The 71746-nt window shown below is 46.1% G+C and overlaps 2 protein-coding genes and 1 long non-coding RNA gene across 5 annotated transcripts; 2 read left to right on the top strand and 1 right to left on the bottom strand.

Moving 5' to 3' along the window:
• The first annotated feature begins 13748 nt into the window (after positions 1 to 13748).
• LOC123169339 (uncharacterized) lies at positions 13749 to 17079 on the top strand. The gene is made up of 3 exons (XR_006484754.1): positions 13749 to 14136; positions 14515 to 14604; positions 16553 to 17079. It is a non-coding gene; the product is annotated as an uncharacterized lncRNA (long non-coding RNA).
• A 3490-nt stretch (positions 17080 to 20569) lies between these two features.
• LOC123165086 (uncharacterized) lies at positions 20570 to 43588 on the top strand. The gene is made up of 7 exons (XM_044582713.1): positions 20570 to 20718; positions 22666 to 22755; positions 24704 to 24793; positions 26742 to 26831; positions 28780 to 28869; positions 30818 to 30907; positions 43018 to 43588. Exons 1-7 carry the CDS (start codon positions 20709 to 20711, stop codon positions 43035 to 43037), a joined length of 480 nt encoding a protein of 159 aa, XP_044438648.1. The 5' UTR covers positions 20570 to 20708; the 3' UTR covers positions 43038 to 43588.
• LOC123165085 (protein ROS1A) lies at positions 30029 to 55831 on the bottom strand. Of its 3 annotated transcripts, XR_006482754.1 has the most exons (9): positions 55571 to 55831; positions 55388 to 55478; positions 51094 to 52716; positions 50506 to 50596; positions 49754 to 50370; positions 43350 to 43429; positions 33076 to 33160; positions 32907 to 32998; positions 32754 to 32813 (listed from the first exon to the last, which is right to left on the bottom strand). XR_006482754.1 is itself a non-coding variant. In XM_044582712.1 (8 exons), the coding sequence occupies exons 1-8, from the start codon at positions 44558 to 44560 to the stop codon at positions 30865 to 30867; spliced, it is 1473 nt and encodes a 490-aa protein (XP_044438647.1). In that variant the 5' UTR covers positions 44561 to 45627; the 3' UTR covers positions 30029 to 30864. The 3 variants fall into 3 exon arrangements, 2 of the variants coding, with proteins under 2 accessions (XP_044438647.1, XP_044438646.1); XM_044582712.1 differs by lacking the exons at positions 49754 to 50370; positions 50506 to 50596; positions 51094 to 52716; positions 55388 to 55478; positions 55571 to 55831 and adding exons at positions 30029 to 30889; positions 32462 to 32544; positions 32634 to 32670; positions 43559 to 45627 and having other exon boundaries at positions 32745 to 32813; XM_044582711.1 differs by lacking the exons at positions 32754 to 32813; positions 32907 to 32998; positions 33076 to 33160 and adding an exon at positions 35682 to 36053.
• Positions 55832 to 71746: the final 15915 nt, after the last annotated feature.

Raw genomic sequence — 71746 nt, 5'->3', positions numbered from 1 at the left:
TAGGTATTGTCGCAAGAAGGGTCATCTTCACACAATCTCATGTAATGAACAAGAATGGGATAACGAGAGTTGGCTTACAATCGCCACTTCACACAATACATAAATTAATTCATACATCATCCAAAATCCACACATAGACCGACTACGGTCAAATCCAAGTGAAAATAAGACAACCCCAAATGCTAGATCCCCGATCGTCCCAACTGGGCTCCACTACTGATCATCTGGAAACGAAACATAGTAACGACCACGTTCCTCGTCGAACTCCTACTTGAGCTCGGTTGCGTCGCCTGCACTGGTATCGTCGGCACCTGCAACTGTTTTGGTAGAATCTGTGAGTCACGGGGACTCAACAATCTCACACCCGCGAGATCAAGACTATTTAAGCTTATAGGAAAAGGATGGGATAATGAGGTGGAGCAGCAGCAAGCACTAAGCATATATGGTGGCTAACATACGCAAATAAGAGCGAGAAGAGGAGCAACGCAATGGTCGCGAAGCTAGAAATGATCAAGAAGTGATCCTGAAACTACTTACGTTCATGCATAACTCAAACCGTGTTCACTTTCCGGACTCCACCGAAAAGAGACCATCACGGCTACACACATGATGGATGTATTTTTAATTTAGTCAAGTGACAAGTTCTCTACAACCGGACATTAACAAATTCCCATCTGCCTCATAACCGCGGGCACGGCTTTCGAAAGATAATACCCTGCAGGGGTGTCCCAACTTAGCCCATTATAAGCTCTCACGGTCAACGAAGGATAAACCTTCTCCCGGGAAGACCCGATCAGTCTCGGAATCCCGGTTTACAAGACATTTCGACAATGGTAAAACAAGACTAGCAAAGCCGCCCGAATGTGCCGACAAATCCCGATAGGAGCTGCACATATCTCGTTCTCAGGGCACACCGGATGGGCAAGACGTCGGGTTGGCATAGACCCTGGTTGCCCAGGGGGCGCCGGACATCGCCCGGTTTGGGCCAGCACTCGAAGGAGCACTGGTCCGGGGGTTTAAATAAAGATGACCCTCGGGCTCGCGAAAACCCAAAGGAAAAAGGCTTAGGTAGGCAAATGTAAAACCAAGGTTGGGCCTTACTGGAGGAGTTTTATTCAAGGCGAACTGTCAAGGGGGTCCCATAAATCACCCAACCGCGTAAGGAACGCAAACTCAAGGAACATAACACCGGTATGACGGAAACTAGGGCGGCAAGAGTGGAACAAAACACCAGGCATAAGGCCGAGCCTTCCACCCTTTACCGAATATATAGATGCATTAATTAAATAAGAGATATTGTGATATGCCAAAAAAAATATCCATGTTTCAACATGGAACCAACTTCAACTTCACCTGCAACTAGCAACGCTATAAGAAGGGCTGAGCAAAAGCGGTAACTTAGCCAAACAACGGTTTGCTAGGAAAGGATGGTTAGAGGCTTGACATGGCAATATGGGAGGCATGATATAGCAAGTGGTAGGTAGCGCAGCATAGCAATAGAGCGAACAACTAGCAATGCAAAGATAGAAGTGATTTCGAGGGTATGGTCATCTTGCCTGCGAGGTTCTCAGAGTTGTCGAAAGCTTGATCCTCGTAAGCGTACTCGACAGGTTCCTCGTTCACGAACTCGTCTCCCGGCTCTACCCACAGCAAGAACACAAGCAATGGAACCACAATCAATCACGGGAAATGCACAAGCAACATGATGCAATACATGCATGATATGCGAGATGTGATATGCGATGCATATGCGTGCTCCGGAAGAAAAAGGATGAACAAGGCATCAACTTGGCAAACCAAGTATGCCACTGAAAAGATGAGATGATTTCGGTTGAAATCGATATAAAGATCACCGGAAACGGATGCACGGTTTGCAAATGGCAAGCAAACCAAGAATGACATGATTCTGCGATTAACAACATGATAGCACTTAGAATCCATCAAGTAACTATGCTACAGCACCCCAACATAGCAACAAAGCATATGGCAGTGATCTACATGAGATGTTTGACAAAAGATGAACACTGAGATACGGCTAGATCACAATATAACAGGTTCAAACAAGCATGGCAAAAGTGAAAAAGATATCAGCTTCACAGACTTAGTGAAAATACTGAACATGGCTGAAACATCATCAGGTAGCAATGTTCAGAGCAAGGAAAACACATGCTACAGGAACTTATCATAGCAAAACAAGGCATGCCATGAATCTACTAAATGCATAGAACAAACGTCCCTTATTGACCATGAGCCAAAAGGGATCAGAAGATATGATGGCACCCATGTAAACATAGCAAGTTTCGTTAACAGATTTCAGACTTAGCAGAAAACAGAGCATGGCATTAACAGAAATATGAAGACATCTTTGTGAGCTCGATACACTCATCACAAAGAAATGCATGACAAAACAATCATACCTACAGCAAGATGGCATGTTCATGAAGCTAACCATGGCAAGAGCAAGTTAATAGCATGTATGGATCAACTACAACAACCTTGGCAAAATTGAATATCATGTTAACATTATACCAGGAACATTTTATAAAAAAGTAGAGCAAGATTAAGATATGCTAGGGTGCTCCATAATTACAAACAGGGGCATGGATGGATAGAGCACAACTATATCTACAAAACATTCTTACTGAACATACTCAAAATAATCATGGATCTCACTGTAGCCACATGGATACATGGCAACAAAATAACAGCAGATAAAGGACAGCAAAATCCTGAGTCCCTGAAAACAGAAACATCACGAAGCCTAGTTTGCATGCTTGTGCTAGTCACCACATAGATCACAAAAATACATGACATACACCTCTGTAAAGATGGCACAACATAGATCAAAACACCTGTAGAGCTCAAGCCCATAAGATGCACACATCAAATGCAACAAAAATAACAAAACATCAAGTTCTGATAAGTAACAGCAGTAAACATCATATAGCACTCTTGTACCAGAGATTTGGGCATCAAGATGGACTCAAACAAGCATGGCACAATGGAACAAAATGAAGAGCATAACCTGATTAATATTTCGATATATCATGCATGCAAAACGGAGTAGTATGCAATGAGATGTGATGCGATGAACAGGGCTCCAGAATGTAAAAAAATTAAGGACAGAGGAAATCTCGGGCAACCTGCAGATCTAGGGTTCGGGGCGCGCGCGAACCGAGGACGGCCGGGGCTCTCGCCGGAGATCGAAGCGCGCGGCGGCCGGAGAGGACTCGGGGAAGGCTCCGGTGGGTCGGGGTCGACGGATCCGGTCGGCCCCTCACCGGATCTGGCGCCGGCGGAGACGACGGCGACCGGCGCGGGTGCGGGCATGGGACGGCGACCGGAGGACGGCGGGCGGCGGCGCTGGCCGGTGGGGTCGAGGCGGCGGCGGCGGGGACGGGCGACGGGCGACTGGGAGGCGGGCCGCAGGGGCCTCGCGTGGGCCTCACGGGCCGGCGGCGCGGCAGCGACGGCGTGCCATGTGGCGCGCGCCGATAGGCTCAGGGCGGCGGCGGCGATTCGTCCGGCGCCGGGCGGACGTGTCCGGCGCGCGGAGGAAGGGGAAGACTAGGGTTTGGACCCGGATTTGGACGAGGAGGACATATTTATAGCTAGGGGAGCTAGGAGACTCCAAATGGAGTGCGGTTTTCGCCCACACGATCGTGATCGAACGACCGAGAGCATGGAGGGGCTTAGATGGGTTATTGGGCTGTTTGGAGGGGTGTTTGGCTGCAACACACAAAAGGCCTTTGCGGTTACCCGGTTAACCGTTGGAGCACCAAACGACCTCCAAATGGAACGAAACTTGACAGGTGGTCTACTGGTGGTGTACCAAGGCCACTTGGCAAACCTCGATCCATTCCAAGAACGTTTAACACCCGCTCACGAAAAGAAACAAGAGGGGTGCGCCGGTGCATGTGGGAGTGCCGGATTGCAAAACGGACAACGGGGAAAATGCTCGGATGCATGAGACGAACACGTATGCAAATGAGATGCACATGATGACATGATATGAGATGCATGACATGAAAAAAATGCAAAACGAAAAACAAAACCCGACCACGAAGGGAATATCATAACACATAGCCGAAAATGGCAAGAGTTGGAGTTACAAATATGGAAAGTTACATCCGGGATGTTACAACACTCCACCACTACGAGAGGATCTCGTCCCGAGATCTAGGACTAAAAAAACTCCGGATATTCGGAACGGAGGTGGTCCTCGCGTTCCTAGGTGGCTTCTCGGTCGGAGTGGTCCGACCACTTCACTTTTAGGAATTTGATTGGCTTGTTGTGAGTCTTGCGCTCAGTTTCTTCAAGAATAGCAACGGGGTGCTCATGATAAGACAGATCTTCTTGGAGATCAATCTCTTCGAAGTTGATGGTGCGCTCAGGAGTCTTGAAGCACTTGCGAAGCTGTGACACGTGGAACACATCGTGCACGTTCGCGAAGTTGGAGGGAAGCTCAAGTTGATAGGCGAGGTCGCCTCTTTTGCCAATGATCTTGAAAGGCCCCACGTATCTAGGGGCAAGCTTTCCTTTGATACCGAAGTGACGAGTGCCTTTCATTGGAGAGACGCGGAGGTAGACATGGTCTCCGATCTCGAAAACCAAGTCACGGTGCTTGCTATCATAGTAACTCTTCTGGCGCGATTGCGCGGCTTTGAGATTTTCACGGATGACTTTACACGTTTCTTCAGCCTCTGTGATTAAGTCATTGCCAAGAAGTTGGCATTCACCAGTCTCTGACCAATTGAGAGGAGTACGGCATTTTCTGCCATATAGAATCTCGAATGGGGCCTTGCCCGAACTCGCTTGAAAGCTGTTGTTGTAGGAGAACTCGGCATATGGAAGACAATATTCCTACTTCATGCCAAAGGAAATGACACAAGCCCTGAGCATATCTTTAAGGATTTGATTGACTCGCTCGACTTGGCCACTAGTTTGAGGATGGAAAGCTGTGCTGAAGCGAATGTTGGTGCCCATGGCCTTCTGGAAGGAGTCCCAGAACTTAGAAGTGAAGATGCTTCCACGATATGAAGATATCAATTGTGGAATGCCGTGTAAGGAGACAATCCTGGAGGTGTATAGCTCTGCCAACTGAGCTGCTGTGATAGATTCTTTGATTGGAAGGAAATGAGCCATTTTTGTAAGCTTGTCGATGACAACGAAGATAGCATCATTTCCGCGTTTGGACTTTGGAAATCCAGTCACGAAGTCCATTTCGATATGATCAAACTTCCATTCTGGGATAGCAAGAGGTTGGAGGAGACCAGCTGGTCGTTGGTGTTCTGCTTTCACCCTTCGACAGACATCACATTCGTTCATGAATTGAGTGATTTCTCGCTTCATTCGAGTCCACCAATACGATTGTTTGAGGTCATGGTACATCTTCGTACTTCCAAGATGAATGGAAAGAAGAGAATTGTGTGCCTCGTTCATAATGACTTTCTTTAGATCACCTTTAGGAACCACAATCCGGTCCTCGAAGAATAAAGTGTCTCGGTCATCAATGCGATAGCACTTGTATTTGGAATTGCCCTTGTCAATACCACGTTTCACCTTCTTCACCATGGTATCCAGGAGTTGTGCCTCACGAATTTGATCTTCCAAAGTAGGAGAGACTAGGAGGTTGGCAAGAAAGCCTTGAGGAACAACTTGGAGATTCAGTTTGCGGAAAGCTTCACAAAGGTCCGGTTGGAATGGCTTGAGAATTAAGCTGCTGCAATAAGCCTTCCTACTCAAAGCATCTGCAATGACGTTGGCCTTGCCTGGAGTATACTCAATACTCGGATTGTACTCTTGAATCATTTCGACCCATCGAGTTTGCCTGAGGTTGAGATTTGGCTGAGTGAAGATGTACTTGAGACTCTTGTGATCGGTGAATATGTCCACTTTTCTTCCCAACAAGAGATGTCTCCATGTTATTAATGCATGGACAACTGCCGCCAACTCAAGATCGTGAGTGGGGTAGTTCTTTTCGTTGGGCTTCAACTGACGAGAGGTATAGGCCACAACTTTCTTCTCTTGCATTAACACAGCATCGAGACCTTGAAGAGAAGCATCACAAAAAACTTCGAATGGTTTGGATTCGTCAGGAGGAGTTAAGACAGGAGCTGTGACGAGTTTCTCTTTGAGAGTGTTGAAAGCAACGTCACACTCAGGAGTCCAGACATACTTCACATGCTTCTGGAGGAGGTTGGAAAGAGGCTTTGCAATCTTAGAGAAATTCTCAACGAATCTTCGGCAATAGCTTGCAAGACCAAGGAAACTGCGGAGCTGCTTGACATTCTGAGGAGGTTCCCAATTCACAATTGCAGACACCTTCTCGAGATTAACAGCGATGCCCTTGGCAGAGATGATATGACCAAGGTAAAGAACTTCATCAAGCCAAAACTCACATTTGGAAAACTTCGCATAGAATTGATACTCTCTGAGCTTGTCGAGCACCAATCGCAAATGTTTGGCATGATCCTTCTTATTCTTGGAGAAGACCAAGATATCATCGAGATACACCAGGACGAATTCATTGGTATAGGGGTTGAAGATGAAATTCATCATTCGAGAGAATGTTGGAGGAGCATTGACAAGGCCGAAAGACATGACAATATATTCATAAGAACCAAAGCTTGTTCTGAATGCTGTCTTGGGAATATCTTCTTCACGAATGCGAATCTGATGATAACCCATTCGAAGGTCAAGCTTGGAGAATACTTTAGCACCTTTAAGTTGCTCGAATAGCTCATTGATGTTGGAAAGTGGATACTTGTTCTTTATAGTCTTCTTGTTCAATGGATGGTAGTCGACACAAAGTCGGTCCGTGGCATCCTTCTTCTGGACAAAAAGAACACCACAACCCCATGGAGATGAACTCGGTCTGATCAAGCCCAGATGCTCTTGTTCATCGAGCTGTTTCTTCAATTCTTTCAGCTCCTTGGGTCCAAGCTTGTATGGACGCTTGCAAATGGGTTCCGTGCTAGGCTCAAGATCGATAACGAATTCGACTGGCCGGTGAGGAGGCATACCCGGAAGCTCTTCTGGAAAAACATCTTGGTACTCACAAACGACTAGAATTTGAGAGATTGCGTCTAGCTCGCCCTTCTCATTGAGAGAAAATAACCGAATGGTTTCATCACGAGCGGCATAGATGATAACATCCTCAGAAGAGTGTGTCAATTGAATTTCCCTGGCAGCACAATCAAGTTGAGCTTTGTGCTTAGAAAGCCAGTCCATCCCGAGAATTAGATCAATATCTGAGTCACCAAGAACCATTGGAGAAGATAAAAATTTATAGTTGTCTATCTTGATAGAAACATCTGGAGCCATCATTTTGGTATTCATGAACAAGCCCGGAGAGGAAACCGCTATCGGCTTAGGCAGATCGACAGTATGCAAATTGTTCATGGATGCAAAAGGTTTTGATATGAAAGAAATAGATGCACCAGTATCAAATAAAACTTTTGCAGGAATATCATTAACTGAGAGATTACCCATTATTACATCAGTAGATTCCTCCGCTTGAGCTGCATTCATCATGTTCACCTTTGCAGACTTGGGATTATGCTTGACCACTGCATTGCTGGAAGATCTCCCAGGAGGAGGAGGCGGAAGACGCCTTTGGTTGAAGCACTTGTTAGCATAGTGACCTTTCTGCCGACACTTGTTGCAAGTCACCTCCGAGAGTGGACGATGATAAGGGGCATTCGACTTTGAAGCTTGATTCTGAGACTTGTTCTGATACCAGGGTTGGGTGGGTGGGAAGATCCATGGCCACCTTTGTTCTTCTGCTGGAAAGGCTGACGAAACAGAGGAGGAGGAGGCAACCACAACTTCTGTTGCTTAGCAGCCACTAGTGAGGAAGAAGAAGACTGAACTGCGTCCCTGACTCTCTTCTTAGAAGCCTCACACTTGAGCTGAGCAGCCTCTTGCTTCAGTGCCATGTTGTAGAAATCATCATACTTGGTCAGCTCAAAAAGCACGAGAGGTAATTGCAGATCTTCTCTAAGGCCACCTCTGAATTGATAGATCATACTCTTTTCATCAGTAACGTCTTGCTTAGCGAAGCGAGCGAGTTTCTGAAACTGGGTATTGTATTGATACACGGACATGCTGCCTTGCTTGAGATTGCGGAACTCCTCACGCTTGCTCTCAACAACACTTTGTGGAATGTGGTGAGCTTTGAAGTCTCGACGGAAATCATCCCAGGTAATCACACGACCTCCTCTGGAATCTTTGTATTGTTGATACCACTCGGCAGCTTGATCCTTGAGTTGAAAAGAAGCGAACTTGACAAAGTCCTCAGGCCTGACATTGCTACATTCAAAATGCTTGTTGATGTCCACGAGCCAATCATCGGCGTCTGTGGCCTCGGCACAGTAGCTGAAAGACTTCGGCTGATTTGCGAGGAACTGGTTGAGGGTAGCGAAGTGAGGCTGATTATTGCCTTGGCCTTGATTTCCTTGGTTGCCTTGCCCTTGGGTGCGTTCTTGCAAGAGTTGCAAAATCATCTGAGCATTGGCATTGGTGGCTGCCATGATAGCTTGCCATGCCTCCGGAGACGGAGGTGGTGGCGGAGGGTTCGCCTGACTCCCCTCATTGCGTTCCGGATTCTGACGCGTTGGCGGAGCCATCCTGAAGAGGGTGACATCCGTTAGCATCTTGATAGACAGATAGGCAAATTGAATCAACGGATAGAAATTGCAACATATAGTCTTCACAATAGACATTCGAACGAGGATGAACGAATGAATTCCATAGTAAATCATCACACTTCCATTAAGGTGAGAAGCCACTTGATAAAGGGTTGATGAATAAAATAACAAGGTACGACTGGAACAAATAAATGGTAAGGATTACCCAATCACAAACCAAATATCTGCGGGAAGAAATGCTAAGAGCTACTTGAATCCCACCTATAAACTCCCGAAACTTTCTGGTTATGCAATCTGGTGTTGGGGATACAGGGGACACAAAATATATCACCCAAACTAGCAATCCCTAGATCCAGCTGTATCCATCCGTCAACACATAACCAAGAAATCTTCGGAAATCGTGTACCTCAACCTTCGAAAAGCATCCATTATACGAGTTATGCAATACTCCCGAACTCCCGCCCCAGTACTGGGTGGCGTCAAGGTGATCTCACCAACAACTGCATAAAAGAGATTTTCGATGTCGGCGAAACTCAGGTATTCCAGAATTGCAACGATAAAATTGTGACAACAACACCTCGGAGCTCAACTACCCGGGACACTGCCACAACCCCTAAATGTCAGGAGGCACCAAGAACAATGTTCTCGTCACAAAACCATCGGAACGATTCTAAGATACCCGCGTGATCCTAAATTTTTTTTAGTGAAATTTAAGGAGAGAAGAGTCAAAACTTCTACGTCAGGAGGCCTCACCAGAGCGATGAAGGGACTGAGGAGTAAAAAGAATACTACTCTCCGATATATATAATCCTAAGACTCAAAACATTTTTGTTCTAGACTCAACAACGCCAGCGATTCGATCAAGTAGGGGGCTCCTAAGTCGGGGATGGCTCTGATTACCAACTTGTAACGCCCACGATGCGGCTATATCTCCCACGTGTCGAGGCACGACTTAGAGGCATAACCGCATTGTAGGTATTGTCGCAAGAAGGGTCATCTTCACACAATCCCATGTAATGAATAAGAATGGGATAACGAGAGTTGGCTTACAATCGCTACTTCACACAATACATAAATTAATTCATACATCATCCAAAATCCACACATAGACCGACTACGGTCAAATCCAAATGAAAATAAGACAACCCCAAATGCTAGATCCCCGATCGTCCCAACTGGGCTCCACTACTGATCATCCGGAAACGAAACATAGTAACGACCACGTTCCTCGTCGAACTCCCACTTGAGCTCGGTTGCGTCGCCTGCACTGGTATCGTCGGCACCTGCAACTGTTTTGGTAGAATCTGTGAGTCACGAGGACTCAGGAATCTCACACCCGCGAGATCAAGACTATTTAAGCTTATAGGAAAAGGATGGGATAATGAGGTGGAGCAGCAGCAAGCACTAAGCATATATGGTGGCTAACATACGCAAATAAGAGCGAGAAGAGGAGCAACGCAACGGTCGCGAAGCTAGAAATGATCAAGAAGTGATCCTGAAACTACTTACGTTCATGCATAACTCAAACCGTGTTCACTTTCCGGACTCCGCCGAAAAGAGACCATCACGGCTACACACACGGTGGATGTATTTTTAATTTAGTCAAGTGACAAGTTCTCTACATGATATGAGATGCATGACATGAAAAAAATGCAAAACGAAAAAGAAAACCGACCACGAAGGGAATATCATAACACATAGCCAAAAATGGCAAGAGTTGGAGTTACAAATATGGAAAGTTACATCCGGGGTGTTACAGCCTCTTCTTAATCTGATCCGCAACAGGCAAACGGCCCCTCAAGGCTTACCACATGAATTTTTTGATTTTTGGAGGCACTTTGGCCTCCCAGATAGGCTTGAACTTAGAAACAACTGAACCACGAAGATAAAACACTATAACAGGACTTAACAGAAAAGCGGCCAGAAGCAGAATAAGGCCAAGAAACCCCATCCCGAGCCTCCGAGAGCACAGGGAAGAGAGCAACAAGACGATGCGAGCCCTCCAACTCTACAGGAGGCAGGACCCGAAAAAAGCCGAGGTTCCAAACACTAGCCGCCAGCTCCGCGATGGAGACAGAAGGAACAACAAAAGAAAAAAGAACATGGAAGGAAACCGTGAGAGGCCCATCCCCAACCCACCAGTCTAGCCAAAAACGGACGAACGCACTGTCGCCAACAGATAAATTTCAGGCTTTGAAATCATCCCGCACATTAAGCAGTCGGCGCCAGAACTAAGACACGGAAGAGCCAGCCACATGATTACACAAGAGGGGGGAGGAGGAAGGGAAATACTGGCCTTAAGGATGCGAAGCGAGAGCTCGCCCAGATCATTAGAAAGAATACGCCACCACCACTTAAGGATCAAACACGTGTTCATAATGGAGGTATTAAGGATCCCCAACCCCTCCCCCCCCCATTCTTTTAGGCCTACCCATTAGTTTCCACTTGACCAATCTATACTCCTTTTTATTGTTTGCAGTATTCCAATAAAAACCACTCCGTTGTTTATCAAAACCAGCATGAGTACCCTCCAGGAGACGATAAGATCCCATGAGAAATATAGGGATGAAAGACAAACAAGCATTAATCAAACAGACCCTCCCAGCAGTAACACCCCCTCCAAGGCATAACCCTATTGCCCACCTTAGTAACAGAGAAGTTGAAGTCCTTAGCAAGCAACTTAATTAGAAGGAGAAATGGGAAGCCCAGGGTATTTGAAGGGAAAGAACCAAGAGAGCAATTCAGGAGAGCGGCCACACGCTTAGCTTCCTCAGGCGGGGCACCCAGAACAAGGACTTCGCTTTTAGAAAAGTTGATTTTAAGCCCATATATTTCCTCAAAACATAGCAGCAAGTTTCAAGTTCGCCAGGCACCGATCAGAGTTTTGCACCAAGATAATATTATCATCAGCATATTGAAAATGAGACACGCCAGAGGGAAGTAAATTAGAACAGACAGGAAGGATATGCCCAGCCGCGGCCACCCGGGTCAGAATACAAGAAAAATCATCAGCCACAAAATTGAAAAGATGGGGTGGGGGAGATGGGGTCGCCCTGACGAAGACCCCCACCCATTTTTGAAATAAGGGCTAACAGAACCATTAACAGAAACATTAGTATGCCCCCTGCACACCAGCTGCAGAATGATATGGACGTACGCGCCATCAAAACCCTTTGCTAGAAGAACATCCCGAAGAAAGGGCTAACCAAATCGTAGGATTTCTCAAAGTCCAATTTCAACACAACTGCATTACAACCATTGGTTTTAAGGTCATGGATAATTTCATGAAGACTCAAAAACCCATCTAAAATAAAGCGCCCCTTAATGAAAGCCGATTGTTTTTGACCAATAACCTTATGGGCCACATGAGAAAGACAAGTGAAAAAGCCCTTAGAGGGAAACTTAATATTGTTAATAAGAGCAATAGGCCCGAAAAGTCTGATAGAATCCGCCCCTTTCACCTTGAGAAGGGAGAGATGACTGTGTAACTAAGCCTAGATATTTCCACAGTACCCAAACAGAAACCAGAAATAATAGCATAGACGAGATGCCTAAGAACCGGCCAAATTTTCTTGAAGAAGGCGATAGAGAAGCCATCAGGTCTAGGAGCAGAATTGGAGTTGGACGAGGAGACCACCAAGTCAATTTCGTCTGTGGAAAGAGGAACCGCGAGCGACATATTGTCGTCGGAAGAGACCCTATCCCCCACGACCCATAAATTAGAGGAAATACGCACATCCGCCAGGAGTTTGGCCGCTAGAAGATCAGAGAAGAAGGAAAAGATATGTCGTTTAATGATCTCAGGATCGACGACAACCTCTCCGTTGATACACAATCTAAGGATAGAACAACGCCTACGATGGTCGTTAGCGACCGCAAAAAAATAGGCAGTAATAGAATCACCCTTTAAAATCCAAGAAATACGACCACGTTGTTGCCAATACACCACCTCCTGTTTATGCAAGCCTAAAAGAGCACTTTCAACTTCATATCTATGCGTCCTGCCCTCCGCATCGAGACCAACCGAGTCAGCGGTCGCATCAAGCGTCTTAATACCGGATAAAAGCCTATCTTTTTCCTTACGAGCATCCGCCGCACGATTCCAGCTCCACCCTTTCAAAAACCGACGAAGGTTGGAGGAAAGAAAATGCCAATCATCAATTGGCCCAAAGGAGCGGTGCGGCAACCCAAACAAACCCAGGATCTTAGCAGAAACCAATTGTGGGAAACTCTCTATGAGAAGCCAGGAGGCATCAAACCTGAACGGGCACGAAGAGGTCAGAGAGGCCAAGCCAGAGTCCAGAAGGAGGGGGGGGGGTTATGATCGCTGCCAATGGCAGACTCCGCAACAAGAGAAGAACGAGGGAAAACCGGGTCCAGCTGATGATTTGACCACGTAATTCGCGCCCCAGATCTATGAAGCTCATGAAGCGCATAGTTGAAGACAAAGTCATTAAAACCCTCAGCTCTAGACCACGAAAAGTTAGAGCCCGAGTCAAACAAAACCAAGTCAAAAACATCCAAACGGCTTCTAAAAGAATATCATCAGACTGACCAATAGCAGGAAGCCAATTCTAACATAAAATACCACCCCCGTCAAAGAAGCAAGATCAGAATGGGAAAATGACTCTTTCATTGTCTCCTGCAGATAAATTAAATCTAGTAGCGTTAATATACTTTTTAAGCAGGTTCTGGCGCTCCCTAGCCCCGAAGCCCCTCACATTTGAGAACTCTCATTGAACCGAGGAGGTGAAATGGCCGGTCCGAATCCGGCGAAGGAAACACCGGGACCAGGCTTGGTCAAAGCATTGCTTGTGGTGGTAGGGGCGGTGGCGACGGCGTAGCACCAGCCATCGAAGGTATCGATGCGCTGAAGACGGCGTCGACGTAGAAGCATCATGGAGAAGATGTAAACGAGGCGCGTGGCGAGGCGTTTGGGCATAGACGCCTCCAGCAGCTCACATCACCCAATCTGCGGCTGAGATTAGTCTAACAACGAAGACGTCAGTGATGTCCATGCAGGTCAGGCCCACCTGGCAAAGTCGCATGTGTTGAACGCCCAAGATATCAGGTCAGCTCCTAAGCGAAGACCGACGCCGCCATCATGAACCCGACCCGTCTTCTTCCCCAACCGATCCCCTGGGCACATTCCATCTTCTTACCTGGCCCCGTGGCCCGTCTTCTTCCCCAACCGATGCCCTTCTTTCTCCTCCGGATGCTCCTGCCTCCGGCGAGCTCCTGTCTATGCCTCGCCGGTGAATCTACAACTCACTACCGCTCGTCGCGGCATCCCCGTGTCTATCTCGAAGTCCGTCTAATCTGACCGGGGGTCAAGATGAAAAGGCCGTCCTCCCACTCGCACATGTCAAACCTCAGACTCCCCTCCGCGTGCAACGCCGCGGCGTCGTCGCTGGCTCCATCTCGTCCTTGCTGGCGTCCACCCGTTTCGCTCCTGCTTGCCGCGGCACCCGCGTCTCTGCCTCAGGTCTTTGCTCCTCTCCCATCTAAAATCGACTGACGTAATTTGTAATATTTCAGGCAGCTGAGCATTACAAAAACCAGAAATATAAACTTTGTCCTTTATTTATTACAGTCGATAGGTCATTCGGTTACAATTAACGATTCAACAACTTTTTGAGTTTTTCTCAGAAGAAAGAAAACAATTTATTGAGTCATCACATTATTTGGGGGATGTCCATCTTCAGGTTTGAACCTTTTTTTGGTGCAGGGAGAGGGGGGGGGGGGGGGGGGTGATTATTTAGGTTTGAATCTTGCATGTATGCTTTCTTTTCCTCTATCTCAATGGCTTATTCCTCCTCTTTGGCTGCTGCACGCCTTTTATCTCTTGTAACCTTTGTTGCAGGTAAATGTAACCCTGCATTAAGCGGTCTTGGTGCCCTCTGTCTCCTGTCAAAGCCCCTCACGCATACAACCCCTGCAAAAATAAACAAAGGTAAATCCCTCTGCATAAGCACGTTCTAGCTCATATAACACAAGTTATTACTACTAGTTACTAAATGGTGAACTTGAAAATGTTGTACTCTACTGCTATCACAAGCATGAAGATAACCAACTCAAAAGAACACCAAAAGAGACATGGAGTTTCTGATCACGAGCTCACAGGCACCCTCATGAACAGTAAAATCAAACAAATAGAACAAAATTCAAAACATTCTGAATGCAAAACTTCGTGAAGAAAATACATTCCTAATGCTCTAGAAGAAAAATGATGCTCCAAAAAGATTTTGTAAGCATTTTCGAGCATGAGTGCCAAAGTAATAAATCCTAGATATACAGATTTATTTACGAGTGCACTGACTGTATGGATGTCTTAATGAGGCGAAATAGCTGCAACTTAAATTTCTTAGAGGACGGATAGCAATCGGTTGAATCAAGGCCCTATTTCATGATTCAAATCACATGATATAACATGAAAAATTGCCATGAAGCCTGTTTCGTTGTCTACTATACGCGAGTTAAGTGGTGAGTTTTGTCTGATACTGCAAATTCAGAAAATGAATTTTCGTATATAATAACCAATGGAAACAATGACCGTATTTTCATTTTGGTGTTACTGTTGGTGAATGCAAAGTTCCAATCCAATAAAGTACTATACTATAGTATATCATTCACTGAAGAAAAGGAAGCACGGATTCTAACTAGCTAATTTTATCGAGCTATGTTGACAATACCAGTCACCATATATACTGACGATAAAGAAAATTCACTGGATAATACTCATGAAATATAAAATATTTGTTGGCAAGTGTGAATATGGGATAATACATATACACTAACCACGTTAGGAAAAGTAGATGTACTCTTTCAAAGTATGTGATACGAAAACATATGCTCCAAATGGTAAGAGTTTATTTGGGAAATAAGACTGCTATAGGGTGCGTCGTACTGATGCAGAGGCCAGGGGTTTCTACTGTTAAGCTTCATGCACTAGCCAACGCAACCAAAAGTCCAAACTGATGGAAAGGGCTAGTGCAATCCATATATACTGTAACACCCCCTATCACGTGTGACGGGGAAGACAAGTCAACACGTGCAACCGGAAGAGAGCGACGGCGCGCGAAACTCTCAAGAGGCCTCTATGTGGACACAAAGGGGGGCTAGCAGCAATTTTTAATAAATTGCGAAAGTCAGGATTTGAACTCAAGACCTTAGCTCCGATACCATGTTAAGCAACTTATCTTTATTGAAGGCCCAAGGGGCTTATATATATTACACATGACTTGAGGTGCAAGGAAACTAAACATAGACTAATAAGGACTCATAGACCAATACTAATACTCCTTAACACCCCCCACTCAAATGCCTATGCAATAGCATTACATTAGAAGAAGCGTAATACTAAAAAAAATGATAATCCAAATCCGCGTCTTGAGAGTGTCGTCGTAGCATGAAGAGTCTTCAAAACCTGTCGAGTCGCCAAAGGGGATAACGATTTGATGGCACATCAGAGGAAGACAACGCATCAATAGAAGATACAATAGAAATATCAAGAGAAGATGGGTTATCAAAAGAAGATGGCACATCAAGAGAAGAAGCATTGCTTAAAGAATCATGGCCCATGAAAGTCGACGGCGAAAGAAGCTCGGCGGCAAGAGAATGGGCTTAGATCAACAATGCAAAGAGAGGCCACAGAAATCCTATAGAGAGGACAATGACCAGAAAAAGGCTGACGGACAAAGGTATGTTGGACTCACATGGCATGAGAAACACAAAATATCAACGGATTTAGTGAACGCAGCGGAAGAAAAGAAAACTAAAAGCAATACTATGATTATTTAGGTTTGAATCTTGCATGTATGCTTTCTTTTCCTCTATCTCAATGGCTTATTCCTCCTCTTTGGCTGCTGCACGCCTTTTATCTCTTGTAACCTTTGTTGCAGGTAAATGTAACCCTGCATTAAGCGGTCTTGGTGCCCTCTGTCTCCTGTCAAAGCCCCTCACGCATACAACCCCTGCAAAAATAAACAAAGGTAAATCCCTCTGCATAAGCACGTTCTAGCTCATATAACACAAGTTATTACTACTAGTTACTAAATGGTGAACTTGAAAATGTTGTACTCTACTGCTATCACAAGCATGAAGATAACCAACTCAAAAGAACACCAAAAGAGACATGGAGTTTCTGATCACGAGCTCACAGGCACCCTCATGAACAGTAAAATCAAACAAATAGAACAAAATTCAAAACATTCTGAATGCAAAACTTCGTGAAGAAAAAACATTCCTAATGCTCTAGAAGAAAAATGATGCTCCAAAAAGATTTTGTAAGCATTTTCGAGCATGAGTGCCAAAGTAATAAATCCTAGATATACAGATTTATTTACGAGTGCACTGACTGTATGGATGTCTTAATGAGGCGAAATAGCTGCAACTTAAATTTCTTAGAGGACGGATAGCAATCGGTTGAATCAAGGCCCTATTTCATGATTCAAATCACATGATATAACATGAAAAATTGCCATGAAGCCTGTTTCGTTGTCTACTATACACGAGTTAAGTGGTGAGTTTTGTCTGATACTGCAAATTCAGAAAATGAATTTTCGTATATAATAACCAATGGAAACAATGACCGTATTTTCATTTTGGTGTTACTGTTGGTGAATGCAAAGTTCCAATCCAATAAAGTACTATACTATAGTATATCATTCACTGAAGAAAAGGAAGCACGGATTCTAACTAGCTAATTTTATCGAGCTATGTTGACAATACCAGTCACCATATATACTGACGATAAAGAAAATTCACTGGATAATACTCATGAAATATAAAATATTTGTTGGCAAGTGTGAATATGGGATAATACATATACACTAACCACGTTAGGAAAAGTAGATGTACTCTTTCAAAGTATGTGATACGAAAACATATGCTCCAAATGGTAAGAGTTTATTTGGGAAATAAGACTGCTATAGGGTGCGTCGTACTGATGCAGAGGCCAGGGGTTTCTACTGTTAAGCTTCATGCACTAGCCAACGCAACCAAAAGTCCAAACTGATGGAAAGGGCTAGTGCAATCCATATATACTGTAACACCCCCTATCACGTGTGACGGGGAAGACAAGTCAACACGTGCGACCGGAAGAGAGCGACGGCGCGCGAAACTCTCAAGAGGCCTCTATGTGGACACAAAGGGGGGCTAGCAGCAATTTTTAATAAATTGCGAAAGTCAGGATTTGAACTCAAGACCTTAGCTCCGATACCATGTTAAGCAACTTATCTTTATTGAAGGCCCAAGGGGCTTATATATATTACACATGACTTGAGGTGCAAGGAAACTAAACATAGACTAATAAGGACTCATAGACCAATACTAATACTCCTTAACACCTCCCACTCAAATGCCTATGCAATAGCATTACATTAGAAGAAGCGTAATACTAAAAAAAATGATAATCCAAATCCGCGTCTTGAGAGTGTCGTCGTAGCATGAAGAGTCTTCAAAACCTGTCGAGTCGCCAAAGGGGATAACGATTTGATGGCACATCAGAGGAAGACAACGCATCAATAGAAGATACAATAGAAATATCAAGAGAAGATGGGTTATCAAAAGAAGATGGCACATCAAGAGAAGAAGCATTGCTTAAAGAATCATGGCCCATGAAAGTCGACGGCGAAAGAAGCTCGGCGGCAAGAGAATGGGCTTAGATCAACAATGCAAAGAGAGGCCACAGAAATCCTATAGAGAGGACAATGACCAGAAAAAGGCTGACGGACAAAGGTATGTTGGACTCACATGGCATGAGAAACACAAAATATCAACGGATTTAGTGAACGCAGCGGAAGAAAAGAAAACTAAAAGCAATACTATGATTATTTAGGTTTGAATCTTGCATGTATGCTTTCTTTTCCTCTATCTCAATGGCTTATTCCTCCTCTTTGGCTGCTGCACGCCTTTTATCTCTTGTAACCTTTGTTGCAGGTAAATGTAACCCTGCATTAAGCGGTCTTGGTGCCCTCTGTCTCCTGTCAAAGCCCCTCACGCATACAACCCCTGCAAAAATGAACAAAGGTAAATCCCTCTGCATAAGCACGTTCTAGCTCATATAACACAAGTTATTACTACTAGTTACTAAATGGTGAACTTGAAAATGTTGTACTCTACTGCTATCACAAGCATGAAGATAACAAACTCAAAAGAACACCAAAAGAGACATGGAGTTTCTGATCACGAGCTCACAGGCACCCTCATGAACAGTAAAATCAAACAAATAGAACAAAATTCAAAACATTCTGAATGCAAAACTTCGTGAAGAAAAAACATTCCTAATGCTCTAGAAGAAAAATGATGCTCCAAAAAGATTTTGTAAGCATTTTCGAGCATGAGTGCCAAAGTAATAAATCCTAGATATAGAGATTTATTTACGAGTGCACTGACTGTATGGATGTCTTAATGAGGCGAAATAGCTGCAACTTAAATTTCTTAGAGGACGGATAGAAATCGGTTGAATCAAGGCCCTATTTCATGATTCAATTCACATGATATAACATGAAAAATTGCCATGAAGCCTGTTTCGTTGTCTACTATACACTAGTTAAGTGGTGAGTTTTGTCTGATACTGCAAATTCAGAAAATGAATTTTCGTATATAATAACCAATGGAAACAATGACCGTATTTTCATTTTGGTGTTACTGTTGGTGAATGCAAAGTTCCAATCCAATAAAGTACTATACTATAGTATATCATTCACTGAAGAAAAGGAAGCACGGATTCTAACTAGCTAATTTTATCGAGCTATGTTGACAATACCAGTCACCATATATACTGACGATAAAGAAAATTCACTGGATAATACTCATGAAATATAAAATATTTGTTGGCAAGTGTGAATATGGGATAATACATATACACTAACCACGTTAGGAAAAGTAGATGTACTCTTTCAAAGTATGTGATACGAAAACATATGCTCCAAATGGTAAGAGTTTATTTGGGAAATAAGACTGCTATAGGGTGCGTCGTACTGATGCAGAGGCCAGGGGTTTCTACTGTTAAGCTTCATGCACTAGCCAACGCAACCAAAAGTCCAAACTGATGGAAAGGGCTAGTGCAATCCATATATACTGTAACACCCCCTATCACGTGTGACGGGGAAGACAAGTCAACACGTGCAACCGGAAGAGAGCGACGGCGCGCGAAACTCTCAAGAGGCCTCTATGTGGACACAAAGGGGGGCTATCAGCAATTTTTAATAAATTGCGAAAGTCAGGATTTGAACTCAAGACCTTAGCTCCGATACCATGTTAAGCAACTTATCTTTATTGAAGGCCCAAGGGGCTTATATATATTACACATGACTTGAGGTGCAAGGAAACTAAACATAGACTAATAAGGACTCATAGACCAATACTAATACTCCTTAACACCTCCCACTCAAATGCCTATGCAATAGCATTACATTAGAAGAAGCGTAATACTAAAAAAAATGATAATCCAAATCCGCGTCTTGAGAGTGTCGTCGTAGCAAGAAGAGTCTTCAAAACCTGTCGAGTCGCCAAAGGGGATAACGATTTGATGGCACATCAGAGGAAGACAACGCATCAATAGAAGATACAATAGAAATATCAAGAGAAGATGGGTTATCAAAAGAAGATGGCACATCAAGAGAAGAAGCATTGCTTAAAGAATCATGGCCCATGAAAGTCGACGGCGAAAGAAGCTCGGCGGCAAGAGAATGGGCTTAGATCAACAATGCAAAGAGAGGCCACAGAAATCCTATAGAGAGGACAATGACCAGAAAAAGGCTGACGGACAAAGGTATGTTGGACTCACATGGCATGAGAAACACAAAATATCAACGGATTTAGTGAACGCAGCGGAAGAAAAGAAAACTAAAAGCAATACTATGATTATTTAGGTTTGAATCTTGCATGTATGCTTTCTTTTCCTCTATCTCAATGGCTTATTCCTCCTCTTTGGCTGCTGCACGCCTTTTATCTCTTGTAACCTTTGTTGCAGGTAAATGTAACCCTGCATTAAGCGGTCTTGGTGCCCTCTGTCTCCTGTCAAAGCCCCTCACGCATACAACCCCTGCAAAAATGAACAAAGGTAAATCCCTCTGCATAAGCACGTTCTAGCTCATATAACACAAGTTATTACTACTAGTTACTAAATGGTGAACTTGGAAATGTTGTACTCTACTGCTATCACAAGCATGAAGATAACAAACTCAAAAGAACACCAAAAGAGACATGGAGTTTCTGATCACGAGCTCACAGGCACCCTCATGAACAGTAAAATCAAACAAATAGAACAAAATTCAAAACATTCTGAATGCAAAACTTCGTGAAGAAAAAACATTCCTAATGCTCTAGAAGAAAAATGATGCTCCAAAAAGATTTTGTAAGCATTTTCGAGCATGAGTGCCAAAGTAATAAATCCTAGATATAGAGATTTATTTACGAGTGCACTGACTGTATGGATGTCTTAATGAGGCGAAATAGCTGCAACTTAAATTTCGTAGAGGACGGATAGCAATCGGTTGAATCAAGGCCCTATTTCATGATTCAAATCACATGATATAACATGAAAAATTGCCATGAAGCCTGTTTCGTTGTCTACTATACGCGAGTTAAGTGGTGAGTTTTGTCTGATACTGCAAATTCAGAAAATGAATTTTCGTATATAATAACCAATGGAAACAATGACCGTATTTTCATTTTGGTGTTACTGTTGGTGAATGCAAAGTTCCAATCCAATAAAGTACTATACTATAGTATATCATTCACTGAAGAAAAGGAAGCACGGATTCTAACTAGCTAATTTTATCGAGCTATGTTGACAATACCAGTCACCATATATACTGACGATAAAGAAAATTCACTGGATAATACTCATGAAATATAAAATATTTGTTGGCAAGTGTGAATATGGGATAATACATATACACTAACCACGTTAGGAAAAGTAGATGTACTCTTTCAAAGTATGTGATACGAAAACATATGCTCCAAATGGTAAGAGTTTATTTGGGAAATAAGACTGCTTTAGGGTGCGTCGTACTGATGCAGAGGCCAGGGGTTTCTACTGTTAAGCTTCATGCACTAGCCAACGCAACCAAAAGTCCAAACTGATGGAAAGGGTTAGTGCAATCCATATATACTGTAACACCCCCTATCACGTGTGACGGGGAAGACAAGTCAACACGTGCAACCGGAAGAGAGCGACGGCGCGCGAAACTCTCAAGAGGCCTCTATGTGGACACAAAGGGGGGCTATCAGCAATTTTTAATAAATTGCGAAAGTCAGGATTTGAACTCAAGACCTTAGCTCCGATACCATGTTAAGCAACTTATCTTTATTGAAGGCCCAAGGGGCTTATATATATTACACATGACTTGAGGTGCAAGGAAACTAAACATAGACTAATAAGGACTCATAGACCAATACTAATACTCCTTAACACCCCCACTCAAATGCCTATGCAATAGCATTACATTAGAAGAAGCGTAATACTAAAAAAAATGATAATCCAAATCCGCGTCTTGAGAGTGTCGTCGTATCATGAAGAGTCTTCAAAACCTGTCGAGTCGCCAAAGGGGATAACGATTTGATGGCACATCAGAGGAAGACAACGCATCAATAGAAGATACAATAGAAATATCAAGAGAAGATGGGTTATCAAAAGAAGATGGCACATCAAGAGAAGAAGCATTGCTTAAAGAATCATGGCCCATGAAAGTCGACGGCGAAAGAAGCTCGGCGGCAAGAGAATGGGCTTAGATCAACAATGCAAAGAGAGGCCACAGAAATCCTATAGAGAGGACAATGACCAGAAAAAGGCTGACGGACAAAGGTATGTTGGACTCACATGGCATGAGAAACACAAAATATCAACGGATTTAGTGAACGCAGCGGAAGAAAAGAAAACTAAAAGCAATACTATGATTATTTAGGTTTGAATCTTGCATGTATGCTTTCTTTTCCTCTATCTCAATGGCTTATTCCTCCTCTTTGGCTGCTGCACGCCTTTTATCTCTTGTAACCTTTGTTGCAGGTAAATGTAACCCTGCATTAAGCGGTCTTGGTGCCCTCTGTCTCCTGTCAAAGCCCCTCACGCATACAACCCCTGCAAAAATAAACAAAGGTAAATCCCTCTGCATAAGCACGTTCTAGCTCATATAACACAAGTTATTACTACTAGTTACTAAATGGTGAACTTGGAAATGTTGTACTCTACTGCTATCACAAGCATGAAGATAACCAACTCAAAAGAACACCAAAAGAGACATGGAGTTTCTGATCACGAGCTCACAGGCACCCTCATGAACAGTAAAATCAAACAAATAGAACAAAATTCAAAACATTCTGAATGCAAAACTTCGTGAAGAAAAAACATTCCTAATGCTCTAGAAGAAAAATGATGCTCCAAAAAGATTTTGTAAGCATTTTCGAGCATGAGTGCCAAAGTAATAAATCCTAGATATACAGATTTATTTACGAGTGCACTGACTGTATGGATGTCTTAATGAGGCGAAATAGCTGCAACTTAAATTTCTTAGAGGACGGATAGCAATCGGTTGAATCAAGGCCCTATTTCATGATTCAAATCACATGATATAACATGAAAAATTGCCATGAAGCCTGTTTCGTTGTCTACTATACACCAGTTAAGTGGTGAGTTTTGTCTGATACTGCAAATTCAGAAAATGAATTTTCGTATATAATAACCAATGGAAACAATGACCGTATTTTCATTTTGGTGTTACTGTTGGTGAATGCAAAGTTCCAATCCAATAAAGTACTATACTATAGTATATCATTCACTGAAGAAAAGGAAGCACGGATTCTAACTAGCTAATTTTATCGAGCTATGTTGACAATACCAGTCACCATATATACTGACGATAAAGAAAATTCACTGGATAATACTCATGAAATATAAAATATTTGTTGGCAAGTGTGAATATGGGATAATACATATACACTAACCACGTTAGGAAAAGTAGATGTACTCTTTCAAAGTATGTGATACGAAAACATATGCTCCAAATGGTAAGAGTTTATTTGGGAAATAAGACTGCTATAGGGTGCGTCGTACTGATGCAGAGGCCAGGGGTTTCTACTGTTAAGCTTCATGCACTAGCCAACGCAACCAAAAGTCCAAACTGATGGAAAGGGCTAGTGCAATCCATATATACTGTAACACCCCCTATCACGTGTGACGGGGAAGACAAGTCAACACGTGCAACCGGAAGAGAGCGACGGCGCGCGAAACTCTCAAGAGGCCTCTATGTGGACACAAAGGGGGGCTATCAGCAATTTTTAATAAATTGCGAAAGTCAGGATTTGAACTCAAGACCTTAGCTCCGATACCATGTTAAGCAACTTATCTTTATTGAAGGCCCAAGGGGCTTATATATATTACACATGACTTGAGGTGCAAGGAAACTAAACATAGACTAATAAGGACTCATAGACCAATACTAATACTCCTTAACACCTCCCACTCAAATGCCTATGCAATAGCATTACATTAGAAGAAGCGTAATACTAAAAAAAATGATAATCCAAATCCGCGTCTTGAGAGTGTCGTCGTAGCAAGAAGAGTCTTCAAAACCTGTCGAGTCGCCAAAGGGGATAACGATTTGATGGCACATCAGAGGAAGACAACGCATCAATAGAAGATACAATAGAAATATCAAGAGAAGATGGGTTATCAAAAGAAGATGGCACATCAAGAGAAGAAGCATTGCTTAAAGAATCATGGCCCATGAAAGTCGACGGCGAAAGAAGCTCGGCGGCAAGAGAATGGGCTTAGATCAACAATGCAAAGAGAGGCCACAGAAATCCTATAGAGAGGACAATGACCAGAAAAAGGCTGACGGACAAAGGTATGTTGGACTCACATGGCATGAGAAACACAAAATATCAACGGATTTAGTGAACGCAGCGGAAGAAAAGAAAACTAAAAGCAATACTATGATTATTTAGGTTTGAATCTTGCATGTATGCTTTCTTTTCCTCTATCTCAATGGCTTATTCCTCCTCTTTGGCTGCTGCACGCCTTTTATCTCTTGTAACCTTTGTTGCAGGTAAATGTAACCCTGCATTAAGCGGTCTTGGTGCCCTCTGTCTCCTGTCAAAGCCCCTCACGCATACAACCCCTGCAAAAATGAACAAAGGTAAATCCCTCTGCATAAGCACGTTCTAGCTCATATAACACAAGTTATTACTACTAGTTACTAAATGGTGAACTTGGAAATGTTGTACTCTACTGCTATCACAAGCATGAAGATAACAAACTCAAAAGAACACCAAAAGAGACATGGAGTTTCTGATCACGAGCTCACAGGCACCCTCATGAACAGTAAAATCAAACAAATAGAACAAAATTCAAAACATTCTGAATGCAAAACTTCGTGAAGAAAAAACATTCCTAATGCTCTAGAAGAAAAATGATGCTCCAAAAAGATTTTGTAAGCATTTTCGAGCATGAGTGCCAAAGTAATAAATCCTAGATATAGAGATTTATTTACGAGTGCACTGACTGTATGGATGTCTTAATGAGGCGAAATAGCTGCAACTTAAATTTCGTAGAGGACGGATAGCAATCGGTTGAATCAAGGCCCTATTTCATGATTCAAATCACATGATATAACATGAAAAATTGCCATGAAGCCTGTTTCGTTGTCTACTATACGCGAGTTAAGTGGTGAGTTTTGTCTGATACTGCAAATTCAGAAAATGAATTTTCGTATATAATAACCAATGGAAACAATGACCGTATTTTCATTTTGGTGTTACTGTTGGTGAATGCAAAGTTCCAATCCAATAAAGTACTATACTATAGTATATCATTCACTGAAGAAAAGGAAGCACGGATTCTAACTAGCTAATTTTATCGAGCTATGTTGACAATACCAGTCACCATATATACTGACGATAAAGAAAATTCACTGGATAATACTCATGAAATATAAAATATTTGTTGGCAAGTGTGAATATGGGATAATACATATACACTAACCACGTTAGGAAAAGTAGATGTACTCTTTCAAAGTATGTGATACGAAAACATATGCTCCAAATGGTAAGAGTTTATTTGGGAAATAAGACTGCTTTAGGGTGCGTCGTACTGATGCAGAGGCCAGGGGTTTCTACTGTTAAGCTTCATGCACTAGCCAACGCAACCAAAAGTCCAAACTGATGGAAAGGGCTAGTGCAATCCATATATACTGTAACACCCCCTATCACGTGTGACGGGGAAGACAAGTCAACACGTGCAACCGGAAGAGAGCGACGGCGCGCGAAACTCTCAAGAGGCCTCTATGTGGACACAAAGGGGGGCTATCAGCAATTTTTAATAAATTGCGAAAGTCAGGATTTGAACTCAAGACCTTAGCTCCGATACCATGTTAAGCAACTTATCTTTATTGAAGGCCCAAGGGGCTTATATATATTACACATGACTTGAGGTGCAAGGAAACTAAACATAGACTAATAAGGACTCATAGACCAATACTAATACTCCTTAACACCCCCCACTCAAATGCCTATGCAATAGCATTACATTAGAAGAAGCGTAATACTAAAAAAAATGATAATCCAAATCCGCGTCTTGAGAGTGTCGTCGTATCATGAAGAGTCTTCAAAACCTGTCGAGTCGCCAAAGGGGATAACGATTTGATGGCACATCAGAGGAAGACAACGCATCAATAGAAGATACAATAGAAATATCAAGAGAAGATGGGTTATCAAAAGAAGATGGCACATCAAGAGAAGAAGCATTGCTTAAAGAATCATGGCCCATGAAAGTCGACGGCGAAAGAAGCTCGGCGGCAAGAGAATGGGCTTAGATCAACAATGCAAAGAGAGGCCACAGAAATCCTATAGAGAGGACAATGACCAGAAAAAGGCTGACGGACAAAGGTATGTTGGACTCACATGGCATGAGAAACACAAAATATCAACGGATTTAGTGAACGCAGCGGAAGAAAAGAAAACTAAAAGCAATACTATGATTATTTAGGTTTGAATCTTGCATGTATGCTTTCTTTTCCTCTATCTCAATGGCTTATTCCTCCTCTTTGGCTGCTGCACGCCTTTTATCTCTTGTAACCTTTGTTGCAGGTAAATGTAACCCTGCATTAAGCGGTCTTGGTGCCCTCTGTCTCCTGTCAAAGCCCCTCACGCATACAACCCCTGCAAAAATAAACAAAGGTAAATCCCTCTGCATAAGCACGTTCTAGCTCATATAACACAAGTTATTACTACTAGTTACTAAATGGTGAACTTGGAAATGTTGTACTCTACTGCTATCACAAGCATGAAGATAACCAACTCAAAAGAACACCAAAAGAGACATGGAGTTTCTGATCACGAGCTCACAGGCACCCTCATGAACAGTAAAATCAAACAAATAGAACAAAATTCAAAACATTCTGAATGCAAAACTTCGTGAAGAAAAAACATTCCTAATGCTCTAGAAGAAAAATGATGCTCCAAAAAGATTTTGTAAGCATTTTCGAGCATGAGTGCCAAAGTAATAAATCCTAGATATACAGATTTATTTACGAGTGCACTGACTGTATGGATGTCTTAATGAGGCGAAATAGCTGCAACTTAAATTTCTTAGAGGACGGATAGCAATCGGTTGAATCAAGGCCCTATTTCATGATTCAAATCACATGATATAACATGAAAAATTGCCATGAAGCCTGTTTCGTTGTCTACTATACACCAGTTAAGTGGTGAGTTTTGTCTGATACTGCAAATTCAGAAAATGAATTTTCGTATATAATAACCAATGGAAACAATGACCGTATTTTCATTTTGGTGTTACTGTTGGTGAATGCAAAGTTCCAATCCAATAAAGTACTATACTATAGTATATCATTCACTGAAGAAAAGGAAGCACGGATTCTAACTAGCTAATTTTATCGAGCTATGTTGACAATACCAGTCACCATATATACTGACGATAAAGAAAATTCACTGGATAATACTCATGAAATATAAAATATTTGTTGGCAAGTGTGAATATGGGATAATACATATACACTAACCACGTTAGGAAAAGTAGATGTACTCTTTCAAAGTATGTGATACGAAAACATATGCTCCAAATGGTAAGAGTTTATTTGGGAAATAAGACTGCTATAGGGTGCGTCGTACTGATGCAGAGGCCAGGGGTTTCTACTGTTAAGCTTCATGCACTAGCCAACGCAACCAAAAGTCCAAACTGATGGAAAGGGCTAGTGCAATCCATATATACTGTAACACCCCCTATCACGTGTGACGGGGAAGACAAGTCAACACGTGCGACCGGAAGAGAGCGACGGCGCGCGAAACTCTCAAGAGGCCTCTATGTGGACACAAAGGGGGGCTATCAGCAATTTTTAATAAATTGCGAAAGTCAGGATTTGAACTCAAGACCTTAGCTCCGATACCATGTTAAGCAACTTATCTTTATTGAAGGCCCAAGGGGCTTATATATATTACACATGACTTGAGGTGCAAGGAAACTAAACATAGACTAATAAGGACTCATAGACCAATACTAATACTCCTTAACACCTCCCACTCAAATGCCTATGCAATAGCATTACATTAGAAGAAGCGTAATACTAAAAAAAATGATAATCCAAATCCGCGTCTTGAGAGTGTCGTCGTAGCAAGAAGAGTCTTCAAAACCTGTCGAGTCGCCAAAGGGGATAACGATTTGATGGCACATCAGAGGAAGACAACGCATCAATAGAAGATACAATAGAAATATCAAGAGAAGATGGGTTATCAAAAGAAGATGGCACATCAAGAGAAGAAGCATTGCTTAAAGAATCATGGCCCATGAAAGTCGACGGCGAAAGAAGCTCGGCGGCAAGAGAATGGGCTTAGATCAACAATGCAAAGAGAGGCCACAGAAATCCTATAGAGAGGACAATGACCAGAAAAAGGCTGACGGACAAAGGTATGTTGGACTCACATGGCATGAGAAACACAAAATATCAACGGATTTAGTGAACGCAGCGGAAGAAAAGAAAACTAAAAGCAATACTATGATTATTTAGGTTTGAATCTTGCATGTATGCTTTCTTTTCCTCTATCTCAATGGCTTATTCCTCCTCTTTGGCTGCTGCACGCCTTTTATCTCTTGTAACCTTTGTTGCAGGTAAATGTAACCCTGCATTAAGCGGTCTTGGTGCCCTCTGTCTCCTGTCAAAGCCCCTCACGCATACAACCCCTGCAAAAATAAACAAAGGTAAATCCCTCTGCATAAGCACGTTCTAGCTCATATAACACAAGTTATTACTACTAGTTACTAAATGGTGAACTTGGAAATGTTGTACTCTACTGCTATCACAAGCATGAAGATAACCAACTCAAAAGAACACCAAAAGAGACATGGAGTTTCTGATCACGAGCTCACAGGCACCCTCATGAACAGTAAAATCAAACAAATAGAACAAAATTCAAAACATTCTGAATGCAAAACTTCGTGAAGAAAAAACATTCCTAATGCTCTAGAAGAAAAATGATGCTCCAAAAAGATTTTGTAAGCATTTTCGAGCATGAGTGCCAAAGTAATAAATCCTAGATATACAGATTTATTTACGAGTGCACTGACTGTATGGATGTCTTAATGAGGCGAAATAGCTGCAACTTAAATTTCTTAGAGGACGGATAGAAATCGGTTGAATCAAGGCCCTATTTCATGATTCAAATCACATGATATAACATGAAAAATTGCCATGAAGCCTGTTTCGTTGTCTACTATACACCAGTTAAGTGGTGAGTTTTGTCTGATACTGCAAATTCAGAAAATGAATTTTCGTATATAATAACCAATGGAAACAATGACCGTATTTTCATTTTGGTGTTACTGTTGGTGAATGCAAAGTTCCAATCCAATAAAGTACTATACTATAGTATATCATTCACTGAAGAAAAGGAAGCACGGATTCTAACTAGCTAATTTTATCGAGCTATGTTGACAATACCAGTCACCATATATACTGACGATAAAGAAAATTCACTGGATAATACTCATGAAATATAAAATATTTGTTGGCAAGTGTGAATATGGGATAATACATATACACTAACCACGTTAGGAAAAGTAGATGTACTCTTTCAAAGTATGTGATACGAAAACATATGCTCCAAATGGTAAGAGTTTATTTGGGAAATAAGACTGCTTTAGGGTGCGTCGTACTGATGCAGAGGCCAGGGGTTTCTACTGTTAAGCTTCATGCACTAGCCAACGCAACCAAAAGTCCAAACTGATGGAAAGGGCTAGTGCAATCCATATATACTGTAACACCCCCTATCACGTGTGACGGGGAAGACAAGTCAACATGTGCAACCGGAAGAGAGCGACGGCGCGCGAAACTCTCAAGAGGCCTCTATGTGGACACAAAGGGGGGCTATCAGCAATTTTTAATAAATTGCGAAAGTCAGGATTTGAACTCAAGACCTTAGCTCCGATACCATGTTAAGCAACTTATCTTTATTGAAGGCCCAAGGGGCTTATATATATTACACATGACTTGAGGTGCAAGGAAACTAAACATAGACTAATAAGGACTCATAGACCAATACTAATACTCCTTAACACCCCCCACTCAAATGCCTATGCAATAGCATTACATTAGAAGAAGCGTAATACTAAAAAAAATGATAATCCAAATCCGCGTCTTGAGAGTGTCGTCGTATCATGAAGAGTCTTCAAAACCTGTCGAGTCGCCAAAGGGGATAACGATTTGATGGCACATCAGAGGAAGACAACGCATCAATAGAAGATACAATAGAAATATCAAGAGAAGATGGGTTATCAAAAGAAGATGGCACATCAAGAGAAGAAGCATTGCTTAAAGAATCATGGCCCATGAAAGTCGACGGCGAAAGAAGCTCGGCGGCAAGAGAATGGGCTTAGATCAACAATGCAAAGAGAGGCCACAGAAATCCTATAGAGAGGACAATGACCAGAAAAAGGCTGACGGACAAAGGTATGTTGGACTCACATGGCATGAGAAACACAAAATATCAACGGATTTAGTGAACGCAGCGGAAGAAAAGAAAACTAAAAGCAATACTATGATTATTTAGGTTTGAATCTTGCATGTATGCTTTCTTTTCCTCTATCTCAATGGCTTATTCCTCCTCTTTGGCTGCTGCACGCCTTTTATCTCTTGTAACCTTTGTTGCAGGTAAATGTAACCCTGCATTAAGCGGTCTTGGTGCCCTCTGTCTCCTGTCAAAGCCCCTCACGCATACAACCCCTGCAAAAATAAACAAAGGTAAATCCCTCTGCATAAGCACGTTCTAGCTCATATAACACAAGTTATTACTACTAGTTACTAAATGGTGAACTTGGAAATGTTGTACTCTACTGCTATCACAAGCATGAAGATAACCAACTCAAAAGAACACCAAAAGAGACATGGAGTTTCTGATCACGAGCTCACAGGCACCCTCATGAACAGTAAAATCAAACAAATAGAACAAAATTCAAAACATTCTGAATGCAAAACTTCGTGAAGAAAAAACATTCCTAATGCTCTAGAAGAAAAATGATGCTCCAAAAAGATTTTGTAAGCATTTTCGAGCATGAGTGCCAAAGTAATAAATCCTAGATATACAGATTTATTTACGAGTGCACTGACTGTATGGATGTCTTAATGAGGCGAAATAGCTGCAACTTAAATTTCTTAGAGGACGGATAGCAATCGGTTGAATCAAGGCCCTATTTCATGATTCAATTCACATGATATAACATGAAAAATTGCCATGAAGCCTGTTTCGTTGTCTACTATACACTAGTTAAGTGGTGAGTTTTGTCTGATACTGCAAATTCAGAAAATGAATTTTCGTATATAATAACCAATGGAAACAATGACCGTATTTTCATTTTGGTGTTACTGTTGGTGAATGCAAAGTTCCAATCCAATAAAGTACTATACTATAGTATATCATTCACTGAAGAAAAGGAAGCACGGATTCTAACTAGCTAATTTTATCGAGCTATGTTGACAATACCAGTCACCATATATACTGACGATAAAGAAAATTCACTGGATAATACTCATGAAATATAAAATATTTGTTGGCAAGTGTGAATATGGGATAATACATATACACTAACCACGTTAGGAAAAGTAGATGTACTCTTTCAAAGTATGTGATACGAAAACATATGCTCCAAATGGTAAGAGTTTATTTGGGAAATAAGACTGCTATAGGGTGCGTCGTACTGATGCAGAGGCCAGGGGTTTCTACTGTTAAGCTTCATGCACTAGCCAACGCAACCAAAAGTCCAAACTGATGGAAAGGGCTAGTGCAATCCATATATACTGTAACACCCCCTATCACGTGTGACGGGGAAGACAAGTCAACACGTGCAACCGAAAGAGAGCGACGGCGCGCGAAACTCTCAAGAGGCCTCTATGTGGACACAAAGGGGGGCTATCAGCAATTTTTAATAAATTGCGAAAGTCAGGATTTGAACTCAAGACCTTAGCTCCGATACCATGTTAAGCAACTTATCTTTATTGAAGGCCCAAGGGGCTTATATATATTACACATGACTTGAGGTGCAAGGAAACTAAACATAGACTAATAAGGACTCATAGACCAATACTAATACTCCTTAACACCCCCCACTCAAATGCCTATGCAATAGCATTACATTTGAAGAAGCGTAATACTAAAAAAAATGATAATCCAAATCCGCGTCTTGAGAGTGTCGTCGTAGCATGAAGAGTCTTAACACCCCCCACTCAAATGCCTATGCAATATTGTGTAGCTGGTTAATAGCTGAAGTAACAAGGATATCATGCAATTTAAGAGATTACCTTGCAAATGCACTAGCGAAGTGCTTACACTCAGCTCTCATGGGGCATGCATTGCAGTTAGGCTTAATTTTGGTACAGAAAACCTGAAAGAGGAAGAAAACAGTCTATCAGTTCATATTAAATCAAATTCCTGTTAGATCATTAGATAGATGTACTGTCTCGCGCCTGTCACCTTTCCAAAAGTTATCATTTGGTAGTGAAGCTCGTACCTGCATACTGAGAGGTGTTACTAAATGTTGGAAGCTAAGAATATTTGTTTTCTGAAATGCTGAATTTGACTTACAAAGTAAACTGGTCAAGCTTGCATAGTCGAGGCCAAAGATATTTCTGTATGTGGTCCAGCACGGGATAACTTCGATGGAAGAAGGTGATATATGTCAGACAAATTAATCGGTATATATATGCTCCCTGTGATCAAGCTAACTCAAGGGAATAAGAAACATACAGTTTCAATAGGTGCAGTTGAAGAGAGTCAGGCAGAGGTTGAAGAGGCACCCAGCCAAGCCTGACACATATCCGAGCAACATTTGTGTCCACCTAAGGGATTAAACATAAAGATTCTCTGAATAAGAGTGTAACTGGGAGAAGCTTCTCAAGGTAAGGACCGAACATACCGGAAAAGCTACATGACGTAGTGTCAAAAGGTGAACACACTCAGTACTTTTGAGTCCAAGCCCTCTAATGCTTAGAAGGAACTCCCTGAAAGGGTGAAACAAAGGTTCTGACAGGTTAAGAAAATGCAATGGTCAAACCTAATTAAGAAAAAGATATTTAGCTATTGCTAATAGACAGGCCTGTATGACAAGCATGTTTGAGACATGCAAATCGCTCATAGCACTTGGAATTTTCCGACACTCGGTTACTACTTGGTTGAATATCTTGGGATCAAATTGACTTATAAAAAATATCTCAGTATTAGCATCGTCACATAAGATTCTGCCATCTTATATACTATGTGCCCTTCTATTACTTTACTGTGAAGTTATCTTGTTTACCGGAAAAGGCTTTCGCCCCGCTTTATAAATAAAGCAACCACTAGAGCCAAGGTCCAACAAAGTTCAACAAGGTTCACGCTGCACACAACACGCACACACACATGGCGGTACAACAGATTCTGCTGAGCGCATAGCTCAACAAGCCCAAGAAAAGAACGAAAAAACAAACAGGCACCACTGAGTGAAGTTATCTTGTTTAGCATCTTTTGGTCGATTGCCTAGTCTTGTGCCAAAACTATGGCACCACTACGGCAGCCGGGTGTCTACTTCCAATCATGGTGGGCCTCCTCAGTCTTGTCTGTATTGCTGCTCAGAGGAAGGGCACAACATCGCTCATCATGATTGCAGCCTGGTGCCTAGAAGCAGCGGAACATCTGCACTTTCAGTGCTGCACGACGAGGCATCCCGCAGCAGCTGTGCAAGATTCAGGACGAGGCTCGTGACAGGTTTAGAATAGCTGAGCTGTCGATGAGTTACAGTTTAAGAGGAATTTCAGTAGAAAGTAGCTACTTTGGCAGGATAAGGCATTCAATCTGGGCAAGATCTGAGGTACATATGAGGCCAGCCGGAACACAGCGGCTTAGGGTTTAACCCAGTTACAAGAGATGATCGTCTCAGATCCAGAATGGTTGTTCTTATAGCCTTACAGGACAGCAAGCAAAAGAGGGGGAAACAGTTAATGAGCAAGCCCGTTATCGGATAAATTAACAGTGACGGCTGGGCTTCGGTGAGCCGTAGGGTGGACCACCTGTGGTTGATATTGCCGAAGCTGGTAGGAAGCGGTAAGTGGCGCCAGGAACCGTAAGATGCAGATCGGACGACGTAGGCTTCATCACTCAGAGGTGAAACATTACACCTCTATATACTGTCTTCAGTTCTAAGTGTCGATATTCAGCTTCGTCAGGCTTAAGAGCCTGGCAGCTCGTGCTTGGGACCAGAGGCGCAAAGCTAGCTGGTGCAAGGGGTGTGATGCTAATCATGCCCAGGGAGTAATCACATTGTGTTGTGACTAGGTGCATGGTTCAATCGACAAACCACGAGATATGCAAAACTCTCCTTTGTTTTAGGGCAATGAGATGCAAGCCTTTTGAGTATTCGTGGAAAGAATGCTTGAAAAAAAGTGCATTATCTATCCCATGTGGCTACAAGAATAATTTATGGAACTAAAACAAGCCTTTTGCGTACCCTTAGGGGATTCTATAGCTTCCCGGAATCCCTTCATCACGACATTGCCAAATACCAATCTAGGTTCTTTTGGGCCGGCAATGGCGATAAACAAAAGTACCACATGGTCAAGTGGTCGGAGATTTGTAAACCAAAGGACCAAGGTGGCTTGGGGGTTATTTCATCCAAACGGATGAACATCGCCCTTCTCTCCAAATGGTTGTGGAGAATAGCCGTGGGCGAGAGCGGGTTGTGGTTAGACATCCTACGCGCAAAATATTTGCATGGCCAACCATTGGCGTTTGCCCCACAGTCTGGAGGGTCCCAGTTCTGGCAAGCGATAATCCAACTACTCCCGGTCCTCCATATAGGATCTTCTATCTCGGTAGGATCCGGGGTTGGTACCCTGTTTTGGTTGGACCGTTGGTCGGGTACCAGACCTTTCGCGGTACGCTTTGCGCTGCTTTTCGGCATTTGTGCGAGACCTCATATCTCGGTAGAAGATGCCCTTGGTAACCTTGCCAACCTCGCGTTTAGGCGTACCTTTGGTACGGCGGAACGGGACCAATGGGAGGAGCTGATTGAGTGTGGCGCTACACACCCCCTCACTTGAGAGTGACACCATCTCTTGGCATCTCGAGCCGAGTGGACAATTCTCCTCTAAGTCCTTATATAAGGCCATTGCGGCCACGCCGGGTCCGGCGGAACTCAATCTCCTTTGGGAGATGAAAGTGCCGATGAAGATCAAAATCTTCCTTTGGCAATTGGTGCGAGGTCGGTTACCCTCGAGTACCGAGGTTCGAAAGAGAAGTGGCCCCAGCGATGGAAATTGCCCACTATGTGATGTCCCGGAAGACTCCAATCACATCTTTTTCACATGTCCGGCAGCGATCTTCCTGTGGAGTACCCTTCAGGAGGGGATTGGTGGCGGATGGTGCCATGGCAACCTCCCAGATATGTTCCTTGAAGTGCGTAACATGCCGCCAGTCAACGACCCACAATGTGGGTGGTAGTTAGCGCTCTAGCTTGGACATTATGGACCATCCGTAATAAGCTTGTGATTACCGAAAAAGCCTTTCGCCCCGCTTTATAAATAAAGCAACACCAAGCACAAGGTTATCAATGTCACACCCACACACCACACACACTCACCCAAAGCCACCGCAGGCACGGTCCAACCCAAACACAAACACACAGACAAAGAGACCCAAGTTCCGCTGTGGGCACAGCACAATAAGCCCAGCACAAGCACACGAGAAGACAAAAAACCAAAACGGCAAGGCGGTGGCGATGGCGATGGCGGCGACGATCTAATCTGGTTCCGGGGGTGGAGGGGGAAGCGGCGGAGCCATCCGGAGAGCCATCGCGCGAAGCTGGGTGATGATGGAGGTGATGGTGTCTCTCTCCCTGGGGCGGCTAAGCGGCCGCCAAAGCTGCAAGTAACCAGACCATTTGAACAAAGCGTCAGTAGCATGACGAAGAGGGATGCGCTAAATCACAAGTTTATTCCTAACAGTCCACAGCGTCCAGGCCAGCACCCCAACGGCCAGCCACCTAATGTGGCGAACTGCGGGTGGGATTGCCTGGAGTTCGGCGAAGAGAGCGGGGAAGTTGTTGTGGTCCCAGCTTCCACCCACTATCTCGCGGAAACAGCTCCTTAGGAACTGCGCGGACACGTAGGTGAAGAAGATATGATTCGAATCCTCTTCCGGCCCGCAGAGCGGGCATCGCCCATCACCCGGACCATTGCGCTTCAGGACCTCGACGCCAGACGGGAGGCGGCCGTGGATCCATTGCCACAGGAAAATCCTAATCTTCAGGGGAAGGCGAATCTCCCAGATGTGAGCGCCTCATGGCCAGGCGAGGGAGCAATGGCCTGGTACAGGGACTTGGTGGAGAATTGTCCAGAAGGCTCTAGACGCCATCTGGAGCTGTCATCTTCGGTCGTAAGATCAGGCGCGTGCAATGCAATGCAGTCAAGCAGCTCCTGCCAATCGGCTGTTTCAGCCAGACCAAAGGGCCTTCGGAACACGAGCTGCCCTAAGTCAATAAGGGCTGCCGCGACCGATATCTGAGGGGCCACCGCAATGGAGAATAGGTTGGGAAAGCGAGCCGCAAGGGGTAAGTCGCCAGTCCATCTGTCGAACCAGAACAAGATCGCGGTGCCTGATCCGACCTCAATCGAAGTCCCAATCCGGAGGACAGGAAGGAGCTGGATGACGGATTGCCAGAACTGGGACCCCCCAGACCGCTGGCAGAAGGCGAGAGGCTGGCCTCGGAGGTATTTCTGCTGAATGATGCGAAGCCACAAGCCACCATCTCCGTTGGCAATCCGCCAAAGCCACCGAGTCAGGAGGGCAATGTTCATGCGCTTGGAAGACATGATCCCGAGGCCGCCCTGGTCGCGAGGCTTGCAGATTTCAGACCACCTAACCATGTGGTACTTCTGCTTGTCTCCCTCACCGGCCCAAAAGAAACGGCCCTGAACAGTGGCGATCTCGTGATGAAGCGTCTCCGGAAGGCTGTAGAAGCTCATGATGAACAAGAGCAGGCTGGCGAGGGACGAGTTGATGAGCACTGTACGAGCTGCTTTGGAGAGCCACCGACCTTGCCAAGGCTCGATACGGTGCTGAAGCTTCCCCATCGTGGGGCGCAGTTTAGCCACCGTAAGCCTAGAATCACTAATGGGTATCCCCAAATAAATCGTGGGGAAGCTCCCAAGCTGGCAATTAAGCCGATCCGCTATACTCTGGCGTTCGTCTTGGGAGTATCCCAAGACCATCACCTCACTCTTGTCGAAGTTGACCTTGAGGCCAGACATCTGTTGAAAGCACAACAGAAGGAACTTGAGGTTTGAAATATCACTCTCCGAGGCCTCCACCATGATGATGGTGTCATCCGCATACTGGAGAAGGGAGATCCCGTGCTCCCCAACAAGATGCGGAACTATCCCCTTAATGTGGCCAGCTGCCTTGGCCTTATCCAAGATGGCGGCCAGGGCGTCGACCACCATGTTGAACAAGAACGGGGAGAAGGGGTCGCCCTGGCGCACCCCACAGAGGGTGGGGAAGAAGGGGCCGATCTCCCCATTAATGTTCACCGCGGTCCGGCCTGAGGAAACCATCTGCATCACCCTAGTCACCCACTGATCATCGAAGCCCTTTCGGAGAAGACATTCCCGAAGGAAAGACCAACTAACCGTGTCATACGCCTTGTGGAAGTCTAGTTTCAGGAAGACAGCCTTGAGGTGTTTGGAGTGAACCTCATGGAGAGCTTCGTGAAACACCAGGACTCCGTCAAGGATATAACGTCCCTGGATGAAGGCTGACTGATCCGGGTGAGTGATCCGGTCGGCAATAGTGGCCACCCTAATGGCGTACCCCTTTGCGAGGATGCGGAAGATGACGTTAATCACCGTAATCGGGCGGAATTGGCGGATCTCCGAGGCCCCGGCCACTTTGGGGATGAGGGTGATTACACCAAAGTTGAGCCGGGCGAGGTCGATGGACCCGACGAAGAACTCGTCAAATAGTGCCATCACCTCAGGTTTGATCACCTCCCAGAAGTTCTGGAAGAACTTCACAGGTAGCCCATCAGGACCCGGAGCCGAGGATGGGTTCATGCTCTTAATAGCCGCCCAGACTTCCGCCTCGGAAAACGGAGCCGTGAGGGCCTCGTTGTCCGCAGGCGAAACGCAACTGTGGGCAGGCCAAATATCTTGCGCCAGGGCAAGACCTCCCCGAGGGGAAGCAGAGAATAGGTCTCTGTAAAAGCCGTCTACATGAGCCCGGATGTCCTCGGGGCTCTGTAGGAGGTGCTCCCCGTCCCAAAGAAGGGGGATGGAGTTCCGGCGACGGCGGCCGTTTGCAATGGCCTGGAAGTAGGCGGTATTGGCGTCCCCTTTAAGGACCCAATTCTGAGTACCTCTCAGACGCCAGTAGGCCTCCTCGTCTGAGTAGATGACCGTGAGCTGGTCTTCCAGATCATATCTAAGCATCCACTCGTCCGCCGAGAGGCCAGCGGCGTCGGCCTGAAGGTCTAGCGCCTGGATGTCATGAAGGAGGGCTTTTTTACGCTCCCGGATGTCGCGGCCTATGTTTGCGCCCCAACCCTTCATGAATTGTCGTGACCGCTTGGCGCAGAAGTGCCAGTTGTCTACGGCCGAAAGGGATCGATGGGGGGCCTCGCGCGCCTCGCGCCATCGCGCGCCCACCGCGGCAGAGAACCCAGGCTGGCGCAACCAGAAGGTCTCGAAACGAAATAGGGGCGGAAGGGGAGGACGCTCATTTTCCGAAGAAAGGAGAAGGGGGACGTGATCTGAGCCAATCCGCGTAATCGCCCGGAGTGAAGCTAGGGGGCAACGAATGTCCCACTCAGGGGAAGCGAAGACCCTATCGAGAACGGAGCGAGTCAGTTCAACCTGTCGGTTTGTCCAAGTGAACCTGGCTCCGACATGATCGAGCTCGCGAAGCCCCATGTCCGCAATGCAGTCATTGAACATCTGCATCCGCGGGAAATTCACCAAGTTATTGCTCTTGTCTTCTTTCGACCGAATGAGGTTGAAATCACCTCCCACCACTACCGGGAGCTGAGCAGCTGCTACCTTCCTCCTGAGCTCACCGAGGAAAGCCTCCGAACGGCGGTGGTCGGCCGGCCCATAGACCGCAATAATTTCCCATTTGAAGTTCAGTGCTCGCTCGAAGATCTCCATGCTCACGTAGAACTCGCCCCGATCCATGCTGCCTACCTCAAAGGTGGCATCCTTCACCTCTAGGAGGATGCCACCCGAGTGGCCCGCACTCCCACTAGAAGGGAGCCAGTGCCAAGCAAATAGGTCGGAGCTCAAGTGCTCGAGCTCCGACAGGGAAAATTCCGTATGCATGGTTTCTTGAATGGCCACAATGTCGATTCGCTCAGTTCGCATGTATTCGATTAGTTGGCGGCGTCGGCCATCTTGACCGAAACCGCGGATGTTCCAGAAGAGGGTCCGCATCACTCATCCATCGGGGGGCTGCTTGACCCCAAGACACGAGAGGCGCTCTGGGCGCGGAGGGCAGCGGTGCGAGAGCGAGTGCGGCCGCAAATCTCAACTGGGGCGGCCGTCAGGCGAGGCGGATGGTTCGGGGCCGTCCCCGAAGGGACGCCCGAAGAAGAGGGGGCGCGCACGGGCCTCGGCGAGGCGACCATCTAGGATTTCCCGTGCACGGATAGCCTCAATCTGAACTAGCGGGGGAGCTACCTCTCCCCGAAACACAATTGCCGAGTCCGCTGCCACCTTCGCGAGGTGGCCAAGCGGAGCCGACTCCAAGGCCGAAAAGGAACGAGTAGCTGTAGAGGCAGGAATGAGCGGTGTACCTGGCTAGAGGTTTCGGGCAGCGGCCCTGAGCTCTGCCTGCTCGGGGATAGGCAGAGCAGGGCTACCCATCGGTCTGGCCGCTGGGGTGGTCACCACCACCTGCAGCTCCACGGCGGCGGAGTCCAGGAGCGCCAGAGGCGGACCAGGGTGCGTCGGGCAGAGAGGCCCCTCGGGGGCTGGGGGAGCCGGAGGAGCAGGAGTCAGGTCGGCGTCGGACAGCTGGACCTCCGCCCCCAGCTGCGGCCTGGCTGCCGCAGGCAGCGGGGGGGGGGGGAGAGCAGCGCCATCTCTAGCGCGGTATCAGCATCTGCAGGGTCCGAGGGGGCGGGTCCAGGGTGGCCACGACCGCCCCCGGGGACTCCACCACAGGAACGAGAGGCATAGGCGCGGCCGAGCTAGGCGGGTCCGGGACGGCCCCAGCGGAGAGGGTGGTGAAGACATCAAGAAGCGGACTGACAGGGGAGCGGGGCGATGAAGCGGGGAAGACCTGAAGGCTGGCGTCCGAAGCGTCGAGGCCGTCGTCGGAGGGCGGCGGAGCGGCCGAGGAGTGGGTGCGTCCGGTCCCACCACCACTCCTAGCAGCCGGAGCGGGGGGCTGGTCGTGAGGAGGACTGTCCTCGGAGTCATCGTCGTCCTCCTCTGAACCGAAGCGGCGTCCGTGACGGGGGTCGCGGTCACTGCGGCGATCCCCCGCACCATCCCCGTCTGGCCCTCCCCCCAAGAAGCTGTCGCCGGGGATGCAGGGGCGGCCAACGTGGTTGGGCGGCTCGAGGGAGATGCGGAGGTCAAAACCCTGATCGTTGAAGAACACCCGGATCGTGGCGCGAAGCTTGGATGAGTCGAGGCATTTGACCTTGACGCGGACCTCCTCCTCCTTGCGGAGGGACAACTCGTCCACCACCACCACCTTGCCGAGGATGCGGGACATGCTCCGAATAACCCGCTCCGATCGAGCGATGTCGGGCAGGCTACCGATGAGGATCCAAGCCGTGTCCAAAACAGCCACCGCCAGGGGGTCCCGCACCGGCACAGAGATGTCCACCACTAGGCTGTTGAGAGCTAGAGTGATGTCTCCGCTGCGGGTGCCGTAGCCGTGGCTGACAGCGTTGGGGAACACGACCGAGAACTGGCCTCCAGGCAGCATGGTGACCTGCCAATCCCAGGAGCAGTGGTAGAGATGGTTGAGCTCGGCCTCTAACATCTCCGGCGAAGCGACCCCATCCTTCACGGTGACAATCACCAGGAGCGATGGTGAGGGGGAGAGGATGTCAGGCACCTCGACGTGGAACAAGCCGAGGCCCTCAATCCCATGCCCGTACATCACCAACTCCTCCGGCACCGGGCGGTCGGGGCAAAGGATCGCCGGGTGGTCAGGATCCGAGCAGAGGTAGCAGCCCTGGGGACGAGTACATGCCACCTAGGAGTGGCCGGAGAGGCCGCAGTTGAAGCACTTGACGAGGTCGGCGGAGCGGTCGTCGGGGAGGAGAGCGGACGTCGGCGAGGCGGCGAGATCCCGGGAAGCGCCGTTAACCGGGGCAGGGCCGTTAGCGCGCCCAAGCCCGCGCTTCTTCTTGCGCTTGCCCCCAGGCCGGCCCCGTCCCGCTCCATTGCCGATCGGGGGGGAGGCTCGGCTCGCCCTGAGGTGGCTGGTAGCGGCGGACCGCGGCTACAGCGGGAGGAGGGGCCGGCTGCCCATAGGAGCAGTCGGGGGATCGAGCGTGGCCGCCCCTGGCCGGGGAGCGGTTGGCATCCCTACGGCGCGGAGGGGAAGGCGACCGGCGTCGACCATCGCGGCGGTCCGCGACAGGGGGAGGCGAGCGGGAGCGGCCACGGCGGTCCGCGCGAGGGGGAGAACGGCGAGAGGGGGACCGGTGGTCATCGTAGGCGGGAGACCGGCGGTCGCCGCGGGAGGAAAGCTGACGGCGGAGCTCGGATTCATGGCGCATCGCGTCGGGGGACGGGCGGAAGGAGTCGCGCCGCGGACGTCGTCGGGGGCCGGCGGCGAGTTCGGCAGCGACGGGGGAGGGAGCGAGGGGTTGGCGGCGGGGGTCGGGAGAGGGAGGGTTAGGGCAGGGGAGGAATGGGATGGGGGGCGAGGGAAGCCCGTAGGCAGCCAGATAGGCCTAATGGCCGGGCAGGCCGGCCCACTAGGACCGCAGCTAAGGCTGGGCCCAGAAGCGGAGCTGCCAGCCCAAGCCCCAGGCCCAAATCCCGGCCCAACACTAGGGCGGCCCACGACCAGGCGTCCCAGCCCGCAAGACGGGGTAGCAGTGACTAGGGTTTCCCCTCGCGCTGCGACCGGCGCCGGTGCAGGAGCTCCAGACTCCATGGGGCGACTACGGGAGTGGCTGGGCGAAAAACGGAGCGAGGAGGTGCCAAAAGCTGCGATGAACGGTCGAAACGGCGAGGAGCGGGTGACCACCGGCTGAGATGACGCCGCCGGGGAGGAGGCAGGCCGAGAACCAGGGGGAGCCGCCGCTGAGCGCCAAGAGGACCGGGCACGACCCAGGTCGGACCGCCCCGCGACGCCCCACGCCGGAGCGCGGCGGCGGCGAGCGGTACGCGACCCAAGGTCGGCCCTTTGGCCAGGCGTCGGGAGGAGGGGGTTCGCAACCGGCCGGCGAGCATGGGGTGGGGAGGGGGCTCCCCGTCTCGGCACGTCGACCAGCATCGGGCACAGCACAGTCCGGTGAGCCGGAGGTGTGCGCCGGACGGTGGGACGGCCAGCGGTGGAGTCCTCATCCTCCGCCAAGCGCAGCGGTAGCAACTCCCCGACGGGGGCAGCAGAGCACGGGGCGAGCGGCCCAGCGGCCAGCGTTAGCGGGGCGTCGGGAGGCGGGGGTGCGGCAGAGCTGACCGGAGCAGCGCAGGGCGGCGGAGGCGGCGGCGCAGGCGAGCAGGCCGCGGCCGGCGCGGCGCCGACCGGGTCGCGGGAGGAGAGCGCCATCCGGTCCCAATCAAAGACCATAAGCTTGTGATTGAGCAGGTGATTCCGCGACGTGCTACTGACACGGTATTACAAATTATGTGGTTTCTTACAGCTATGGAGACCGCTCAGTAAGCGGTGTGCTCGCAACAACATCGACAGGATCATGGCCGAGCTTCGCTCTGTCGCCTCCCGTCCCCGCCACCACCGCCAGAGCCGGATTAGCTTGTTGCTCTATTTCTTTGTTGGGGTTGTTGTGCTGTGCCCCCAGCTAATCTTGCACTCTTCTTCGGAACTAGACTAGTTTGTGTTTTGTTTGAACTGCTCCTGTGCTGCTGGTGTGACCTTGTTTTGCTTGGTGGTTGCTTTATAATATAAAGCGGGGGAAACCCTTTTTCGTCAGTCAATAGTTCTGATAGTTTTCTTAAAATGTAACTGGTTACTTACTTTGCTTTTTCTGGTTCGAGATCTCTCAGCCATTCAAGATCAATGCTTCCATGGTCTCTCACCAATCGGTTTAGAAATTCCTGCACAGCGAATGACCAATAGATTAAAATGGGCAAATTTAATATTGTAAATCAAACATGTACCACAGTTGAAATGTGGACATGTTTGACTGGCTAGAGTTTTCAGCCCTGTCATTTTGTCAGACTTACTTTTATTCGGCCTGCTAGCATATTGTTCAGTCCTCGCTCTCTAATGGTTTCAGATATGGCTTTCACATCTGCTTGCCGTACTGCTTCCCAATCAACCGAATCTTTTGTATTAGGACTTCTTGGTTTATCTCCATTATTGCCGAACAATTCTTTTCGTATTTTTTCCCAATCATAAGTTTCCTCTGTAGGCCCACACACCGTCTTTCCTTTTGATTCATCTGTAGGAACTTCCGATGAACCTTTTCGACTAACTTTTGATTTCCTTATGGGATCTGCAACTCCCTGTGAGACCTGTGAATGAGCATTCTGGTTTTCACACAAGTTTGAAGAACAATAATTTTCACATGTTTCTGCCTGAAGTTTGATATTGTTTCCCAGTTGGGGTTGGCTGCATCCTGACTGACCACCCATTTGCTTTGCCCTTGTTCTGTATACCTCTTGCGAATTTGAACACTCATGCTGTTGCGCAAATGGAGCTTCAATGTCCTTGCTTGAAAATTTGTATTCGCAAAATAACTGTTCTTTAGAAAGTGACTCATCCACTGAACTAATTAATGGCTGAAAGTTTTGTTTCATTATTGGTGAAAAATTCCCATTTTGCGAAGGCTCGGTAGGAAAATGGGACTTCTGCTGGACTAGTGACTCGTCCATACAATATAGAACATTGCTTGAACAATCAGCCTCTCTGGTTTTATTTCTGTTGGACATGCTAGAAGCAGATGGTAACTGATAAAAACTAGCCTCAGGTTGTGTAATATTTGGATGAAACATGCTATCAAGGCCTGTGCAGAATGAATTGTCCAGATGGCTGACAAACGGAAAATCCACATGGCCATTCTGGAGATAGGAGGCATAAGCCTGATAAGTTCTGTTTAGATCAAGCAACACATCTTTATTCATGTTAGAGTTATAATATGAGTCATGTACCCCTTTGTATTTATCCCGTTGTATAAAGGGTTTCCTGCATATGTTCCACACCTGTACATGTATATATATCGGCATATGGCCTCATGGGAATACAAGTTGCTTATTCCTAACATGGTATTAGAGCTAGGTCAATTTTTTCCACGCCGCAACTCGTGTGATTGATCCTCCCGTGGTGCCGGCCGGTTCCTCACGTCCGGTCCACTCTTCCCCCCGATTGACTGGATCGACGCAAGCCGGTCTCCTCGATCTCCTCTCTGCTCGACACGAAGTCGCCGGGATCGAAGCCGCCCACTTTTTTTTGCCCGACCTCTACTCGAGCTCGGATCGAAGTCGCCAGGATCGAAGCCGGTTCCGCTCCATCGCTCCTTGCCAACTTCTACTCGAGCTTGGATCGAAGCCTGCTCCAACTCGTCGCCCGCAGCCCCCGATTGGATCGAAGCCGTCCGCCCATTCCGTTCCTTCGCTCCTTGCCAGACTTGTGCTCGAGCTCGGATCGAAGCCACCCGCTCGTCGTCTGCTCCAACTCGTCGTCCGCTCGGATCTGGTGTTGCCTGCGGCCCCTTTATCTCCCGATTGGATCGGCCTGCTCTGCCCCGCCCTATCTTCCGCTCGAGGCCAGATCGAGCTTCTGCTTCCGAGGCTCGTCCACTTCTGATCGAGCCGCCCGCCGCTGCTGCAGATCGGGACTCCTGAACGTCTGCCTTCTGTTAAAAAAAATGTCTGCTGCATCGGGCTATGTTGCTGTCCCTCGCTGTCCGGTGATCTTCGATGGTACTAACTACACCGAGTTCGCTGGCTTCATGCGCATTCACATGCGTGGCATCCGTCTCTGGGGTGTTCTTTCTGGCGAGGTCTGCTGTCCGCCACGTCCGGTTCCTCCGGTGGCCCCTACTCCGCCGACTCCACCGGTTCTTCCTACGGACGCTAATCAGGCCGCCAAGGATGCGGCTAAGCTTGCTGATGAGGCTGCTGATCGTGCTTATGATGAGAGGGTTTTGGCTTATGAGGAGGCTCTTCAGACGTATCATGGTGCTTTGTCTGTTTACACCCAGTGGCTTGATGATGATGCTCGTGCTGCAGCTGTTCTCACTGCTAGTGTTCTGCCTTAGTTTGCTTCTGAGTTTCTGGGTCTTCCTACTGTCTTTCAGATGTGGACCTGTCTTCGTCAGCGTTACGAGCCCTCTGGTGATGCCTTATACCTTTCCGTGGTTCGTCAGGAGCATGCTCTTCAGCAGGGTGACTCTACTGTTGATGACTTCTATGCACAGAGTTCTGCTATCTGGCGCCAGCTTGATTCTCTCCGCAGTGTTGGTTGTCGTACTTGCCCCTGTTGCCAGGCTGTCCAGGCCAATTTGGAGTTTCATCGCGTCTACGAGTTCCTGTCTCGGCTCCGTAAGGAGTTTGAGCCCCGGCGTGCTCAGTTGTTTGCTCGTGGCCGTATTTCTCTCATGGAGGCGCTTTCAGAGATTCGTGCTGAGGAGACTCGCTTACGTGGTGCTGGTTTGCTGGAGGTTCCCTCTGTGCTCGCTACTCGGGCTTCTTCCACTCCACCTGCTGCACAGACCCATTCTCGCTCGAGTGCTCCGCCGCTCTTGCCCACTCCTTCTGGAGGCTCAGGTCGCCCCCGTCCACATTGTGACTACTGCAACAATGATGGTCATATTGAGTCCTAGTGCTACACAAAGCGGAAACACCTGCGCAAGGCGCGATCATCATCCTCAGGGACTTCGTCATCTCCCTCGACAGCTTCAGCCATTGCTTTGACTGAGCAGGATATTCTGAGACTTAAGCGTCTGCTCGCGGCTTCAGGTTCTTCCTCGACGGGTACTGCTGGTTCTGTGACTGATGCTTCCCGCACTGAGCAACCGCCCTCTACACAGTCAGGTACATCCCCATGGGTTCTGGACTCCGGAGCTTCTTTTCATATGTCTTCTCATTCTTCCGCTTTGTCCTCTCTTCGATCGCTGGATTCTCGTGTTCATGTTTTCACTGCTGATGGTACTCCACTTTCTGTTGCTAGTAGAGGCAATCTTTCTACTTCTTTTTATTCTGTTCCTGATGTTGCTCATGTTCCTCGACTTACCATGAATCTGTTTTCTGCTGGTCAACTTACTGATTCTGGTTGTCGGGTCATCCTTGACGTTGACTCTTGTTCTGTCCAGGACCGTCGCACGCACACTCTGGTTGGGGCTGGCCCTCGCTGCCGTGATTCTCAGGGTCTTTGGGAGTTGGACTGGCTTCATGTTCCTTCCGCTGCCACCACCATCGCCAGTTCCTCCGCTTCTGTCGCCTCTGTTACTGGTTCCTTCAAGCAGTGGCATCATCGACTTGGTCATCTGTGTGGTTCTCGGTTGTCGTCTTTAGTTCGTCGAGGTCTTCTGGGGTCTGTCTTAGGAGATGTCTCTTTAGAGTGTCAGGGTTGTCGTCTTGGCAAGCAGATTCAGTTACCATATTCACATAGTGAGTCAGTGTCTCAGCGTCCTTTCGATTTAGTCCATTCTGCTGTATGGGGTCCGGCTCCTTTCGCTTCGAAAGGTGGTCATAAATACTATATTATTTTCATAGATGATTTCTCTCGTTACACATGGCTTTATTTCATGACTTCTCGTAGTGAGGTGTTGTCTATTTATAAGCGTTTTGCTGCCATGGTTCATACTCAGTTCTCTTCACCCATTCGTGTTTTTCGTGCTGACTCCGCTGGCGAGTATATCTCTAAGATGTTGCGTGGTGTTCTTGCTGAGCAAGGAACTCTCTCTCAATTCTCTTGTCCTGGTGCTCATGCTCAGAATGGTGTGGCTGAGCGAAAGCATCGACATCGTCTTGAGACGGCTCGTGCATTGATGATTGCTGCCTCTCTCCCGCCTCATTTTTGGGCTGAGGCCGTCTCCACCTCCACCTATCTTATCAATATACAGCCTTCCGCTGCTCTACAGGGTGGTGTTCCTTTCGAGCGTCTTTTTGATCATTCTCCCGATTATTCGATGCTTCGCTTGTTTGGTTGTGTTTGCTATGTTCTTCTTGCCCCTCGCGAACGCACCAAACTGACCGCTCAGTCTGTTGAGTGTGTCTTCTTAGGCTACAGTGATGAGCATAAGGGCTATCGTTGTTGGGATCCTATCGGTCGTCGGATGCGTATCTCTCGAGACGTGACTTTTGATGAGTCTCGTCCTTTCTACCCACGCCCATCTTCCTCGATTTTTTCAGTGGAGGATATCTCTTTTCTCACTTTTCCTGACTCACCTATCACCCCCGTCGCGCCTGTGCCTATTCGTTCCACTCCCTCTGCTTCTCCACCTCTAGTCAATTTGCAGCCACCATCTTCTCCGGTCTCCTCGCCTAGCATGTCACCGGATTCTACACCTTCATCTCCGGTGACTTCTTCGTCGCCACCCCCCGATTCTACCTTGGCGATTCCTCCTTCTATTGTTCCATCTTTTCCTCAGCATTACACTCGTCGTTCACGACTTGTGGATGCCTCATTGGATGAGTTGTCCTCTTCCTCTCAGCCTACTTATGGCTTGCGTTCTCGTCCTCGTCCGCCTGTTGATCGCTTTGGATTTCCCACCGCTGGTGCTGCTGTTCTTGAGCCGATTTCTTATCGTCAGGCTGTTGTTCATCCTGAATGGCAGTTTGCGATGGCAGAGGAGATTGCTGCTCTTGAACGCACTGGTACCTGGGATCTTGTTTCTCTTCCTCCCGGAGTCCGTCCCATCACTTGTAAGTGGGTCTACAAGGTTAAGACTCGCTCCGATGGTTCTCTTGAGCGTCACAAAGCTCGTCTTGTGGCTCGTGGTTTTCAACAGGAGCATGGTCGTGATTATGACGAGACTTTTGCTCCTGTGGCCCATATGACCACTGTTCGTACACTTCTTGCCGTTGCCTCTGCACGCCACTGGTCTATATCTCAGCTTGATGTTAAGAATGCCTTTCTTAATGGTGAGCTGCGTGAGGAGGTGTACATGCAGCCACCACCTGGGTATTCTGTTCCTGATGGCATGGTATGTCGTCTTCGTCGCTCTCTCTATGGCCTTAAGCAAGCCCCTCGCGCCTGGTTTGAGCGTTTTGCCTCTGTGGTCACTACTGCTGGTTTTTCAGCCAATGCTCATGATCCAGCATTGTTTATTCACCTTTCTCCTCGTGGTCGGACTCTTCTTCTTCTCTATGTTGATGACATGATCATCACTGGGGATGACCCTGAGTATATTGCCTTTGTAAAGGCCCGTCTTAGTGAGCAGTTTCTTATGTCTGATCTTGGACCTCTTCGCTACTTTCTTGGGATTGAAGTCTCTTCTACCTCTGATGGCTTTTTTATATCCCAGGAAAAGTATATCCAGGATCTTCTTGCTCGTGCTGCTCTTACTGACGACCGCATTGTTGAGACTCCTATGGAGCTCAATGTTCACCTCCGTGCTACTGATGGTGATCCTCTCCCTGACCCGACGCGTTATCGTCATCTCGTTGGCAGTCTTGTCTATCTAGCTGTCACTCGTCCGGACATCTCTTATCCGCTTCATATTCTGAGTCAGTTTGTCTCTGCTCCCACATCGGTTCACTATAGTCATCTCCTTCGTGTTCTCCGATATCTTCGGGGCACGATCTCTCACCGTCTATTCTTTCCTAGCTCCAGTTCTTTACAGCTTCAGGCCTATTCGGATGCTACGTGGGCTAGTGGTCCTTCTGATCGCCGTTCACATTCTGCTTACTGTGTTTTTCTTGGCGGTTCTCTCATTGCCTGGAAGATGAAGAAACAGATTGCAGTTTCCCGTTCGAGTGCCGAGGCTGAGTTGCGAGCCATGGCTCTTTTGACGGTAGAGGTGACTTGGTTACGGTGGTTACTTCAGGATTTTGGTGTTTCTGTCACTACACCGACTCTGCTCTTATCTGACAGTACAGGTGCTATTAGCATTGCGCGCGATCCTGTGAAGCATGAGCTCACCAAGCATATTGGTGTTGATGCTTTCTATGTGCGCGCTGGTGTGCAGGATCAGGTTATTGCTCTTCAGTATGTGCCTTCCGAGTTACAGTTGGCGGATTTCCTGACGAAGGCCCAGACTAGAGCACAACATGGCTTTTATCTCTCCAAACTCAGTGTTGTTCCTCCACCGTGAGTTTGAGGGGGGTGTTAGAGTTATAATATAAGTCATGTACCCCTTTGTATTTATCCCGTTGTATAAGGGGTTTCCTGCATATGTTCCACACCTGTACATGTATATATATCGGCCTATGGCCTCATGGGAATACAAGTTACTTATTCCTAACAATTCACACCTGGGACTGGAAGAAGATTAACTCCATATTCTGATGATCCGACCATATCATTATGCATGTTCTGGAAATCTTGTATTGGTGGATGCTCTGCATGTCCAGTTGAACTTGTCATCCTATTGGATAAATTTATCAGCATGTGGTCCTTTTCTGGGAAGTATGGCAACAAACTGAACCCCATTGGATCAGTTCTGTGAAAAGGGTAATCTGGCGAATGTTGAGAAGAAACAGAAGAATTTTGTGAAGAAATAGCATCCTCCATTGGTACTTCAGCTTCTACCACGCTTGCAATGCCACTTTCTGGGACAACAAATTTTGATTGCCTATTTTCATGGAGGTCAATTAGGGACTCCCTATATGGAACAGAACATTCTCCTGCTGCAAAGTTGAATCCATCTCCAGAAAAACTTCCAATCAATTCGTTACTGTTACTTCCTTCATGAAACTCGGTATTAAGTATCTCTTCAACAGAGAACTTCCCTTTCAGCTTGAAAGAATCACCAAATAGTCCAGAACAGCTATCATTCTGTCCAGGAGGCATATGAGACATCTCTGCTGTAGATCCCTCCGGGCCTTCTGGTTTGATTGGAAATTTCGCAGCAACCGCCATGAAAGCAGAACTGGAATTTTTTTTAAATAATGGCAGTTAGACTAATGTTGAAACAATAACATGCGAATTAGAAGCAGTATACTTATTCCAGATAGGCTAGAATTTAATTCTCAATAAATTAAATAGGCTAGAAGTTTGCTTTCACCTAGAAAGATGGTCGGCAACATTCTGAGTAAGATATACACCCACAACCGAGTCGACAACTGATCCTTTCCAAGGAGAGAATCGTCTATCCCCTGTAAAGAGATCCAGTATTGAAGTTTATTGTGCAAGCCAAAAACGCATCTGAACTGTAACCTAACACACATGTAACCATAGTCATGTAACAATAAGAAAGAGCCATCTCTTCCATTCATATATTGTGATGATGCATGATGGTGGTCCATGTAACATTCTGAAGCATTGTTTTCTTAACTAAAATTCAGAAGCACTGTTCAAATGCAATCAACTGATCTTCTTTTCGGATGCAAACCCTAACTACTTCATTTTTTTTCAGGATCAGTCTCACAAATGCAATTTAGACCATTATCACGATATAAACACATATCTGTCGCGTGTTACTTTCTACGAAAAAACTACGCTATGATGAGGTGAGATCAATCTAAATCTTTTAGGACCTAAATAAAAACAACTTGCATGCTCAAGGAGGTAACAAACTTTTGTGTGACCATAGGGAGTACTATATACCAAAGAGAGCGCACTACAAATTTGATGTTGAAAATAGAATTCATACCCTGAATCAGGTGCATGCGAGCAATAAATGCATTGATTCTCCCCCGGAACACTCTTCTTTCCTCATCAAGCAACTTCTCTTTATCCTTGTCCATGCCTCCAGCGTCGTCATTCATATTTGGTGCAATTCGTAAGTTCCACATCAAAGAGGTTACTGGATCGATGTCCACCCTGGGTCGAGAACGTCTTTTATTTGCATTTCTCATAAATGGAACCAGCGCATCAGATGTGCCTTTATTACAAGCAGCTGCCATAACTTTATCTGATTTGCTAGTGTATAAAAGCTTGAACTTTTCAATTACGGCGTCTAAAGGATCAGCTGATAGTGCTATAACTTCAGTAATGGCTCCATCAATATGCTCGAAACCGATGCTTCTATAATTATCATGGTCAGAGATCTCCAAAACGCTTGGTCTCTCCACACTTCTTTTAGACTCCGACGTTGTCGCCTTAGTAGTAGCTCCTGCAGAAAGTTCAGAGCCACAAGAAATAGGCTCATTGATGGTGCATTTGTCTTTTGACGATAAACGTTTTGCAGGACGAACAGTTTCTTTCCTTGTGCCTCTGCCTTTTGGCTTCCCATTGCTTTCTTCCTTTCTTGGACGGCCCCTCTTTGGCTTTTTGGTGGGGTATGCTTCTTTGTTTTCTCCAGAAGCATCTAACAAACGGCGTTTAGCTCTTGATGATTTACTTACTGGTTTCCCAACAGCTTCAACTCCTGTGTGTGTGATCTGCTCGTCATGAATAGCAATGCAGTAGTTGTTCACAGTATCATCATAAGCAGACGCGCCATGTGTTTCTGGAACTGATTCTGGCCCCTTAACCATGCGTTTTTCCAAGTACTGGAGTTGATGAATACCACCACTGGGGATATAGTTTTCTATAAATGGATTCTCAGTACCACTGGGCAACTGTGTGTGCTCTGCAGTCGAGTATCTTGGCTGTTTGCCAGGTAAAGCAATACTGCAATCTTCGTCAATGGAGTAATGCAGAGTAGGTCCGACTTCCAAAGACTCAAGTTGATGGCTTCCCATCCTCTGGATATTATTTGGTACATTGTTTCCTTCAAGAAAATTTATGTATCCCCCCCAATGACATGCCACCTGCGCATGAGTTCTTTCAGCTGCATATATTGATGACCGAGGATCCTCTGGATTGAAAGACGCTTCAGTAACCTGGGCTTGTGATGCTAGATCAGCATTTTTTCGCATATCATCCTCATTGAACTTCAAGCTTCTCCTGGCTTTTAATTTTTCCACTCTGTTCTGCATATCAGAATCTTCTGCTGGAGGTTGGTTCGTTGTTGCGTTTAGTCCCTTTTTGCGGACATATTTCCTCTTGCCAGTTGAGTGAGTCTCCTTCTCCTTGGCATGCTTCGCAGTTGTATACTTCTGTATTTTGGCTATTTTTTTCTCTTTGACTACCTTGGGCCTGTGCTTTTTACTCTTAGGTATTTTGTCTGCTTTTCTACTGAAGCCAGTACCTTCAGCCGGACCAGCTTCATTGTTTGTCCCCAGCCCAATGGGTGAATTCATCTGATATGTCTGAAACCATTCCTCCGGCCAGTGCTGAAAACTGCCCTCGTCCATGCTAGCTACTTTTTCCTCAAAAACTTAGTGTTCACCTGTAAAAAAGATTTACAAAGACACCATGCAAAAAGGTTATATAATGTCCAAAAGAGCAATGACCGCAGTATAAGTAAACAGTACAATGATCGAGCTGCTTTGCTTAAACACTAAGTTTTTGCGGAAACACGTAGTACTACGTGGCAACTTCTTCAACTCTCGCCTCGGCATGTTTTCTGCGTTTGCTAAGGACATAGATTCGAGAGTAACTCAGCATTTTCAACTTATCTCCTTCAACCTTCTTATTTAGGAAATATATGTCCTATTTCAACCCATCAAAGTTGGTATTTCAATGGGATGGAACATGATCTTCTCAAGAACTAGCAAATATTTCAATGGGATGGAACATCACAAGCTTGTGTGGCGACATTGCTTCGACGTTAAGCTTTTTGTGGAAGCATCATATAACACGTGACTTTTTCACTCTCGCTCGGCATCGTGATCCATGTGTGTGCTTCTTTTTTCAGAAATGCTAGCAACATATGGCACTACCCACATGTCATCCAAACCTATTGATCATTAACTTAGATGTTCCCAAGGTTTTGGCTGCTATTTCGAATTACTCTATTATTCCAAAGCCAATGAAATATTCCACTATCCGGTTATTAACGTGTGTCCCATGGCGTAGCTTTGCTTAAACACTTAGATGTTCCCAAGGTTTTGGTTGCTATTCTGAATTACTCTATTATTCCAAAGCCAATGAAAGTACATGGTATCACGTGGCACCATCTTCATCTCTCACCTCGACATGTTTGCCGCGTGTGCTAAGGACATAGATTTGAGACTAAGTTTTAGCCTTAAAAACGCTTGGCAACATGGGGTAAGCGTTTATGAATAGGTCGGAGGTCTATCCTCCTTTTCGGGAAAAGAACTGTGAAGAAGACTTTGCTTTAGTGTTAAGCATTCAAGAAACGCTTGGCGCCAAGTTAAGGCATGCCTAGTGCCATTACTCGCTTAGGGCATGAGGCTTGTGTGGCGACATTGATTCGATGCTCAGCTTTTTCTTAGGGGAGATGCTCAGCTTTTTGTGGAAGCACCTTATAACCCATGCCTATTTCACTCATTGGTCGGTATCGTGATCCATGGGTGTGCTTGTTTTTAGACACGCTAACAACATATGGCACCACCCACATGCCATGTCTGACTATTCAGTTAGTAACGCGTCTATAGCAACTTTGCTTAAACACTAAGTTTTTTTAGGAAACACATGGTACCGTCTGCAGGGACGGAGCCAGGATCCAAGAAAGGGGGGGGCAACACAGTCTACCAAGCTTCAGGGGGGCAAACATAAATTTGAAGGGTATATATGCAATTTTTCAGGAAATCTGAAGGGTATATGTGCAAAAATTTCAAACGGGAGGGGGGGGGGGGTCGCTCCCGCTCACCCTTGGCTGTTGCTCCGTCACCATGTGGCGCCTTCTTCAACTCTCGCCTCGGCATGTTTATCGCGTGTGCCAAGTAGATAGATTCGAGAGTAAGTTGTCGCCTTCAAGAAACGCTTGGCGACATTGGTTAAGGGTTTATGCAGAGGCTAGAGATCTATCCTCCTTTTTGGGGGGAAAAGTGTGAAAAGGACTTGATTTAGTGTTAAGCATTCAAGAAACGCTCAGTGAAAAATGTCAATGTTGGCATGCCTACAGCCATTACTCACTTAGGGGCATGAGGCTTGTGTGGCGACATTGCTTCGAGTTAAGTTTTTTGTGGAAGCACCTTATAACCTTTCACTCACCGCTCGACATTGTGATCCACGTGTATGCTTGTTTTTTAGAAACGCTAGCAACATATGGCACCACCCACATGCCATGCCGGCAATATGGTTAGTAACGCGTCGCATAGCGTGGTTTTGCTTAAACACTAAGTTTTTTAGCAAACATGAATGTGGTGCCGCGTGGCGACATTGCTTCGATGTTAAGCTTTTTGTGAAAGCACCTTATAACCTGTGTCTCATCACTCGGCATCGTGATCCATGTGTGTGCTTGTTCTTTAGAAATGCTAGCTACATATGGCACCACCCACACGCCATGTCCCGTCTATACGGTTAGTAATGCGTCTCATAGTGCAGCTTTGCTTAAACACTAAGTTTTTGAGGAAACACGTGGTACCGCAGGCGACATTGCTTCGAGGCTAAGCTTTTTGTGGAAGAACCTTATAACCCGTGACTGTTTCACTCATTGCTCGGCATTGTGATCCACTTGTGTGCTTGTTTTCTAGAAACGGTAGCAACATATGGCACCGCCCACACGCCATGTCCCGGCTATTCAGTTAGTAACGCGCCGTATAACGCGGCTTTGCTTAAACGCTAAGTTTTTTAGAAAACACGTGATGCGGCAGTGCGCCTTCTTCAACTCTCGCCTCGGCATGTTTGCCACGTGTGATAAAGAGATAGACTCGAGGCTAAGTTTTAAGGAAGAGAATAAGTCCCATTTCAACCAATCAAAATTGGTATCTCTATGGGGATGGAACATCATCCTCTCAGGGGACTAGCTAATGATTTCGTCAAAGACGCGCTTGGGCGAAGGCAACGTACCAAAGCATCTGGTCGTCTATCAAAATATGGTCACGGCCACAGACTATTATCTCCAGGAGTAAATGGGCATAAATATGGCAATAATCTTATAAGCATGCACTGGATCACAAAGCATTAACCCGTCACTAAAATTGTAGCATTACCTGTTTCTTACACCTCCGAACCAAACCAGACCAATCCTGCAAGATCTGCAGTCTCTTGCCGTACGAAGCTAGACGCATCCAACAATCCACCCTAATAATAACATAAAAGTTGTGAAATGGAAACAAGTGAACGAAAGAGCAAAACACAAAAGGAAACCAAGCCCGCGGGCGATGTGCGCTTACTTCACTGGCGGAGGCAGAGCAGATCGGCCATGCACGACCTCGCGATGCACGTCCCCCCGTGTCGGTGCTTGTGTGGAGACCTTCGGTGAGAAGTACGGAGCGTCGCTTCCTCCTAGGGTCCCAGTCCCCTCCTCTCCACCCCGGATCCGTGCGGTGCGGGGGAGAGAGAGAGGCGAGCGAGGGACGGAAAGGGAGGGAAACAAAAAGAGCAAGCAGGGGCTTCACTGCAAGGGAGAGAGAGATCGCATTGTGCAGTCCGATCGAGCCGGTGGGCCCTCTCTTATAGCCTGCCGCATGCGTGGTCGGTCACTCGGTTGGCGGTGTGCGGCGACACCCGTAGCCTTCACACCTCACCAAACCTGGTGCCGCACCGCGTACCACCAAACCAGCCCAAGCAGACAGGTTTCAGAGCCTTCCGCTTCTGCGCCGTGGGCTCGTAATTGCCTGCCCGGCTCGGACCCAAATGGTGGCGATTCGGCGCCGCTCCTTGGGCCGGGCGGGCGAGATGCGGGAATCATTGAGCGTTAATGCTATTTACTACTATTGCCCGACCTTAGTTTTGAGACTTTACGGCTGTTGCTGGGAATGATCTATTCCGCGGCACCAATCTCCCGCCTTAAAAGCATGTCTAAAGGCATGGATTTTCAGCTCTCGGGTTTAGATGTACTCGGATGAATAATAAAATTCAAAAAATTCTCAAAAAAGTCAAAAAACCTGAAAAAAATACTGTCAGCAAACATTATTCACTGTTTTATCTATGTGCAAAGTTTTGTGAGAAGAAAACAATCGTGGTGCTCTAGGTGAAAAATAAAAAAAATGATGCACCAAAAGTTGTTTTGAAAGCATTTTTTAGCATTTGATTTTTTTCCAAATCATTACAAATGTTGGTACCATCATGAAAATTTGCATGTATGTAGGAAACTAACCAATGTTTCTTGACAAAAAAAATCAGAAATAATAACTTTTGGATTGTTCATAGCAGGAGCATATGAGCTTAGGTGTAGACCGGCACTTTCACAAGTCTAATTCATCACTTAATTTGGCAACTCCTAATAACACACAACTAAAATTGAACTCCCAAAAAATCCGAGGCATTGCAGGATAGTATCTTTTTTTTTTGAAAAGGGGGGATTCCCCGGCCTCTGCATCAGGTGGATGCATAGGTCACTTAGATAAATAAAATAGGTTCAACAATGTCGAGAAGTCGTAAAAGAAACTACGTCGAGCTCACAAAGACCTCGTCACAAAAAAAGGCCATATAGCCACAACCGGCTGGCAGAAAAATAGGTATGGAAACTAATTGCCTATCCTATTACATGACCGCCATCCAAACCGGTTGAATATATCCCGCGCTACCATCTCCCACCGGGCAGATCCAGTAACCAAACGCTCCCCGGCCTCCGTCGGAGTGAGTAGGGACCACATACGGATCAACGCTGTAGCACGGAATACAACCTGCAAAAAATGAATAGTAGTTATTCTGTTAAAAACCAAATCATTTCTGCAGTTCCAAATTGCCCATAACAACGCACAAACTCCTACACGAATGTATCTAGCTGTATCGGACTCTATCCCATCCAGCCACGTTCCAAATAACGACCCGACCGAACTCGGAGGAGTAATGTTAAAAGCAATTTGCACTGAGCGCCACAAAATTCTTGCCAACGGGCACTCAAAGAATAGATGCTTAATGGTTTCATCCCGATCACAGAAACTACACCTAGTAGATCCTGTCCAATTGCGCTTAACCAAGTTGTCCTTTGTTAGAATGACCTGTTTATGGACAAACCACATAAACACTTTGATTTTCAAAGGAACTTTGACTTTCCAAACATGTTTGGATTTAGGAATGACACTCGAGTTAATAACATCGATGTACATCGATTTAACGGTAAAATGTCCAGACCTAGTAAGCTTCCAACATAACTGATCGGGCTGATGTCGTAGCTGAACCTCCATCAGTCTACGCACCAGATGAAGCCAAGCTTCCCATCTATTACCAACAAGCACCCTCCTAAACTCTCAAAACTTGTTTTACAATGCGAACTTCATTTCAAACACAAACATGGCATAAACTCCATTAACTTATTCAACGTCATAATACTGTACATAATCTGACGACCTGATGAACTCATAATTAAACATAAACTGCTACTTCTTATACTTATTCATCTAGAACACAACAAGGTGTCTCTTGCGCTTCTTCATAGTTTCCACGGTATAAACTTCCTCCCTACGAACTCTGTGGGGGATCATCCATGGATTATTGGGGTTTCTCGTCATTGTGAAAGTCGAGGAAATCACCGCGACTTTATTGCTCCTCTTAGTGGTCTTGGCGGCCTCCTCCTCGACAATCTTAGCCTCTAGCTCGACAAGGATGGTGTCAAGCTCCCTCCAACGGGCCTCGTCAAAGGCAATTGCGGTATTCAGTGCCACAACCTCCTCTTCCTCGGCGTCGACCTTCAGATCCACCTATAGCTGGTCCTATGGAAGGTCTTTTGCAAGTACCCAAACAATACTATAATAATGTATGTGGATTTGTACGAGAATAGGATGTAACCTTAGGTTATCGGATGGACAAAGTGGAGTGATTTTACCCATGTTCGAGCCCATGCGATGCAAGTAACCACTCTAGTCATGGTTGTCTACAGTTATATCAAGGAACAATAAAAGAATGATTGCAAAGTGTGGATCCAGGGACTTCGATATGGAGTCGCTGGGTTTCGAGGTGCTCGAACTATACGGAGCATCATTGATGTAGGGTAGAACCCTAGTGGCCCGATCTTTCACGTAAGGAGCGGATCCCAACTAAGAAAACGAAGAACACGAGGGGGAACACGAGGGAAAACACAAGAGAATCACTCAAACCAACAGGATTAGGTTACACATATGCTAGATCCTCGAAACACAAGAGGAGATACAAGATCCATGATCAACAAAGGATGATAGAAAGGTAACCGGTTCTTCTCCTAGAGGAGGTCTTGATGGGGGCCACCCAAGAGGGGGTCTTGAATCCAAGGGGGATCTTCTCCGTAGGGGGGCCGCGGTCTCTCTCAAGGAGTAGATCCGTATGGATGAGCAAAGCTCTATCTCACATATGAGCTAAACCAATGCTAACCCTAGTACGGAGCTAAGAGACAAGTATATATAGTCCAAGGGGTAAGTTGGGGGATACATGGGGTGAAACCCCGTTCACTGCGCACAGGCAGGGCGGTAGTACCGGTCATGGAGTCAGCTGTACCGTTGGGAGCTTAGGTACTGGTTCCTGGAGGTGTTTCCAGATGTGCTCAGCGGTTGTACCGGTGTTTGGGGCGGTTGTACCGGTCTGGTGGTTGTTACCGAAATAACCGGTGCTGTACCGGCCTTGCACTGCTCCGATCATAGAAGCTTGGGCGGTAGTTGGGCGGTGGTTGAGCGGTTGTACCGCCCGGGCGGTAGTTGGGCGGTACATGGGTGGTAGTACCGGGATTTCTGCGCTGGGAAGATGTTCTTCATGCTCTCGATGTCCATCTTGCACCGTAACTTCTCCTTGGTTGCTTCCATGGTGTCTAAGCACACAAAGCATCTCCGTTTGAGGTAGTTGCCATGTCTCAAGTGGGTCAAAGGGGAGTTCAACAAGGAGAGAGTTAACCTTGTTCTCGATGGCTCTCGCACGGGATCTTGTCATTGGTCCAAGTGGTGTCGTGGGAGATGTAGGTAGGTCCATGGGGATGACCTTGGGATTCTCCACGTCATCTCCCCCCCTTGTGAAAGATCCGACCTCGGATCAAAATCTTCATCACCATGGTAGGGCGAGAGATCCTTGACATTGAAGACGTCGCTCATGTTGTACTTGTCGCTTGGGAGGTCGATCTTGTAAGCGTTGCTGTTGTACGATGCTAGCACCTTGAATGGTCCATCGGCTCGTGGTAGTAGTTTGGACTTGCCTTTGTTGGGGAAGCGGTCCTTTCGAAGGTGTAGCCACACAAGATCTCCAATGTTGAATATCATGGGTTGCTTGTTGACGTTGAGCTTGGTCGCGAGTCGTTGTACTTGGCGCTCGATGGTGTGCCTTGTATCTTCATGCACCTTCTTGAGATAGCTCACTCGTGCGCTCGCGTCCATGTTGATGCGCTCTTGTAGTGGTAGAGGAAGAATGTCCAATGGGGACAGTGGGTTGAAGCCGTAGACGACCTCGAAGGGGGACTTGCCGGTAGTCGAATGTCTTGCACGGTTGTAGGCGTACTCGGCAATGGGTAGGCACTCCTCCCACTCCTTGATGTTCTTCTTGATTAGCATGCGGAGAACAGTGGAGAGCGTGTGGTTCGTCACCTCCGTTTGGCCGTCGGTTTGTGGATGGTATGCCGTGGAGAGTAGTAGCTTGATTCCGAGCTTGGCACATAAGGTCTTCCAAAAGTAACTAAAGAACTTGACGTCACGGTCCGAGACAATCGTCTTTGGCACTCCGTGTAGGCGCAAGATTTCCCTAAAAAAGATTTGCAACATGTGAAGCATCATCTATCTTGTTGCATGGTATGAAATATGCCATTTTAGAGAATCGGTCCACAACAACAAACACGGAATCCTTTCCATTTCTAGTTCTAGGCAAACCAAGTACAAAATCCATGCTAATATCTTCCCATGGTTGGTACGGAATTGGAAGAGGCATATAGAGTCCATGAGATTGAGCTTTAGACTTAGCTTTGCGACATGTAGAGCATCGGTTGGTGAAACGGTTGACGTCGCGAAACATCTTGGGCCAAGAATAGTTCTTGGAGAGCGTAGCAAATGTCTTGTCGCGTCCAAAGTGTCCCATTAGTCCACCTCCATGAGCTTCTTGTAAAAGTAACAAATGAAGAGAAGACTCGGGAATACATAGTTTGTTAGCTCTCATAAGATAGTCATCTTTAATGTAATAACGTTCCCAAGATGGATGCGTCAAGCACTTTGCATAAGGAATGGCAAAAGTAGGGTCATGCGCATACAAGTCTTTTATGTGCTCAAAGCCAATGACATTCAATTCAAGTTGAGTAACAACCATGCATATACGGGAAAGCGCATCCGCCACAACATTTTTCTTACCTTTAATATACTTGATGACATAAGGAAATGACTCTATAAATTCACTCCACTTAGCATGACGCTTGTTCAACTTAGTTTGGCCCTTAAGGTATTTAAGCGTTTCATGATCGGTATGGATGATAAATTCATGAGGGCAGAGATAATGTTCCCATTCACGCAAAACTCGCACTAAAGCATATAGCTCTTTGTCATAGATGGGGTAGTTGAGTTGCGCTCCAGAAAGTTTTTCGCTAAAGTATGCTACGGGGCGCTTCTCTTGCGTTAACACACCTCCAATGCCATTACCACTAGAATCACAATGAATCTCAAAGGGTTTGTCAAAGTTGGGTAAAGCAAGCACGGGAGCATGAGTAAGAAAATTCTTAAGCTCATTGAATGCGCTATCTTGCGATGGTCCCCAAACAAAGGGTGCATTCTTCTTGCTCAAAGCATGTAAAGGAGACGCAATAGTGCTGAAGTCCTTCACAAATCAACGGTAGAAACCGGCTAGACCAAGGAAACTATGCACTTATTGCAAATTGGTTGGTTGGGGCCAAGTTTTAATAGCATTGGTCTTAGATTCATCAACATGAACACCCTTAGAAGATACTACAAAACCCAAGAAAACAAGCTTATCAACGCCAAAAAGGCATTTGTCCATGTTAGCATAGAGACGTTCTTTTCGAAGAGTTTGCAACACAGTTCGAAGGTGGGTGACATGATCTTTGAGAGATTTTCTAAAAACAAGGATATCGTCGAAGTAGACAACAACGAACTCACCAATATAAGGGCGAAACACATAATGCATAAGACGCATGAAAGTACCGGGTGTTTCCGATAAACCCATAGGCATAATAACCACTCATACAAACCAAACTTTGTTTTGAAAGCGGTTTTCCATTCATCACCCTCTTGTATGCATATTTGATAGTGACCACTTTTAAGATCAATTTTGGAAAAAATAGTGGCACCCTAAGTTCATCTAGCATATCATCAAGGTGTGGAATAGGGTACTTATAGCGAACGGTGATAGCATTGATAGGTCTACAATCGGAACACATGTGAAAGCTACCATCTCTTTTTGGCACAAGAATGACCGAGACGGCACAAGGACTCAAACTTTCACGCACATGTCCATGGTCTATGAGATGTTTTACTTGCCTTTGTATTTCTTTGGTTTCTTCGGGGTTGACGCGATATGGAGCCTTGTTCGGAAGTGGTGCTCCGGGGATGAGGTCGATGCGGTGCTCGATGCCTCGTAGTGGAGGTAGACCCAGAGGTAGCTCGTCAGGGAAAACATCTTGGAATTCCTGCAATAGAGAAGATAACACCAAAGGTAGATTGTGAGAGGTGTTAGTTTTTGATGTCTCATCCTTGCACAAAAGGACATAGTGCATGACACTTGATGGGTTCTCATATTCTTCTCTCATATCACGTTTGGTGGCAAATAGGACTAAGTTCTTCTTGTCGCTCATCGTGGAGGCACTCAATTTGGGCTTGTGGCGCTCACTCTCTTTTTGGTGGTTCGCTCTCTCACTATTCTTTCCACGATGGGTGGCTTGCTTGTCGACTATCACTTGGCTTGAAGACATAGGTCGTAGCACATACTCCTTTCCTTTCATCTTGAAGCTATAGTGGTTTGTACGCCCGTTGTGGATGACACCTCGGTCAAATTGCCATGGCCGTCCAAGGAGGTGGAAAACGGTCATCGGAAGGACATCACACTCCAAAGTGTCTTCGTAAGCTTCGATCTTGAAAGAAACTTGTACCCTATGCTCGACTTGGATGGTGCCGTTGTCGCTTAGCCATTGAACTTTGTAAGGGTGCGGGTGCTTCATCTTGACCAAATGGAGCTTGGAGCATAGTTCTTCACTTGCTAAGTTATGGCAACTCCCTCCATCGATGATGACCTTGACGGACCTTCCATTGATGCCGGCCTTGGTGTGGAAGATATGGCATCTTTGGTCTTCGTCTTGTTGATGTTGAAGAGTCAAGACCTTGGAGACAACAAGAGCGGGGCTTGAATCTTCGTCACAAAAGACTTGATCATCTTCGTCTTCATTCACTTGCCGGTGCATGGCCACTTGGTCAAGGGCTTCCATTTCTCCTTCACTCATGGAGTCATAGGTTCCGTCGTCGTTGAGGATCATGGTGCGCTTGTTTGTACACTCGAAGGACTTGTGGCCTCGGCCGCCGCATGTGAAGCATTTGAAGGAACTTATCTTGATGGTCTCATCGGTTGGGGTAGATGATGATGAAGCTCTCCGCTTGAAGTTGCTTGTAGTAGGAGGACGACTTGAGGTTGTCGAAGTTTTCTTGTAACTTGACTTGTCGCCATTGCTTGTAGATGGCTTGGTTGAGGTAGAAGGTGTTGGAGTCATTGAAGCTTGATTGGTAGAGAAGCCGTAGGACTTGGATGAGAACTTGGCATACTTGAAGTCATCTTGCACTTGACGTTCTGCTTTGGTAGCTTGATGCACTAGCTCGATGAGGTTCGAGTATGGTTGGAAGTCGGCGATCTTCTTGATAGGGTGATTGAGTCCATTCAGGAAACGTGCCATAGTTTGCTCATCATCTTCCGTGACATTGGCTCGTATCATGGCAATCTCCATTTCCTTGTAGTACTCTTCAACGCTCTTGGTTCCTTGCTTGAGTAGTTGGAGTTTCTTGAAGAGGTGGCGGTTGTAGTAGTTAGGCACGAAACATGCTCTCATGACATCCTTCATTTGCGCCCAAGTAGTGATGGGTGGTTCACCTCTTGCCTGGCGGTGCTCAATGACTTGTTCCCACCAAATGAGGACGTAGTCTTGGAACTCAAGGGATGCCATCGCGATATTCTTCTCTTCTTCATAGTTGTGCAAGCAAAAGATCTTGTCGACCTTTAATGTCCATGATATGTACTCTTCGGGGTCATTGCTTCCGGTGAACTTGGGCATGGTGAACTTGAGCTTGCCGTAGCGTTGTTCTTCATTGTGTTGTGGTCGAGGATGATGATGCCCATGTCGTTGAGGATTGACAAACTCATGTTGCTCTTGGCATGGAGGCTTGTCGACCTCATGTTGTTCTTGTCTTGGAGGATTTCCATTGTTATCTTGCTCGTGGTGAACTTGATGTTCTTGGCGAGCTTGTGGTGAAGCTTGTCGAGGTTGACGAGGAGCTTGAGGAACTTGACGATGCCCACGTGATTGATAAATCCTCTCTTGAACTTCATCACGAAGCGCTTCTTGATGCTCACGAGCTTGTCGGCCTCGGTTGGCTACGGCTCGACTTGAATCACGAAGGGCACGTTGCGCCTCAAGTGCTTGTGCTTCACGTAGTTGTTGTTCTTGATGTTTTGCCTCGGCATCTTGTGCATCTTGGTTTTATCGCACTTGCTCCTCTTCTTCTTGGTGGCGTTGGCATTGCCGTTCTTGTGCTTGCGCGAATTTAGCTTGGTTTTGACGATGTCGATGCTCTTGAGAGTCGGTGTCGTGTAGAGGATTGCGGTTGGCGTGACGGTCTTGGTGCGCGGCTCGTCGAAGAGTGTTCGATGTCGGGGCACGTGAGCCAGAGATAGTATCATCAGAGTGTCGACTCAAGCGGCTCCGTCTTGAGTAGGACGAAGTGGTAGAAGAGCGGTTGACCAACAAGGCACGCATCTCGTCCATTCTTGCATTGTTCTCTTGCTTTTGTTCGTCGATCTTGTTGTCGAAGTAGACTCTTGTACGTTGCTCGGAGAGTCGCAAGTCGGTGGCGAGGTTGTCGATGCGGTCGCTCATTGCTAGTTGCTCTTCATGCAAGGCTCGTTGCGTTCCAAATAGGTGTAGCTTGGTGACGTAGTTATTCGGATCGTCGTCTTGCTCAAGGAAGAGTGGGTTGGTAGAAGTACTTGGCCTATCCATCATTTCAAGCAAATATGTGAGTGGGACAAAGAGAAGAATTTATACCAAATGTACCTTGACCGGTGTTGAAGATGGATCAATGATCACTCCAATGTGTAACAAGGAAATAGCACAATTGGTACCAATTCTTGTCGGTTTCTCACACCTACACAAGCAAAAGCTTATGGTGGAGCTCGGTTAGGATGGTGGCACAAAATTTGATGCAATTGTTAGTGAGACTCAAATAATGTTGGAAAAGATTCACAAATTTGCGAATGCAACAAGTAGACTAATAGCAAGATGTGGTACACGGAAACGCACACGCAAGTAGATAAATGGGGTCGTGCAACCAAGGAATGAGCCAAAATGTGGATTCCACGAAAATGCTCTTGTTGCACAACACTAGAGAGACGCTAGCACGATTGCACAATAGGCGGATACAAACTTGTGCACAACCTACTAAGCAAAAATGCAACGACTTCTATCCCAAGTATGCTATATGTATGGTATTCCGATGATATGATCCAAGATGATCGAGTATGACAATCTTAATGTTGTATGATGCTATGGTTCTTGCTTATAAGCTCTTTGCTTATCTTGCCCTTTCGCTTAAAAGCTTGTTTGACTCTTTCTTTTTTGAGCTCTTTTCTCTTGCAATGCTTCACGAACCAAGATAGCAATTGTGTCTGCGATGACAATTTTGTGACACAAGAGATGATATCAAGATATGCACCACGATGATATGGTATGTATGCTATGGGAAGTATGATCACTAATGTGCACAAGTCACGTTGCCGGCAATACTCAAAGGCTAGTCTTGATGGGGAAGGTATGCAAAAATGGTCTATGGGGTGATCAATGCAATTGCAAGAATGTATGATGATATCACGATACCAAGATGAGGTTACCGTTGATGACGAGTCCTTTGCGAAGATGAGCGGCGGTGATGTCGATGTCGAACCGTTCCTAGTTAGCCGAAACACCCTAGGAAACGATGAACCACAACTCAAAGTGTCAAAACCAAATTCAAAATGGTGGTATCAAAGTTAGCAATGCGGAAGTGAGATTGTTTGCGGAAAGCGGTGGTGGTATGCAGATGATATGGTGGAGGGCCTAGGCAAAGATTCCAAAATGAAAAAGTTTCAAGGTGTCAAATTGTGTTGGAACCTATCTATGTGGATGGGGGATGTCAATAGCTACTCAACGAGCTAAAAAACGTGAAAATCGGACTCCGGATGTCGAAGTTATGGTCGAAACTGTCCATCAGCCGAGGCTGAAACTAGGAGGGACGGTTGTACCGCTTGTGAGGGCGGTTGTACCGCTCCTGGAGCTCAGCGGTAGTAACGCTTGGAGTGGGCGGAAGTACCGCTGGTGTTGGGAAAATTCTCAAAACTGGATCGGGGCGAAATTGTGGCGGAAATGGATGATTTCGGGGGCTGAAATTGGATGGATTTCATGGATGGGAAGTGGTGAAACTTGGGGAGATGCTAGATCCACTCGAAACCAAGCAAATCCGCGGATCAAATCCAACAAAACTTCATCACACCAACAAATCACAAAAAAAATTGGGGGCTATTTTTGGTGGGGATTTTTGAATTTAGGACAAAAACAACAAAATCAAGCTAGAAAACAAAGGGTAGGGGCTCCAAATACGTGATCAACGTGGCTCATGATACCAAGATGATGTAGGGTAGAACCCTAGTGGCCCGATCTTTCATGTAAGGAGCGGATCCCAACTAAGAATACGAAGAACACGAGGGGGAACACGAGGGAAACCAACAGGATTAGGTAACACATATGATAGATCCTCGAAACACAAGAGGAGATACAAGATCCATGATCAACAAAGGACGATACAAAGGTAACCGGTTCTTCTCCTAGAGGAGGTCTTGATGGGGGCCACCCAAGAGGGGGTCTTGAATCCAAGGGGGATCTTCTCCGTAGAGGGGCCGCGGTCTCTCTCAAGGAGTAGATCCGTATGGATGAGCAAAGCTCTATCTCACATATGAGCTAAACCAATGCTAACCCTAGTACGGAGCTAAGGGACAAGTATATATAGTCCAAGGGGTAAGTTGGGGGATACATGGGGTGAAACCCCTTTCACCGCGCACTGGCAGGGCGGTAGTACCGGTCATGGAGGCGGTTGTACCGCTGGGAGCTCAGGTACCGGTTCCTGGAGGTGTTTCCGGATGTGCTCAGCGGTTGTACCAGTGTTTGGGGCGGTTGTACCGGTCTGGTGGCTTTTACCGGAATAACCAGTGCTGTACCGGCCTTGCACCGCTTCGATCACACAAGATTGGGCGGTAGTTGGGTGGTGGTTGAGCGGTTGTACCGCCTGGGCGGTAGTTGGGCAGTAGTACCGGGATTTCTGCCCTAGGAAGATGTTCTTCATGCTCTCGATGTCCATCTTGCACCGTAACTTCTCCTTGGTTGCTTCCATGGTATCTAAGCACACAAAGCATCTCCGTTTGAGGTAGTAGCCATGTCTCAAGTGGGTCAAAGGGGATTTCAACAAGGAGAGAGTTAACCTCGTTCCCGATGGCTCTCGCATGTGATCTTGTCATTGGTCCAAGTGTTGTCATGGGAGATGTAGGTAGGTCCATGGGGATGACCTTGGGATGCTCCGCATCAATCATAGATCGAACTATTCTAGGCAAAACTAGGGATTTGATTCAGTCATCTTGGTCCTTTGGTATTTATAGCTAGTCTTGGTCGGTTTGACCTTCCTTTGCCTCGATCTCCTGGTTTCGCACGTCTTGGACTTTGCCTTGCGTAGAAATCCAAGTGTCATCCTTTCTTATAGTGTTTTAGGGCTACCTGTTTGGGAAACTTACTCGTTCAGATGTGGACTCTTAGGAGGACGTGTTCATGGGCATGCAAGGCGTGCCTTAGGTTCATGTGATACATTCTAGCGTATAATTTTGCTTGTTTCATGCTATAATTATATTATTTTGGCACCAACTTTTTTTGTGGACTAACCTATTAATTCAGTGCAAAATGTCAGTTGTTTTATGATGTGTCTGGACTTTTCAGAAAAATCAATTTTACGGAGCTACAGAATCGAGAAAATGCAAAAAATGAGTCGGGAATCATCCTGGGGCACCTGGCACTGCTTTGGGGGGGGGAGCTATGAGGGCCAATCGTGGCTGGCCGGCACAGCCAGGTGTGGCTGCATGAGCCCCAGTGGACTCCATTCCACCACCTTTATATGAAGGAAATATGCCCTAGAGGCAATAATAAAATTGTTATTTATATTTCCTTATATCATGATAAATGTTTATTATTCATGCTAGAATTGTATTAACCGGAAACTTAGTACATGTGTGAATACATAGACAAAACTGAGTGTCCCTAGTATGCCTCTTCTTGACTAGCTCGTTAATCAAAGATGGTTAAGTTTCCTGACAATAGACATGTGTTGTCATTTGATGAACGGGATCACATCATTAGAGAATGATGTGATGGACAAGACCCATCCGTTAGCTTAGCATTATGATCGTTTAGTTTTATTGCTATTGATTTCTTCATGACATATACATATTCCTCTGACTATGAGATTATGCAACTCCCGAATAACAGAGGAACAGCTTGTGTGCTATCAAACATCACAACGTAACTGGGTGATTATAAAGATGCTCTACAGGTGTCTCCGAAGGTGTTTGTTGGGCTGGCATAGATCAAGATTAGGATTTGTCACTCTGTGTATCGGAGAGGTATCTCTGGGCCCTCTCGGTAATGCACATCACTATAAGCCTTGCAAGCAATGTGACTAATGAGTTAGTTGCGGGATGATGCATTACAGAATGAATAAAGAGGCTTGCCGGTAACGAGATTGAACTAGGTATGATGATACCGACGATCGAATCTCGGGCAAGTAACATACCGATGACAAAGGGAATAATGTATGTTGTTATTGCGGTTTGACCGATAAAGATCTTCGTAGAATATGTAGGAACCAATATGAGCATCTAGGTTCCGTTATTGGTTATTGGTCGGAGATGTGTCTTGGTCATGTCTACATAGTTCTCGAACCCGTAGGGTCCACACGCTTACCGTTTGATGACGATTTGTATTATGAGTTGTGTGTTTTGGTGACCAAAGTTTGTTCGGAGTCCCAGATGAGATCACAGACATGACGAGGAGTCTCGAAATGGTCGAGAGGTAAAGATTCATATATTGGAAGGTATTATTCGGACATCAGAATGGTTCCGAGTGATTCGGGTATTTTACCGGAGTACCGAGGGGTTACCGAAACCCCCCCGGGGGGATATTGGGCCTTAGTGGGCCTTAGTGGAGAGAGAGGAGAGCCGCAAGGGGTGGCCGCGCCCCCCCCGTTGCAGTCCAAATTGGACTAGGGGAAGGGGCAGCGCCCCCCTTTCCCCCTCCCTCTCCATCTCCTTCCTTTTCCTTCCTGTGGAGAAAGGAAGAGGGGGAGGGGGGCGAATCCTACTTGGACTAGGAGTCCAAGTAGGACTCCCCCCATGGCGTGCCCCTCCTGGCCGCCAGCCTCCTCCTCCCCTCCTTTATATACGGGGGCGGGGGGCATCGCAAAGGCACACCGAGAATTCTCTCAGCCATGTGCGGTGTCCCCCTTCACAGTTTACTCCTCCGGTCATAGCGTCGTAGTGCTTAGGTGAAGCCCTGTGCGGATCACATCACCATCACTGTCACCACCCCGTCTTGCTGACGGAACTCTCCCTCGACCCTCTACTGGATCAAGAGTTCAAGGGACGTCATCGAGCTAAACATGTGCTGAACACGGAGGTGCCGTACGTTCGGTACTTGGATCGGTTGGATCGTGAAGACGTTCGACTACATCAACCGCATTAACATAATGCTTCCGCTTTCGGTCTACAAGGGTACGTGGACACACTCTCCCCTCTTGTTGCTATGCATCTCCTAGATAGATCTTGCGTGATCGTAGGAATTTTTTGAAATTGAATGCTACGTTCCCCAACAGTGGCATCCGAGCCAGGTTTATGCGTAGATGATATGCACGAGTAGAACACAAAGAGTTGTGGGCAATAATAGTCATACTGCTTACCAGCAACGTCTTACTTTGATTCGGCGGTATTGTTGGATGAAGCGGCCCGGACCGACATTACATGACCGCGTTCATGAGACTGGTTCTACCGACGTGCTTTGCACACAGGTGGCTGACGGGTGTCTGTTTCTCTAACTTTAGTTAATCGAGTTTGACTACGGCCGGTCCTTGTTGAAGGTTAAAACAACACACTTGACGAAAAATCGTTGTGGTTTTGATGCGTAGGTAAGAACGGTTCTTGCTAGAAGCCCGTAGCAGCCACGTAAAACTTGCAACAACAAAGTAGAGGACGTCTAACTTGTTTTTGCAGGGCATGTTGTGAGGTGATATGGTCAAGACGTGATGAGATATAAATTGTTGTATGAGATGATCATGTTTTGTAAAAAGTTATCGACAACTGTCAGGAGCCTTATGGTTGTCGCTTTATTGTATGAAATGCAATCGTCATGTAATTGCTTTACTTTATCACTAAGCGGTAGCGATAGTCGTAGAAGCAATAGTTGGCGAGACGACAATGACGCTACGATGGAGATAGTTCAGTGTGCCATGCTTTACGGCTTAGAATCGGGACTTCAAAGACGTTTTGAACGTCATGGAGCATATGAGATGTTCCAGGAGTTGAAGTTAATATTTCAAGCAAATGCCCGAGTTGAGAGATATGAAGTCTCCAACAAGTTCTATAGCTGCAAGATGGAGGAGAATAGTTCTGTCAGTGAACACTTACTCAGAATGTCTGGGTACCATAACCACTTGACTCAGCTGGGAGTTAATCTTCCTGATGATATTGTCATTGACAGAGTTCTTCAATCACTGCCACCAAGCTATAAAGGCTTTGTGATGAACTATAATATGCAAGGGATGGAAAAGACAATTCCCGAGCTCTTCGCGATGCTAAAGGCTGCGGAGGTAGAAATCAAGAAGGAGCATCAAGTGTTGATGGTTAACAAGACCACTAGTTTCAAGAAAAAGGGCAAAGGGAAGAAGGGGAACTTCAAGAAGAACGGCAAGCAAGTTGCTGCTCAAGGGAAGAAGCCCAAGTCTTGACCTAAGCCTGAAACTGAGTGCTTCTATTTCAAAGGGACTGGTCACTGGAAGCGGAACTGCCCCAAGTATTTGGCGGATAAGAAGGATGGCAAAGTGAAAGGTATATTTGATATACATGTTATTGATGTGTACCTTACTAATGCTCGTAGTAGCGCCTGGGTATTTGATACTGGTTCTGTTGCTCATATTTGCAACTCGAAACATGGGCTACAAATTAAATGAAGATTGGCTAAGGACGAGGTGACGATGCGCGTGGGAAATGATTCCAATGTCGATGTGATCGCCGTCGGCACGCTACCTCTACATCTACCTTCGGGATTAGTTTTAGACCTGAATAATTGTTATTTGGTGCCAGCGTTGAGCATGAACATTATATCTGGATCTTGTTTGATGCGAGATGGTTATTCATTTAAATCAGAGAATAATGGTTGTTCTATTTATATGAGTAATATCTTTTACGGTCATGCACCCTTGATGAGTGGTCTATTTTGTTGAATCTCGATTGTAGTGATACACATATTCATAATATTGAAGCCAAAAGATGCAAAGTTAATAATGATAATGCAACTTATTGGTGGCACTGCCGTTTAGGTCATATTGGTGTAAAGTGCATGAAGAAACTCCATGCTGATGGGCTTTTGGAATCACTTGATGCTTGCGAACCATGCCTTATGGACAAGATGACTAAGACTCCGTTCTTCGGAACAATGGAGCGAGCAACTGACTTATTGGAAATAATACATACTGATGTATGCGGTCCGATGAGTGTTGAGGCTCACGGCGGGTATCATTATTTTCTAACCTTCACAGATGATTTGAGCAGATATGGGTATATCTCCTTAATGAAACATAAGTCTGAAACATTTGAAAAGTTCAAAGAATTTCAGAGTGAATAGAAAATCATCGTAACAAGAAAATAAAATTTCTACGATCTGATCGTGGAGGTGAATATTTGAGTTATGAGTTTGGTCTTCATTTGAAACAATGTGGAATAGTTTCGCAACTCACGCCACCTGGAACAACACAACGTAATGGTGTGTCCGAACGTCGTAACCGTACTTTATTAGATATGGTACGATTTATGATGTCTCTTACCGACTTACCATTATCGTTTTGGGGTTATGCTTTAGAGACGGCTGCATTCATGTTAAATAGGGCACCATCTAAATCCATTGAGACGACACCATA

This window comes from Triticum aestivum, chromosome 7D (assembly GCF_018294505.1).
Source record: "Triticum aestivum cultivar Chinese Spring chromosome 7D, IWGSC CS RefSeq v2.1, whole genome shotgun sequence".
NCBI lineage: Eukaryota > Viridiplantae > Streptophyta > Magnoliopsida > Poales > Poaceae > Triticum > Triticum aestivum.
Note: the sequence above shows the minus strand (reverse complement) of the source record. Positions and strands in the feature narration are given on the sequence as shown.

Bases quoted from the DNA above. Each gene is read 5' to 3' on its own strand.
- LOC123165086 (XM_044582713.1), top strand. The intron at 26,832-28,779 runs GTAAATCCCTCT...CCTTTGTTGCAG, and splicing joins CCCTGCAAAAATAAACAAAG to GTAAATGTAACCCTGCATTA. The intron at 28,870-30,817 runs GTAAATCCCTCT...CCTTTGTTGCAG, and splicing joins CCCTGCAAAAATAAACAAAG to GTAAATGTAACCCTGCATTA.
- LOC123165085 (XM_044582711.1), bottom strand. From the start codon at position 52,681: ATGGACGAGGGCAGTTTTCAGCACTGGCCGGAGGAATGGTTTCAGACA. The intron at 50,597-51,093 runs GTATGAATTCTA...ATCTCTTTACAG, and splicing joins TCGCATGCACCTGATTCAGG to GGGATAGACGATTCTCTCCT. The intron at 50,371-50,505 runs GTGAAAGCAAAC...AAAAAATTCCAG, and splicing joins GTTGCCGACCATCTTTCTAG to TTCTGCTTTCATGGCGGTTG.